Below are 72,089 nucleotides of genomic sequence, written 5' to 3'. Positions count from 1 at the left end.
AAATTTTCGGGCAAATAACCTCAGCCCCGTAACCCACCCCCCACCCCAAGGAAATAAGGCAATTTCTAGAACAAACTATCTCATTCTTACTCTAGTGAACTTCTAAAACCTACTTGTATTCAACAATCCATTATTTCAAGAATATAATAACATTAATTGTTCATTGATATACATGCAGGTGAAAAAATCACACCGCGCTCCAAGTTGCCTAGCAATGAAATTCCAGGGTTAGAGAACCGAGCGACAGGGATTAGGGTGGGGATTTAACGCCAACCGCATCTGAATGCATAACAATGTTAAAATAAAACCTTTTTGGAACTGATGTGTGGTACATGTATATTATTATTAAAGTACACTTGCGCACGTGGGTCTTTAGTCGTTGGAGGAAACTAGGGAACCCATAGAAAGACATAAACGTGGGGACGAAATCCCGTATGGATTACAGAAAATATGATAAAAAGCACACGCGTAAGATCACAGGACCACCATTCCCCCTGTATATTAAAAAAATGCCGAATCTGTCTATAGCAAATCGTAGATTTATTTCTGCATTTTTTGTATGACTCTTAAAACTTTTGGGGCATCATTCTATGTATTGGTCTTACAGATAATACAGACGACTTTATTACTTGTGAAGCCGCGGTGGTTTAGTGAGTAAGGCGCCGGCTCGCTGACCTAGAGGTAGCGGGTTTCCGTTTGTCAGTGGTGCATGGCAGTGGGTCTGGCAAGGAACCGTAACTGGTAGCTATAAGGGAATCTGACAAGTCTGAATCTGTTTTTTTGTTTGTTTGATGATAATGCCTCGTATAATTTGAAGGTTTTACACGTCGTTCATAGATCTCTTTAGATAATAATCTTAACATTTTTCTTTTAAATAAATAAACGTAATCCGGGAGGGCTGACACATTTTACATCAAAATAATATGATATCACTGACACATCAAAAGGAATATAAATAATAATATTATTACAGATGTCAATGGGCTAAAACATTAATGCAATTCAGTCTGTAATTATCTGGTATATTCTAAGTATAGGTTCTAGTGTTACATATAGAATGTATGATAATTGACTATCATTACCATGACTATCACATTTTTTAAAATTTATAATTCTTGACATTTTTGATATGGATTAGTCACCCTTGATTATTATTTGGTGATGAAAGGCTAAAGACACAAGAAGCCAGGTCGTTCACATATATTTAAAAAAAACTAAACATGTTATTATCTGAGTTTAAAACTGTCATCATGTACAATGGACTGAATTGTACTAAACATAGCATATTTATCATTGAAAGCAATGCAAACTTTAAATGGCTTTAACTTAAGTGAGAATCGATGGGGCTTTAAAATATATATATACGAATAAATGAACAGTCGCTCTATACTCGCCCCTTTCAGTGTCTCAACGGAGCAGCATTACCATTGATTCAAGAACAGAAACTTAGGATTTCCTCCGAGTATAACTCGACGTTTTCTTCTACATGCCAGTACGAATCAAATGTAAATACCACTATTCTTCTTATGACCAGACATCCCACAAATGTGATCAGTGTGAACGCCATCCTAGACCCCAAATAAAGTCTTTTTTTTTAAATTCTGTGTATGATATATTGAAATACATGCTAAGCGCCGAAGTCCACTGGTCACAATGTTGGAAATACCCTATAACCTTTCTAATTTCTAATTCTTTGACGATCTCACTAGTATAAGGAAGACAATAAGATTCGGTATCGGTTGTGATCCTTTCAATCGCAGAGAGTGTACCATTATTCAAGACTGGAACGTACAGACATACAGAATATCTTACACGAAAGAAATATATCTATATGAACTATGATGATTCTCTATGTGGATTAAAATGAAATGGTGTTTTTAACGTTCTACTTGTCTACACCGACTGTGCTAATTAAGACGGGTACGCGCATTGCAATGGGCTATAACTATATGAGGGAAACTTTGCCAGAACAAAGTCTTCATCGAATTCCCACTGCCCCCCCCCCAACACACACACACGAACGCGACTGGCCTTTACCCTGAACCACTGATAGGGGTAAACCAGGTTGGAAACTACGGTGGAAGTTTTTCGGGGTGGAAGCAAGGACCTCCTGGTTAGTTAGTCAGAGTTAAACTTAATGGTCCATCGCGGCTCCGTCTATAAGGGTAGAAACATGGTGTGTTGTAGTAAATGCGGGACCCAATTTGAAAAGAGAGAGAGAGAGAAATGGGGTTTCACGTCCACTCGACACAAACTAGGTCATTTCGGGACTAACACATGGTTCAATTTTATTTCAATAATTCGCTTGCGCGTAGGGGTCTTTAGCAGTGGGGGGAAACCGGAGGACCCGGAGAAAATCCACGAGGTTGGACAGGCCACCCTACTCCTTGTCACGTAAAACCGGGGAATCGAAACCCCGCCAGTTGACTCAATTACAGACCGTATCATACAGCGCAGTGCGCACGTGCTAACCATTCGGCCATCTAACCCCCCTCTCAATTTGGAAGGCCCGAATATGAATACATTGCAAGAAATGAATACTTTAACCAGGCCTATATTCATTTATAGATTTTTCTTATAGCCAACAATACTTGAAAATAGCCACACCTGGCAGCTCTGCTGTCAGATTGCCGGGAAATTTTTTTAAGTTGGTGAGCCGCGGGACCCATTTCGGGGCCCAATTTGGGGAAATTGGTCAAATGTGCGAAAATCCGGCCCTGGGTAGAAAGTGGTAAGAAGAAAATAAACACGTGCTTCCGTGTGTAGTTTTGCATTTCTTGTAGCTGTACGAAGAGTGGGGTTAAATGATTTGTTTTCCAACAGGTAATGTTTATTCTTGACATAAAAACAAAACAACAAGAGGGTACATGAAGTGCTCCACGTGTGTCAGGAAGTTTGGGAACACAGATGAAAAGGTTAGAACCTTTACCAACAGTGCTTACGGACTCATTGAAACTCCTAAAAGTTTACAAAGAATAATACACGGCATTTATTTTGGTGGCCTAAAGTCTCGTATTGAATTGACAGAACGGGGTAGTGAGAAGGTTCAAAGTGTTCATGTCAATTGTTTTGACCTTCACTTCACTGCCATTGTCACTATAAACTCTGTCACATCGTACCAGACATGACATAAAGGGCGGGCTACTCTCTGTTTTTCATCAATATGACGTTTTTATCAGCAGGTGAAAAGAAAACTACGTCGCGAAATTTCAACATGGTTTCCCTTTTTATCAACATTAGACCGTATAATTCAACGAACCAACTACACTTCCCCCTGTCCACCATGTTGATTTTGGCACGAAATTTGTGAATTAAGATGTCAAGTTCTAGTTGCCCTTAATCCTTTCGTTCGATCTATTTACTGCGTGATCGATCTTCATTTCAAACAATGTCAAATTAGATGAACAAACAATCTAAAAAATATAATGACAAAATATCCAGTAAGAGAAGAGAGAATCCAGTGTGTTTTTATAATAATCCAGTTTCTTGTAGTTCCGCGATGGTGTTTTGTTTGTTCGGCAAGAACGGTATCAACAACATTCAAGGTCAGAGAACACTGTTCCAATATTTTCACTGCGACTCAGAATAGACGTATCTCATTAGATGGAAAGTTAAATGAGACTTACACTATCTTAATCGAGATGGATTGTTTTCATGATCCACATGAATTAAATAAACTTCAAATTATCAATAGTCTAATAATAACCACAAAGTTACGTAGAAATTCGAGAACATACAAGAGTGCATAGCCGGTAAATGTACCTTTATGCATCAGTTATCCAGGGGATTCTCGGGATTCCGTTAGAAATTTTTATACAACTTTCGTCCTTGGACAAAAATAGCTTTCAAATTATTCTAATGCTATCCATTTTTGTCGTCTCTGTCTCTAAAACGGGGTTGGAATAATATTGCTACAGATGATTTCCAAATTGGATTTACGGTAGATTTACTTTGAATTGATTGGGGACCTTTGCTGTCCGTCGTGTTTGGATGTTGTGAAATGTTAACGTCTGGTTCACATGCAGATGTGGTAGAGGGCGGGAAAAGCGTGGGAATTTTACCACCTGTTACATATGTCGTCTGTTCGTTAATATGCAGAACCAAGACAATTAAAAAGTAAGTAAATTTCACAAGCATCCATTATAGGTTGATACAGACGGGCGAACAGACATCAATTAAAATTTCGTTAGTTTTTAGGTAAATAAAGTTGTAAAAAAAACCTTTAGATAGTATCAGCCGATTGTATCACCAATTAGAACACACCTGGTGGTCTTTATATGTTCATTGTTATTTATAAAATGGCACATTTGTTATTTGATCAAAATTTAGTAATTTATTCAAAATCAAGCAATATTAGATAAGAAATATTAGTGAATAGCATTCGGGATGAAAGATTCACCTTAGTCTGTTATACTCTTGAATGAATGGATGAATGAAATGGGGTTTAACGTCCTACTGTTCTGCTCTAACCATGATAATGAAAACGGGCTTACGCCATGCAGTGTTCTATTAGGGACATTTAGCGCGGTCAGCAATTGAATTCCATCTGGCAATGGTTCTTTTAAACAATAAATCCACCCGTATAAGCGGGCCCCCCTGAGAGCTCTAATTTTCACGCGGAATCCCCTCAAAAAATTGAGAGTGCGCACGCGAAAAATCATACATACACAACGATTAGTAAAATATATTATGCTGACGTGCAAATGTCTGTCACCTTAAGGTGAAATGGTCTTTGATACATGTATTCATGCCTCGATATGTATAAGATGCAATTTATTATTTGGATAGAAATACATTGTATTAGCATTATATTAAGCAGACCTGTCATGAGTGTCTTGTGTAGTACAGTAGTATGTCTTATAGTCAAAATAGCAGCATAAATTTGGAAAATATGATACCTAGATTTCTCCCAGAAGTGCTTGCAAAACGCGTTTCCCGTTGTCAAATTTCAAAAATTTTCTAGGGGGGAGAACCCCCCCAGAACCCCCTACCAGCGCCCGACGGGCCCCTTCGGGGCCAGCACGCCCCTGGCCTTCCGTCCTGCACCACTGACAAGGGCAAACTGTTCGCTGGGTTTCTTTTGAACGTCAGTATAGTTAGACCATTTGTCACACCCTTATTGACCGGTAAATACTTTTGACCCTGGTTGTCAAATACATGGATGTAGCCATAAAGTCAACCTTCAACATGAAATAAACTCATGTGTCCCAGTGTTCGATCCCGGTGTTGACCGAGAAACTTGCTCAGGATTTCCAGTCCCCTTGTTAGTGGTGAAAAAAAGGGGATTAATCCGTGTAGTCGTTGATGTGCACGCAAAAGAACCCCTGACAGTTGGACTTCTGTGAAGGGTAGACGAAAAGCGCTGTCGGGACAACATTTCCCTTATAGTATGCTGTATGGTGTATTCTCGTCTTCATTACCCAAGATGATGCAGAAATGTTGGACGTTAAAATCCATTTCATTTAAAGGGGGTGTCCCCTTTGATATTTCTATTGTTGTTCAATTAAATGTAAGTCGTGATGACTTTAGTGGGGGCGTGAGACTGATGAAGATCGTCATGAAATTACCTCATCAATCAAAACACGTTAATGCAAAATATAGCAGGCTTTAAGGGAAACGAGAAAATTTGAATGAAATTATGTGGGTGGAAAACAATAGCTAGATTATTTCAACATTCTTTTAGCATTCTCTTCTATCGTTTCTTTTAATTTACTAATACTTGATTAAATATAGAACTTAAACAACGGATTTTGTTTTTTGATTTTTTTTCTTTTAGTAGGGTGTTGAGAAGTACGATTACAATATGGTAATTTACTTTTTATAAATAGAACTGAAACTATTGATGAATTAGTCGCTATACACTCCCTATAACAACTCAAAGAAACCACAATAAATAGCCGCAAGGTTTAAACAATGGGGTTTGTTTCTACTGGCCCTCGCCACAAAAATGCAATGACTGAAGTGCACAATAAATCATATGTATATATCATCCGTCATTGTTTTATCAAATCTATATTTAATTTTGTGTGTGTGTGCTATTCTCAGAAACAATGTTCCGTGTGGAATTATTGGTATGTATATACAGAGAAAAATTTCATTAGTGGGCGACATAAAGTAGCCTGTTCGTCTCATTTTGCTCATCGCCGATTTACAGAAATTTCGTAGTTTAGCAGCATTGAAATCATTTCAGTATAAATATGTGACTTGTAGTGTAGTTTCCATTTGTACATAATACTTCCATGCCCAGTTTTTGCATGATGTTAAAACATACTATAATATATGTCCACCTACAAACGTGTTGAATACAAACAACTTCCAATATATTCTTAAATACAAAGTTTAAAACTCTAATTCGTAAATTAGTTGGCAACCAAATTAAGTCTATACTACAACCTAATCCGCAGCGAATTCTCACTCGGTCGCTACAAAAGGCTCTCGCAACATCTTGTTTCTACCAGCCTGGTATGGACATTAATTTTATTGAAAGTATTACATTTAACAAAAATTGTTGATTATGGAAATAACAGAATTCTTCTATGACAGGTCACTTAACAATGGAAAGAAAACCAAACCCTATTCAAATGTTTGAGATCAAAGTATTTCTTCTAATGGTTGTGTGAGCGGTGCGAAATATTAGGCAGAACTTAAACCTATATAGATAAGGAACTGGAATATGAAGGATCCTATTTTTGACAAGGATCAGGTAATACAATCCCTTAACTCGGCACTGTTTGGAGAAAAAAAGACCCAAATGAAGTTAATATCCTTGACCCCTTTGAGTTAAGCATTGTGGGATTAATACGAGAAATAGTCATTTTACTTGCACAACAGTGGACACGCATCGCTAGAGCCGAGCATCATAAAAACTAATCCTACGGATTTCAAAGACATCCCTTAAGCTTATTACACGGTACATGTACATGTACAACATGGGTGGACAAAGCCTTTTAATCTACTGGACACTGTCTACTGGGTGTGTTATCGGTTCATACATACACATGTAAAGTTGCACTGAACATCTTTGTTGTGGTTTTAGCCCACACATCAAGGGTACATGAGGAAGTTTTAAACTCATGTACATATTTATATCAATTATGGATTGAGTATAAGTTTTACCTATCCGATGGTGGTCATAGGACATATAATGTTGTCTGTTTAGCTACTGGGTTGGTCACTGGCTTGCAAGATTGTCTACGCATCCAGGATATCAACTTTGGAGTTTCCGTCGCAGAGTTAACATCGATAATACGAGGGGAGAAGAAATGTTAAAATACTATGGAGAATAGTCATTTATATCTTTTACTCTGATCTGTAAGGAAATGAAATGAAATGGGGTTTAACTTCCTACTGTTCTGCTCCGACTGGGCTAATGAAGACGGTGATCTGTAAGGATATACGTCAACAGAATTGTCTACATCCAAATGTCAAGTATAATTATAGAGATCTTACAGACTATAATTAATTTTGTTTTAAAGACAAAATAAGGAAGAAGATCGATTATAATGATACTTACTGGGTGCAGCGAGGTTACGCGTGTACGCATGTTGATAAGCATGATTCATTCTTGAACTGAAAAATCTATTTAAATCTACCGTCCAGATCACAATGGCGAAGTCCCAGTTTTCACTGGATGTCCACATAACGTGTTCTTTTAAGTTTGCAAACCAAACACCATTTAACTAGTCTATTTGCCTTGTCTGAAAGTCTGGGCTCACAATATTTTCATTGACTTAATTTATTACAGGGTGCAATAAAATCGTAGAAATAATCTTCAGATTTCAGTGACTCGCTGGAAAACTAGAAAAACAGCCCAACAGTAAGGCTGATGTCCCCGTCGAAATCACAAAATAAATAGATGACACATAATGATTAATTGTACATTACATTATCTTTTTCAAAAGTATTGGGCAACTAAACTGATTATCTATACTTAGCCTAAGCGTAAAATGTTCACGATCAAACTCGGTCAAGGTTTTGAAGTACCTGGTAGTGATACTATACACTAAGTTTCGCCACTCTCCATTAGTTAGAATCAAAGTTATCTCGTCCGAAAGCGTTGACCAATGAAACTGCTTAGCTCTGCTTAACTGTAATATTTGTAGCCGTGATAATTCTTATTCACGCCTACAATTGATACACTATTCGAGGCTTTGATTAAGTAAAATTAGATTCAATTGCAAATTTTTTAACACATATCATCACAGTTTGCATGGAAATAAGTAATTATGTTACAAATAATCAAGAGTGGAACACTGAAATCTTAATCTTATCTTACCGAACAGTTTTTCTGTGTTTTCGATTGACATATTATCACGTGATTCTGGTTCGGCGACCATTTTAAAATGAACAGAAATTTCGCATGGCCGTTGGGTTTAATCAAATCATATAATTATGCGACAAGGTTTCACCTTTATTTCAATGGGAATTGGTTTATTATATGTTAATCTATAATACGGTACAGTTTGGGATCAGCGTCATTGGAAATTAAGGGAGTTATAGGCCAGTAACTTTTTTGTAGTCAAATGACTACAAAACTTGCTCAAAGGAAGGCCTTAGGACGGTCCACTACTGTGGCTGGAGCAAGACGGAAGACATCAGTAGTGGAACCATTTCTAAGTTCTGCTTAGTTTTAGTGGGAAATGTTAATCATTGAACTCAGTCACCTAATGAACATCTACATCAAGTTTAAACATTCTATCTCAATTAAAAAAAAGCTGAGTTATGTTCCAAAGTCTAGACCAATCAAATTGCTTATCGCTACTTAGCCTAAGCAGAAAATGCACATTATCGAACTTTGTCAAGGTGTTGATGTAATGACTAATGAAACTTTACACCAAGCTTCATCACTCTCACTTAATTAGATCTAAAATTATCGTGTCCGACAGCGTCAACCCATAAAATTACTTATCTCTGCTTACCCTACGCAAATAATGCTCATCTTCGAACTCCACCAAGGCATTCACCTAATGAACGCCTACACCAAGTTTGACCATCCTACCTCACTCAATTAGAAGGAGAGTTATTGTGTTCCAAAGTCTCGAGAACTCAAACTGCTTATCGCTCTGCTTACCCTGAGCAGAAAAATGTTCATTATCGAACTTAGTGAAGGTATTGATGTAATGAAACTAAACATCAATTTTCATCACTCTCTCTTAATTAGAACGAAAGTTATCTTATCCCAAAGCATCAACCAATCAAATAGCTTATCTCTGCTTACCCTAAGCCGAAAATTCTCATCTTCAAACTCCATCAAGCCATTCACCTAATAAACACCTGCACCAAGTTTGAACATTCTAGCTCAAATAGAAGGAGTTATAGTGTCCCAAAAAGGGTGACGGGCAGACAGACCCATTTTAATAGTCCCCTGGAGTTGGAGGTTATCACTGTACACCCATGTGGGTTAATGGCACTCTAACACCACCTGACAAGCGGAAATTGATGATTTGGACAAGAGGTTGTACAAGCCTTCTACACAGAATTAACCAGTTTTAGCCCATAAAGTACATGTACACCTAAGAATTACTCCCGTAAAAGATGTTTATTCGAGCGAGAGTCCCTTATGTCTGTCCCTTATGTCTGAACTAACTCAGTTACATTCGATTTGGATCCAACCATATTGTGTAGTCCATATCTAAAATATAGAAAAGGCCGGGACATATTTTCGATGTTCGTTAACAACGCACCCCCACCCCCACCCAAAAAACAACAACATTTCAAACATGTTTCTTTTAACAGATAATAAATTATTTAAACAGATTGCCAAACATCATTCTGTAGACAGGAACAAAGTTGTGTGAAACGAATCGTTTGGGGGTTAGTGTAAAAAGAAGCGAGGCAATGTGTTATATTTTGACGGGACATCGGCCTCTAGAAGTTGTCGATGAACTATTGGCACGTGGTTTCTTAACATTCCTGACCTTTTCATAATTATATAAAAAATAATTAAAATGAAGGGGAAAAAAATCCATGAAGTTGCTTTCAGCAAGGTATCGTCAACGCATATAAACTTTATTTTATTGCATACTAGTAAACGGATGTACGTATTTACAATAAATTTCATGATTGATTTCCCCGGTCTTCATTAAGCCAGTTGGTGCAGAAAAGTAGGATGTTTACCTGTAATTTGGATGATTTCGTAAGGTATCAATGATTTGGTTTTTTTTTTTTATAAAAACGTGGATATTTTGTTCATTTGAACCCTATTATATATTTCAAAACTTAGTGAGATTTTTCATTAATATATACTGGGTGTTCCTTGGAGAAAAGACAGTATATTAAATGAGCTAAATCCCTATTATTTTGGCATCTAGAATGGACTCAAATGGGTCGCAACGCATCAAATAATGTAATTGGAATGTATATAAACTGATTTATATTCAATTGTTTCTGTTTTTACTATAATTTCTAATTAGTTATGATCCGCGAAATACACCATTAGACTCAATCGGTTGGCAATTTATAGCGTCTGGTTATTCCAGTCTACACTGACAGCATTTATTGCGCATGCTCTCCAGATAAGAATATGACGTCACCGTTTGACATGACTTGTGGAATATGTCCCTTGTTACAAATGGCGCTGAGGCGCATTATGGTACACGATCCGTGTACCAACCGTAAAATGTTTATTTTGTCTTAAATATTGGATATCAGAAGCCCATTTTGTCCCGGTAAGATCACAACATAAATGTTGATTTAAATTCACAAATAATTTGTTTTCAACGTGGAAGACTTTGGATGAGACTTAGTTACATGTACTTTAACTTGACAAGGTATATATAACATAAATCTGATCATTGTCGTGAACACGGGGGATCACGTGGCTAAGTGGGTAAGACGCTAGCTCGCTAGCCTGGAGGTCGGGTGTTCGATCCCTGCATTGGCCGAGAAAGTTCATCCAGATTTTCCGGCATGGTTCTCCCTTGTCAGTGATGCAGGACGGAGGGGCTGACAAGGAAAGCTGTCTAGTCGTTCGGATGGGACGAAAAACCGAGGTCCCGTGTACACATTGGCGTGCACGTAAAAGATCCCTTGGCAGTTGGAATTCGATATAAGAGTAGGCCGTAGTGCCGCTGTCCGGGCAAAATTTCCCTCATAGCACACTGTATGGCGCATGCCCGTCTTCATTAGCCCAGGTTAGGAGCAGAACAGTAGGACGTTAAACTCCATTTCATTTCATTTTTTGTCGTGAACACGTTTGGCAGAAATTTGGTTAATTATGACTGGAAAACTGTAGGGATCCACAGGTGACTGTGACATATCCTAGATCTTCGAAATTACCAGGTTCGTAACAAGGTTCAATTGTATTATTAATATTTTCCTCTGGTTTCAAAAAATCAACCCAACAGTATGACTAATATAAAATGGCAATATAAAACATACAGCACGGGTAACAGCTGTAGCTTTTATATTCTACACTGACAAAAAAAACAAAAAACATGCTAAATTTAACTGATCAATGAATTACTTGTAGTTTGAATTAGAAATTGAATAATTTCCCCCTAACGCCTACATTTTCATTATACAAATAATATTTCTAATAAACCTGAATCCATTCAAACTTTACATAAAGCTTTCATCCAATCGAACATGTATTTATTATGTTTTTTGTTAATTTTGTTTGCCAAGTTTAAAAACTTAAACCCCATTATATCCAAACGAGACTGTAAATATGAATATGATTTATGTGTAGCCTAGTTTTAACCCTGGGTTGATAGATTCCATAATAAACACTGTGACTTGTTTTTTTTTCCTGACAGACTAACGAGTTTTATATTGCAAACCAATTTACAAAACAAGTTATAACTTTAAAAAGTTAGAATAAGTTTTTAAATTAAAATACGAGCAGGCTGCTACGAGGATGTAATCCCCATCCCTCAATTTCCAGGTGCATAAGTAATTAATGAATGTGTTTCCATCAAATTAAGATTGGAAAACTGCCTGACCAGATTCCTCAAATCGAAATCCCACCACCAATAATATTGTTAAAGAGACATCACCAAGAAAATATATACATGTATAATACTGATCTATATCATATGTACAATAATGATAAACTCACCCAACTATCAAACATCCAACTACATGTACTTAAAGATGCCTTATGTAAAATTTAGATAAAGAGCTGGAGGTTCTTGCTATAATAGTTCAAAAATAGATATTGAAAATTTCATTCAAATTACTTCATTCTGAGCGAAGTTAAGGTGTTGGAAGATGTAGCCTAGATTGATTATTATTATTATAGCAACAGTAAAGGACAAACAAACTAAGTTTTGATTATCAGTTTTATCGTTAAATTTTTAAATCTCATGCGTGTTCAATTCCATTTAAATGTCTGTCATCCAAGGATCTATAGAGTTTATTATAGGCTTGTCATTTGAAATAATGTCTAAATAATAATTTATATAAGATTTGAAATCAGAAAAAAGGACCCTCAATAGGCAGATTTAGCTCTTACATAACGCATCTTTAAATGTAATGTATTTTAGTGCTCATCTTACAACTCCTTACAAACCACTATATCTAATTTGGAATTTTTTTAATACCATCAGCAAGGTAACATAATATATCACAATGACGAAATAATAAACGACATATTATTATTATTATACTTTATTTTCACCATGATAAACATACATTCATACAGTTTGTAAGTCTAACTCCTTTATTTGTTCAGTTATTCTATTTATAGTAACAGAAAGCATAAAGGTAGCACTATACTATACCTTATCTGAACATCATACATAAAGAATCGTATAATTGATTTAGACTACACTTTTCTTTCTTTTTTCACTTTTATTTCTTGTATATTTACACTACAGTGAGGTCTAACAATATTTTTTTTTTTAAAAAAAAATTGTTTTCAATTGAATTGAACCCTCATTCCACCAATGAAAAGATACTTTTGCTTTGGCAATAATTGTTTAAGCCAATCACACTGGCTCAAACCAGACTTCGATGAGTACAGGTATCAAAGAATAGAGCAAGAATTGAACCAAGTCAGAATGAAATAAACATCTAATTTTAATTAGATTGCTTTAAAGCAAGGACAGGAAAGTTGTTATTTACCAACTTCGCACTGTATTGTTTTTACACCACCAAGTTAATAAAAACTTATCTCTTGTACTGACTTTAGAAGTACCTTTCTCTCATTCACAATCACTTTATCAGTACTTACTAGTAGGCTATAAAAGAAACCCTATTGCATTGTGCATATATCAATAAACAAGTTTATAAAGAAAATGAGCATGCATGAAAACATTTCATTGGGTTATAATTATTACATAAATTACATGTATGATGAGAAATGGCAGTTTAATGAAATATGGAGATCAATGGATATGGAGTTCAATGTGTTTGAGTTAAGAAGAAAAACACACCGTTTTGAGGTACCAGACCTAGACAAAAGAGTTGAGATGAAATAATATCCCTGTTCTACAAACCCTAATTTGGATTTCATGAATGAATCATTCCCAATATGTCAATACCCCGCTCGCCCCCAACCAACCTGTTACTTTAAAAGGCCCAAACAAAACCACTATATTTGTACATGTAGGTTTATGTATCATTGTTATAATTGGACAATATACTAAAAATGTAGTTTTTCCATTAGTTTATAATTTACATCTGTCCAATTCTATATTAAATCAAATAAAATAAAAAATTTTTTTCTAAACCCAATTCAATATTTTCTGGCATTTCATTATTAAAACCAGTTCATTCATGCATTGATCCTGAATAACACAATTGCATAAAACTAGGACAATTTTATCAATTACATATCATGCAATATTCAGTAAATAACATTAATAAAATCAAGTTTGTTATTCTGTTACTTGTGGAAACGATATGCCCTAAAAAAAAAATCCAGAACATAATGTCACAGTATATAATGCCCACAGGGAAATCAGTTTTTACTAACCCTAACCCAATGAAAAATTTGACATTTTGTTTGTGGGCATTATGTAGCGTGACATTATGTCTGGAATATGCCCAAAACACTAAAACAAATACACAAACTACAAAGTTTTATCTATGAATTAGATGTAAGTAAATGCTACAGATGGAATTGGAGTTAGCATTTTTAGCAAGAGGTAGGAGTAGGACTTTTGAGTAGAGGGGGTTTGCATTAGACTTTATAATTGGGTGTCAATTATGATTCACCCTTCACTTCGAAAAGCAAACGGTGAATCAAGAAAATATGTACCAAACTACATAAAACACCAGTTTCTATAATCATCTAAAGTTTTATGCATAAATTACCACTGTCACAAACAGTCCACAATTCATTACAAGTGTACATGTATTGGTTCATATGAACATACAACCAGCAGATAAACTGTGAAAAGTAACACGCCACCTATTAATTTATAACTGAACCTAAACAGTTTTGCCAGGCAACAAAAATACGCCCACCAGCAGCTAGGATGTTACAGGATGATACTCGGTCAAGGAAGCAATACATATATCTGCATCTAAAAAAACCTTTGAGGCGGAATATCAATACTTTCCCTTTTGATGACTAGGCAAACAAATCAAGCAAGCTTGAAAATCTCAGCACAAATTGATGGGTGACTGAATTTCAGTATTTTTATTCTGATGGCCATCCAAACAAACTCTGCAAGTTTTAAAAAAAAAAGTCTGACCCATATGGCTTTGTGATTGAAGCAATAGTGTTCCTTCTTTACGATGGCTGAAAACAAACCCTGCAAGTTACAGAAAAATATCTAGAAAAAAAATCTGACCTGAACAAATGGACGGATAGACTGAAGTCTCTGAAGTACATAGGTGACAACAATAAACCATCATATAAAATGCTGGAATATAAAAACCATTTTAACAATGGACAGCTCTTATACCCTGGCGCTGACAAATTTTGTAGAATGATAATATAACATTGGTTTTATCTGGTGGTCTAAGTGCTTACCGGTAATTTCATTTTTTTTTTAAAAATCATACAAATTAAAATTATTTGATCATTTTTAAAGAAACTGAATAATCAATTACTTGACCGTGTAGACATACTATAAAAACTATTTCTTAATACATTTCATATGAAATCCAAATAAAAAAAAATCAATTACATGTACCTACATAAAGAGAGTAAAAATTTGAATAAAAATCTTAAGTTGATTCCATAGAGTTCAAAATCGATTCATAAATTGATTACTATTTTAAGATGCGTTCAGAGGAATAAGACAAAATTTTATGCCAAGTTTGATGATTTAAAACAAGTGGTGTGATCCACAAGCATATATTATATATATGTATAAAGCATGAAACCTATAACATAAAAAAAAAATATTGAAACTTAATAAAATTGTCATTCCACCATGCAATAAATTTACACATCAACAATATCATACATGCAATGTCAGATAACCACAATCCCTCATAATGTAACAAAACTACCTCAGTTGCATACACATTTAAAGTCTTGCCAAAATTACCAAGATGGCGCCATTTAATGCTTATTACAATAAAAGTATACACATCACTTGAAAATTGACACACATATAGGATTTAAAAGTTCACAAATTTCCACAGTATCTCTCTCACATAATACTTTGTACATGTGTTCAAGATTTTTGGCTTTTCTCGGAATCTTCGGTTCTTGTATCTCCGTATATTAAGGAACATGACACCATATTTTTACACATTTTATACATGTAGATATATGTATTTTCAACAATATAATGATACTGCCATATTTATAGAAATGTATATCATTATGTCTATGACATGCTTTGTCTTTGTCACATGATAAAAACGACACTTAATCAGTTGTTGACACTAGTGTCAGAGGTGACGTCATCATGATCATTGTCATTGCCCGCAGACGAATTAGTGTCACTTGTATCAGAGCTGGGATCATTACCCTGTTCTGGGGATGTATTCGTCTTAGGTTTATAGTCTGTTATTAAAACTGTCACATCATTTACTGTAACCTCCATTTTCTCACCGCTACTTCGATCTATGTTTTTTAATCTCGAACGTCTGAAAGTAAAAATAAATATCTTTCAAGTTACCGGTCCCATAAAAGAACTTTTGGTTTTATTTTAAATTACTAACTACATGTATATTGATTGTGTAAGATTTCTTTATATAAAACGATACGGTTTAACTAGACATTTGCTAAGATTCATTGCATCAATTAAGATGTTTCCACTGAAATATCACTGAAAACAAATAATCTTGATAAAGAAGACACACCATAAATCATATGAGCCCCTAAAGAGTCACAATTTTAAGCCCCCTTTCCACCAACTGCAATAACTTCAAGCTACAGTTCTCGTTCATCAAACATGGCAACTATGACCAGCATATTCCTGAAGCTATGGCTCGAGAAATCCCTCTCTGGCCATTGCTGGATTAGCTTCTGATACTGGAGCTTTTGAGGGAATGTGTCTATTCTTCCCGTTCAATCAAATCTATCCCAAGTACAGCAACATGACAGCAGCCCTTCGTTTAATCTGGGGTCTTCCCTAAAAGTTTGGACAGTGATTTAAGCTATTAAAAACGGTGAAAGTATTGTTCGTCTCCAAACATTATTGTTTACATTTGATCCGTTTTGATACCCTCGTTTGTCATTCAATAAGTTTTTCTGCAATATTGTGCTATGAACTGGTTAATTGGGCGTAATAAAATTGCGAGTCATGACATAACTTTACATGTATGTACACATATTTGGTCCAATTTGGAGCTCTGTTTAAAGCGTAATGATATTGTTATGCAGTTAGCTATTGGTTGTTAATCGGACTATTGACCAGTCATAATTTGGAACAGAATTTTGCTCCATTACAGCAGTGTTAAGTGGGATTAACTCTAATCAAACGAAACACTGCAAGGAGTATGAATGACCAGTCAGTCTTAGATAGTAATTAATGTGTCATGTCAATCAGGATTCATACAGTGCAGATTGAGACAAGATCTTCGAAACCTGTCTTCGACATGCCATACGCCAACCCCAAATCAAAGATGGAACCTGTGATCCCAACTAAACTACCAGAAATACATATAGGGTAATAGATTTATATTCAGAAGCACATCTGTGGAGATGTGAAAATGGCAATAATCATTCTCAGTTACCTTTACATGGAAAAAAGCAGCAGCTCAAAAAGACAACCCAAAATCATCAAATAGAAGACACCAGATATTCTTTGATGCCAGAAGTTAAAAGAAAGATGTTCCTTACTAAATAAAGATCATATTTCAACTCAGATAAATTCTCTGACTGTAGGTCCTATTGAACAAGGGGTGTGAGTGAGAGTCCCAAACTGACAGCAGGAATCTTTCTGATAAAAATATTCAAGTACAAACATTAATGTCTACAGCCACAACTCAAACCGTTGATAATGGGTATGTTCAAACGAAATAAGGACAGAAACAACACCACAACATGATATGCTAATAGATCAAATTTCACAAAAAAAGAAGAAATTTGTATGGTGAATTTGAGTATTTATTGGGTGGATAAATAACAGCAAATACATGTAAGTATATCAGAAATTGTTATCGGACATCGGCTCCTTCGTCTCAAGGCATTAAACACTGTGTATAAATTTAAAGTCAATCAGATAATAAATTTGGTCTGTAGGGTATCCACAAGATATTTCAAAGTGATCAAGGGCCATATATCTAAAATGTATCAAGAGCCTCCACATGACATGGAATTAAGTAATTTTACACACTAACCAAAACTGATCCTTTGAATGCAAGACAATTGGTTACTAAGTATGAACCAACTTGTAACTAGGATGTTAGTTTTCTATTTACTTCCATAGTATGCGGAAGTCAGTTTGCTAATCAATTTCAGTTACGTTTATGACGGACAAGGTTGAACACAAAATCAGTTATATCTTAACTACTGTTACTTCTGGACACCCATGATATCTTAAAATATCTTAAAAACGTGACAAAAATCTCACCTAATAAGATATCATCAATTTGATTACATTGATAACATTCTTCAGATACATACATGTCACGAACACGTAAAATCAAACACAAGTAACTAAAAACTACAAGATAAATTAAGCAAATAGCTTACTCACGCAATTCCAAATCAAAACATGTGACTAATGACAAAATTATCAGTATCTATATAAATATAGCTGATTTACATCTTTATCTGATAATAAAGGCCTTGGTGACAATAATGACAGTTACAAGAGCATATGGTTATATTTACAAACAAACTTGACAGATAAAACCACCCACCTACCTACATGTATAAGTCTAACTACCAATCAATGTACTTTACAGCACATAGGATCTACCTTATTTTACTTTTAGGATATCGGGTATTGACATAATTGCTAACTATAGATCTATAAATATTTGTTAATATTAATCAGTCATTACCGGGGCCACCAGCACAGGCATGTCACTAGACAAATACTGTTTCATGTTAAATCACAAAATATATTGGGTCTCAGATCTTGATATTCATTTCACCATAGTTCAAAATGATTTTTGACAAGTGGTTACAGGTATCTTGGGTTCCAGACTAACTAGTCAATTGTCTGAGTGAATCTAAATTGTTCAGATAGTCTGTTATATAAACTGATTCTAACACTGAAACAGTCGTTATATAAACAAATTCTAACATGTATCATCTTAAAGATATATTCTCGGGTACAAACTGGGTGATTTGATAACATATTCAAACGAATTAATTTATCATAATTTTGCTTCAAAAATGCATCTCAAAACATTGCAGTTGTCGGGGAATACCCTGGCTATAAAAAATTCTTCAAAAGAGGTCATGTTTGTGTCACATGACTTACCTCTCTCAGTACCTAGCAATGCAAGCAAAGTCGGAGGAGAATCCATTGCATACACAAGACGATGTTGTCTTTAATCGCTGACTATTTATTACAAATATTGAAGCCTAATTAAATTTTCGGGTTATCCAATGCCCGCGTCTTTTTCCATGATTTTTATCTCAGAAAGTGTTGTACGTCTAATTCTTCATAAATTTTATCAAAATGTACATCGACGTCACGCGTGCGCTCCATGAGTTTTTTCAGGGAATCCAGTATTTTTCTAGCAAGATTGGATATTTCTACTTTCCATATATACCAAAATTGCCATACTTTTATTGGAAATAACCACCCGATAAATACTTTTCTGGGAACGTGAAATGAAATGAAATGAAATGGGGTTTAACGTCCTACTATTCTGCTCCTAACCTGGGCTAATGAAGACGGGCATACGCCATACAGTGTGCTATGAGGGAAATTTTGCCCGGACAGCGGCACTACGGCCTACTCTTATATCGAATTCCAACTGCCAAGGGATCTTTTACGTGCACGCCAATGTGTACACGGGACCTCGGTTTTTCGTCCCATCCGAACGACTAGACAGCTTTCCTTGTCAGCCCCTCCGTCCTGCATCACTGACAAGGGAGAACCGTAGCTTTAAACAGTCTATTATATAAACAGATTCTAAGATTTTAAAGAATGTAAATACTAATAATAATTTGGTACTAAAAGATCATTTACATTTAAAATAAAGTCTTTTAAGCATGCATGTACCTTTTAATACTATATTCCATGGACTGGATTAAATTGAAATTTCATTTCCAATCGCTTGAGCAATTTCAAAATCTTATGTAATCAATTTTTTTATATCGAAGCTGACACATATTATTAATAATATTAATGTCGCCAAATATTATTTATGTAACTGAATAGTGTGAATATCTTTCAATCAACAAAAGAGATATTTAATTTCTTTGATAGCAAATTTAAGCCGTACCATGCAAAGATTTCTCCTGTCAAAAAAGGTATGATTTGTCACAAAGAGATCAAAAGTGAACAGCTATGTATTGGAAATTATTATGTCTGGGGCAATTCAAACACCTCACTAGCTTGGTCAACAGATTATTGGGTGGTCTTCACAAGTCTCAATCCATGTCTTCCCGCCTTCTTAATAAAGTTCTTATGTACAAAAATATTTTGCTAAACACTTCCCAAAAGGCAGAGCAAAGTTTAAGTTGAAATAAATAAGAAATAGGATTATTGGTTGGGTGGGGTCATTTAGACTTTTATACATAGCTTTAAACAAGTTAATAAAGCCCAGATGAAATGAAAATTCTTTCAAGAGATCTTTTAATATTCTACTTACAAATGTTCCTCTCTTTATTATTAGAGTCAACATTTCTAATAATAGACATAAAAACATTAGTAGTCTAACTAGACCTAATAGAAATTAGGCTAGAGAAGGTTACTATGTGTATGAAAAGAGAGGATATTGAAATACGAATTCAAAGAAACAGAAGCAAAACCATACATTAATAATTTTATGTTTTCATATATCAATGCAATCCAAATCAACACATCACACACAGTGTGCGTCTCTTTACCGCCCTCCTCGCATTCACTCCATGTTACGACTGTCTGCAAATGTTAATAAATGAAATGGGGTTAAACATCCTAATTTTCTGCACCAACCAGGCTCATGAAGACTGGCATACATCATGCAATGTGCCAGAGGAAAATTTTACACAAAATGTATTCTATATGCATGCCACTGAGTACACGACTGGGTGTTGAATATTCGTCCCACCACCAGACTTGGAAATCCAGAGAAACCTTTTTAGAAAAAAACAGAATTGAACCTGAGACGTCCTGGTACCTGTGAGCCAGCGCCATACCCACTCAGCAACTGTGACTCCACAACTGCATCCAGTTGAATATGATAATCCAAATCTTTATATTAAAGATGGTAAAATGAATTGACCATATAATAGGTTATAATAATTAACGAACTTAAAATTATTTATAGAATGTTACATTTGAACATAATGACATCAATAAAAGCTGTCTAGGTAATCCATGGATTAGCCTGAATATTGCAGACAGGTTTCTTCAAATCAGCAAAAAAAATCCCTTTCACAAAAAACACCAGAAACAAAATCCTGTCTATCAGTAATATTGGGAGTTATAATTTTAATACATCTGATAGAAATACCCAATTATCTTAATAGATATTTTAACAAAAACACAACATCGGAAAAAATTCATAAAAAATCATTAAAAAAAAAATCATGTCAAAGGCATTCCAAAATAGTGACGATTGAGCTACAGATGTCTGAAAATAATTAATAAGCTTAAAAAATCTTTTTTATCATTACTGAATTAAATCGGCAAATCAATGTATTAAAGACATCCGTTTTTCAATTTGTTGTAAAAGAGGGAATAGTCAAGATAAAAATGAAAAGAGGAATTATCAAAAAATATATCTATTCATGAATACCATATATTATAAAGACACTGAATACAATGAGCACAAAACCCAACAAGCAAGCGTAACATGAGCTTAATGAAGTGGAAAGGCCCATAACTCTAAATACTTAGACTTGTCTGGATCTTTGTAGTTTTTTTATGAAGCATGAAGTCAGGCTATGCGCTTCATAACTTTATGAAGTCAATACATTTCATCAAAATAAGGCGACGTTTTTCTGTTATATTAAATGATATAAAGATATCAAATCAAAGGTAGTTATTTATCTATTTTATTGAAAAATAAAATGAATAAGTGAATATCATTTTTAGAATTTTCTTGTCAGGATAAAAAGCATCTTTAAATAGTATTAAAATATTTAATCATTTTGATGACTGTTAACAAAGGTGAGCAATGTAGACTAGATACATTTATGTCTCAATTCTGAATAAAACAGGTAAAGATAAACACATTTTTTATTATTTATGATGATTCTTGTCATCTCATTTTACTGATGCCCATATATCTATTACATCAGAGAAACCAAACTAAAAAGATAAATAGCTCTACTTAATACTTAAAATACCACCATATCAGTCTCTGAAGGTTACAATTTTCGTCACTGTTTTTTTGTCTATAATCAGTATACATGTACATCTAATTTGAATACATGCAATTTTTTTTTTCTTGATTTTTTTTCAAAGTATCACACGTTTCAAGGATTTATTTTACCAATTTCATTTGTCTTAAGTCCAATGAAATAATGACATATTTCATAACCACAATAAATTTTTCTAGTGACACATTACTTCAAATTAACCTAGATTGGTCATGGTACCATCCATATGATTATCCATTTCCATTATTCATCATTAAAATAATCAAAGCTACTGCAGATTAATTATAATTACTGGTACTTACAATCTTCGAGATTCCTCAGTTATAAATTTGTTGAATGAAATGTTGACCTCAAGTCCTGTCACATGATTGTTCTAATATAAAACAGTTTAGCCCTGAACTAGAAATTATTTATATCAATCACTTGACAATTTTTTCAAAATAAAAACAGAAACTTGAAGGTTATATGTTACATGTAAATTTAAATAAAGATCTAAAAGTATATTGAGAAATATTGAATCACATCTGACAAATGATCATTTGAATTCTGTGCTATAGCTCAGACGGGTTTTCCACTTGTTAAACATGGGTCAAATCAAATCTAGGTTATATTTTAGAAATTTGAAGATAGTGTAATCCCCCCCTCCACCCCAATATTTGATAACAGGTCATAATAAACTATTAATGAGTACTTCTAGTTAGCAGGGACTACAATGTACATGTATACTATCTTCATAATCATATTTATGTTTTTTCTTTTTCCTCATATTTTGATCCAGTTGTTACTCAAAGTTTTGCCGATCCCTATTTATTTGTATAGAAATTATTAATATTATAAATGCATGCTAATTTAAGATCCATTATGGCCAATGACACTGTCTGAACAAAAAAATACAAATACATTATCCCATCCAGGAATGTCCGATACCATTCGATGTCCTGCTTTCTGAATATCAAACTAACAAAAGGAAATATATTTTATCATCGCCTCACTAAGGAGCCAATCCTGGTTTGCACAAATGACCTTAATATCTGGTGAATCCTCCAGTAATCAATACAGACTGTACCAACAGACTTATTGGCCAATCCAAAAACTATGCGATCCTTTTAAATCAAACCAACACATGTCAGGTATATACCTATATTTAAAATATAAATCATCAGCTGATGTATATTACATGTAGACAAGATTACATATCAAACTACATGGAACATCTGAGACTGCTGACATTTCTAATAACATCAAACTGGAAGTCAGAATTTTAATACCTGTACAAGTATGGTAGTTCAATAGTTTTATGTAAACCAAACAGTATAGTCTTTTTTGAAGAAACTAAAAGAAAAGATTGTTTGTTATACATTGCTTATTGTTCGGACTTTTACAATGAAAAATGTTTTTTATGGTGTTGACGTATTTTTCTTTTTGTGTATTTATTACATGACGATATCTAAGAATCTGGTAACATGTATAAATAGTAGTTTGTCCCATCTTGTGTTTTTTTTAAAATGATAAACTAGATGATATTTCCTTATTCTTCTTCATTCACCTACGTCTTCGGTTTGACTTTTTCTTCACCATCGAACAATTTATACTAACGTTACCATGTACATGTACGTTAATAGTTTTACTCATTTTTTTCTGATCAAGGAGTTCTATGGAAATTGGGATGGTCTTGACCATTGGTCAGTTACCTGTGACAAGTTACATGTATCTACAATCTAATTCATGACCATTTTTATCCTTTAGTCTACAATATTCAATTGATCACCAGGCTAGAACATGCCCATTTTAAGAAGACTTATAAGCTAACATATGACACAACATAATCTTAAGGTACATGTACATGTAGTTTATTTACTGTAATATCCAATCATTGTCCATTATTTTTGTAAAAAAAAAACAACAGCTGTCTTAAAACATTTGATGAAGTAACCTAGTTTGGGGATTTTGAAGAACAGATTTTTGTCTGACTAATCTAGACATTGTGATACTGATATAATTACAGTTTTGAAATAATGAGACTGTTACCATTTTTAAAAAATGACCAACTCATTAAATAGCCATACCAATAAACACAAAAAGGACAAAATTTTAATTCCTGGAGTGAAAACACACATATACAGGAACTTCCTTAAATATTAAACCTTTTAGATGGTCAGACATTGATAAAGTATTGAGCTTCGTTGATGAGTCGCATCATTGAATCATCAGTGAAAACCGCTACCCATTTTCTATTCTTCTTCTGGTTTTTCTTGGAGGCATGCTCTTCAAAAAAGTTTAAGGCTCTTTCAATTCTGCATCAATTTGGTGAACTTGATTTTTGAATGTCATACTCAGAAGAAAGTTATGACGTCATAACTGTGTCAGCTTTCATTAAAGAAAGCTTTTCGAATTCTTTTCTTACAGAGTGATAGCTATAGGTGTATAAGCTGAGAACAATAACTGAAAACGGCTGCTTTGAATGAATAAGGAAATTTGTAAAACTGCATGTTAAAACTATATATTCCCAAATTTCATCCTCAGAACAAAGTTATGACGTCATAACTGTGTCAGCCTTTACTAAAGAAAGCTTTTCGAATTCTGTCTTTACAAAGTGATAGGTGTATATGCAGAGCAGTGATGGGATTTCAAAATTTTTCTTGTCGGACATTTTACATGTCAACAAAATATTCAAATCCTGAACGTAATAAAAAGGTGAACCTCGCTATTTTTCATATTTAATTCCTGTACGGTATTCAAATATATGTCAGTAACATTCCTACAAAATTGTACTTTCAAAATAATAAACAAACCACCTACCTTTTACCATTGACTGTTTTGTGTTTATCTCGACTTGACGTGTGTGTTTTTTCTCGTTTTGTGGCTGGAGGAGCAAATTGTTGTGCGGCTTGTTGGGCAACAAGTTGAGAATTTAACCGAGGCTTTCTGAAATATATATATATATATATAATATCCATCACAAACCATAAAGATTCTATACTGAAAATGTTAAAAACATAATGTGGCATTCCTTTTTCATAAATTAACATGGATATGGTATATACTTTGAAACATAAGAGAAACTGCTTTCAACCAGTTGCAAGTGTGCTTATGTCGATCAAATCAGCAACTGAGAGCAAAACCGAATTCGGAGCGCTCATGTCAACTTGAAACTGATAGCGATTACACTTAACATGCGACGGTTAATTTATTCATCACATGATCAACAAAATGGCAAATACATGTACCTCAGAAGAAGTACAACAAAGGCATGGTCAGTCATGGTACAATTCTATTACTACAACACTGTCGACATTTGAAAGGTGGATGTCTTCATTCACTTCCATGTTGCCTATTTATCAAGTCACATGACACATGTTTCTTATCGCCTGATGTTATTTCCATGAAAATGAGTTGACCCCAGTTGTAACGGCAACTAGTTGCTACTACATGTAGCTAAAGCGAGTTGCAGAAAGTTGCTTTGAGTTGTACATGTAAGAGGCGCTCAGGTCGACCTTTCTCAGTTTCAGTCAGTTGAAGCTACATGCAGTTGCTCCCAGTTGCTCTCAGTTGTAAGGTTGACATTAGCCCCACTTAAGGGTCATAATATGAAATCATCAGTCATCATGGAATTACAATTTCATCAAATTGATTCGAAAATTTGAGAGAAAACGAAATCTGACTGTTCAAGAAAGTAATTTTGATTATGATTTTTCTTTTAAAGATGCACTCAAATATATGTGCTTACATGTAAGCATAAACAACATTTAATGAGTAACTTTGGCCATTATTTGTAAGTGATTTGACAATCGGTAATATATATTTGAGAAATAATAGGGATAGGTATATCATCAATTCAATACATGTATTAGAAAAATCAATTTTCAGACATTATTCGTAACATGCATTTGATGATTCTGAAGACTCTACCGATTCCCAACCTAGATATATATGCATTGATCGTTCATTACCAAGGGACATTGTATTACATGTACATGTATGTACTTTTACTTCATTTTATAATTTTTTCAATTCACCAGTAGAAAAAATCTCCAATGAAAAAAAGAACATGATCTAAAAAATTACTCAACAAGCGTTTATTTGTAGCTTCCGTTCCATTAAATTAGACAAATAACCCGCCCCCACATCCTCAATTATCTCCTTCAATAGAGTTCCTCACTAATGGTGCTCCTTAAGCATATCCACACAGACTGGTTTACAATCGAACAATTGAAAAAAATTTGGAAGGAGTCTTATTCTAATCCATGATTGACAAGGACAATCCGTTTTCGTTATCCATTCATAAAAGAATTTCATTCACAAATTCATGTTACCTCATAATTTTTTCCCTATTCCTTTTAGTTCAGACAAATAGTGTATTTTCTGGATTTACTAGAAAATAAAAATCTGCAGTGGGGGTGGAAATTTCAAATACATATTAAATAACATAAAAAGTATATATAATCCTTTAATCCTTCCCCCTTCAACCACAATGAAAGCTTATAAAAATATGTGCATTTAGATTAATGCTGAGTCAGTGATTATTAAAATATCTTAAATAGCTTGTGTACTGGTGAATAACAATGTAGGCAAACATTTTACAATCTGTCTAAAGGCCAACCAAAGAAAACAAGCCAACAGTGAGGCTGATGTCCCCCGCCGAAATTGCAAAATAAATAGATGACACATATTAATTAATCGCACATTTATTTTTTTCACTAAGTTTCATCACTCTCTATCAGATAGAATCAAGATTATCTTGTCCCAAACCATCGACAAATGAAATCGATTAGCTCTGCTTAGCTTCAGCTCGAAATGTTAATTATTGAACTCAGTCAAGACATTCACCTAATGAACATCTACATATACATCAAGTTTAAACATTCACCTAATAGACACCTATGCCAAGTTTGAACATTCTACCTCAATTAGAAGGAGAGTTATTGTGTTCCAAAGTTTCTACCAATCAAATTGCTTATCACTCTGCTTACCCTCAGCAAAAAATGTTCATTATCGAACTTAGTTAAGGTATTCATATAATAAATCTATACACCAAGTTTCAGTAATCTCACTTAATTAGAACTAAAGTTATCGTGTCCCAAAGCATCAACCAATCAAATTGCTTATCTCTGCTTACCCTAAGCGGAAAATGCTCATCTTCGAACTCCATCAAGGCATTGACCTAATCAACACATACACCAAGTTTGAACATTCTAGCTCAATTAGGAAGAGAGTTATCGTGCCCCAAAGTATCAACCAATCAAATTGCTTATCTCTGCTTACCCTAAGCGGAAAATGCTCATCTTCGAACTCCATCAAGGCATTGACCTAATAAACACATACACCAAGTTTGAACATTCTAGCTCAATTAAAAGTTATCGTGTCCCAAAGCATCAACCAATCAAATTGCTTATCTCTGCTTACCCTAAGCGGAAAATGCTCATCTTCGAACTCCATCAAGGCATTGACCTAATCAACACATACACCAAGTTTGAACATTCTAGCCCAATTAGGAAGAGAGTTATCGTGTCCCAAAGCATCAACCAATCAAATTGCTTATCTCTGCTTACCCTAAGCGGAAAATGCTCATCTTCGAACTCCATCAAGGCATTGACCTAATAAACACATACACCAAGTTTGAACATTCTAGCTCAATTAGGAAGAGAGTTATTGTGTCCCAAAAAGTGTGACGGACAGACAGACGGACGGACAGACGGACAGACAGACGGACAGACAGACAGACAGACAGACAGACAGACAGACAGACAGACAGACAGACAGACAGACGGACGAACCCATTTTAATAGTCCCCTGCTTTCTTCGAAAGGCGGGGGACAAAAAATAATATGTGGTATTATTAAGATAATTTATGATGTCTAATGTGTTTATAATGAGTGTTAGTGTCTACAGAGAAAGGATCTCTCTAATTACAAAGCCTAGAGTATAAAAGAATGTTCCAACTCTTTATTATGCAATTATATGTAATTTATCTTTCCAGGAAATTTTAATGAGTCTGTCATCTGAACTTAAAGGCAAGCCAAGTCATCTGAACAGTTGCATTGGGAATCTTTAGGTAAATAAATGCAAAAGGCAAATATCAAATTGTACTGTGTAATATCATTAGAGCATTTACATGTATAAGATTCCATAAATAATCATGGGCAATAACATCATAATTAATTATTAGAAATTATTGTTGTAACTTATTGCAATAATCAAAACAAAGATAACTAGAACTGTGATACAGTAATGACGAGTTTCACTGGTGTCACGTTACCCTTGAACTTACATGTATGTCACTTCCGGTACCAATGAAACCATTAAAACAGATTTCCACACAAGCATTGCACATGTGTTATAAAATGGACGCAGAATCAACCATATCCAGCCAGCACTATCAATTCCATTTATACATTTGTTACTACGTGTTAGATATGTCAAAAAAGTGATCCTGACAAAATTTATTACTAACTTATTGCTAAGCTAGCTGATGAGACTTTCTAAAGGAAAATGCGAAAAAAAATCTCAAAAAGTGACCCTGACAAAATTGGTCATTTCTCAGTAAAGGAATAAGTTAGAAGCAATCTTTTGATACATGTATCATTCTATATGTTGGATGGAATTAAATATCATAATTTTAAAGGAATATTGAATAACACTCATTTGAAGAAGATATTTGTTTTGAAGACTATAATAAAAATACAGTTTTTGTCAAAATAATAATAATAATTGATTTATATAGCACCAACAATTCAACTCAGTGAGCTGCTCTTGGGCGCTTTACATACAACTAATATAAAATTACAACATTCACAACACATTAATCCATAAAAAAAGACAATCAAAAAACTGAGAACATTATTCAGTACACACGGTAAAAGTCTGACACAACACAGCTCGAACCGTATTCAATCAGTTGTATACATGTATTTGATTAAAAAGTTCGGTTTTGAGATACTTTTTAAAACCTTTAATAGAATTTGCGCTTTTGGTTTTGTTTGACATTGAATTCCATAAATTCGGAGCACTGACTTTGAAAGATCTATCACCGGAGTTAGTTTTTGAAAAAGGCTTAATTACATGTAAGAGGTTGTCTGATTGTGATCGAAGGATTCTGCAAGGTTTATTGGTGTTGAGAAGATCTCTAAGGTATTGAGGTGAAGAATCGTCATTTAGAGCAGAATATCAGAATATTTAATAAGACAGTATTTTAAAATTGATACTTGACGGACTGGAAGAGAGAGAGAGAGAGAGATGGGGGTTTAACGTCCACTCTACACAAACTAGGTCATTTCGGGACTAACATATGGTTCAATTTTATTTCAATAATTCGCTTGAGTTTGACATTTTTTGCACCTGTCATAGAGGCATTCTTCTTGATCTATCAGATTTGTTAAAATTAATATTTGCTTGCGAAAAAACTGGTCAAAAGTGTAAATTCTGGCAAAATTATTTCACTTCCGGTAACAAAAAAATTAAGAATTTCCACCATGAAACATATGAACTTAGTTTTAAATAATTAACCTAGTACCCATAAACTAAAATTAAAAGGCAAAAAATCTTAAAAAGTGATCCTGACAAAATTAGTTATTTCTCGACAAGGGAAGATGCTAGAAGCAAATTTTTGACATCTACATGATTGTATTGATCCAATCGATATGTCCACTGAGATCAAATATCATAATGTTAAATGAATAATAAATATAACTCGCTTCTAAAAAATATTTGTTTTGAAGGCTAAAAATACAGTTTTATGATAAAATGACATAAGGCCTACTTCCGGTGATAATGAAAATGTTAAATTAGTTCTATGAAATGGTAAATGGCATAAGGCATCACATGGTGAAAAATTTATGAAAATTTTATGAAAATCAAATAATAATTTATATTAATACTACAGCATTATTTAAAAAAACGACAACTTTGGCGTTTCGGATATTTCGCATTGTCGAAGAACATTCGAAATAGATTTATTCTCAGGTCACACCCACTTTAATAGTAAAACGGAAGACATCAAATCGATTCGACAAATAGTTTCTGAGATGCTTAAGTGGAAAGAAAACAATTAATAATAACAATAAGAAGAAAAATAATCTTAAATTTGATATACAGGGTGACACAAAAAAAACATTCATCAATAAAAATCGAATAACTCCCACAATTTTATTTAGATTAACACAAAAACTCAGCTACATTAGGTTAAATCGATGTAGCAGAAATCTCCAAAGTTTCAAGTCTGTACCACAAAAACTCTTTGTTTAACTGGCGCTCAATAAATGTGCTGTAAATGAGCTCCCCGGTGCTGCAAGCACATTTGGATCCGGCGGGCAAAGTTCTCGATGACCCTCCCACATTCTTCCCTTGGGATCGCTTTTATTGCTGCTGTGATAATACCGAGGAAGAGAATGGAGTTTTCAAGTAGACCATGATCTAACAGCGTTTTATTTTTTTGATGTACAATTATTAAGCTTTTAAAGCTTTTCAGGATAACTTCTAAGTTTCATCTGTGTTTTGTTGCATGCACTGTATTTTCTGTACTGTCTGTGTTTTGTTGTGCAGTTGTCCTTCATTGTTTATTAACCTTTCAATAATAGTGCCTAACAGGCAGCTGTGTGTAATTATGCTCTCCTGATTCTGATCTTTTTTGTGTGTTTGAAGTATAGGTTTGTGATATGCGCTTAGAAACACTCATGTGTAATGAAGCGCTATATAAATCGAATAATAATAATAATAATTGCTGCCTTCATATCAGAGATAGTCTGGGGGTTGTTGCCATACACCCTGTCCTTAAGGTATCCCCACAGATAAAAATCTGGGGCGTTCAAGTCCGGTGAATGTGGCGACCACTCCGGGTCACACCTGCGGCTGATCAGTCGGTCAGGGAAACGCTGCTGACTGCTGTAGCCATGCCAATGATTCGTTTGAGGTGTGGGGGGTGGCACCATCCTGCTGGAACCACTGGAGGTCCCTGACGACCCCTCTTCGTTATTCAAGTTTAGGTGATGAATGCTTTTTTTGTGTCACCAGGTAAGATAGGCGAAAAAACTTTTCTGTACCTATAGCCAATGGTTACTTTACTGACTTTACGGCAAATTACACCAATCTGATTAAAATTAATTCTGTTATTAAAGTTTTAGCATCCGACATCCAAAAACGTATAGCCAATGGTTACTACACTCAAAGCCATTAAAAACACAATGCCTAATTTGTGACATATTTCTGTTAAACGTTTTCTTGGGCTTTCCTATCTTATGGCACTTAGGTGAAACTTGTGATGAGTCTATTTTTGTTGAGTTCTGGGTTTGAACCCAATATCAGTTCTTGGTAATAAACTTTGTTATTGCAAACGCAACACTTCTCTTTTTTCACGATTTTAAGCAGTCCCATGTCACACATTTTGCATGTGCATTCCCTGCACTCTGGCCCTTTAAATACAGATCAAAATTTCAACATTCATCACTTCGGAAAAATGCCATGCCTTACACAAGAAAACAGGAACAGAGCTATTGGCATGCTGTATCAGGGGGCTTCACAGGTAGCCGTCGCCGGACACTTTAATGTCCACCTATTGACCATTTTCCACCTCAGACAACGCTTCCACTCCACTGGAAGAGTTGTCGATCGACCCCCGTCTACAGTCAGCTACTGCTACTGCCAGGGGAACTGTTGGAACACGGCAACGTCACATCATCTTCTCGGATGAATCCCAATTCAACCTCAGTTTTCCTGATGGACGTCACCGTATCTACCAACGTCGACATGAACGCTTTGCTCGTAACTGCGTGCTGGAAAGGGATCGTTTTGGGGGAGGTGGTGTCATGGTTTGGACCGCTATCAACGCCAACTTCCGGTCCCAGTTGGTGGTGGTCCAAGGCAATCTCAACCCTCAACATTATGTTGACGCCATCCTTCGTCCGGTGTTGCTTCCATTGCTAGCTCAACATGGGGTCTCTCGACAGATGGTTTTCCAGCATGACAACGCTCGACCACACACTGACAGGTTGAAAAGAGATTTTCTAAACAATCATCATGTCCGTGTTATACTATTCAACGATTAGTTGTGGTGTTGAGAACTGTTTGTAGAAAAGTTCCGTAACTTTTTTCGTTTTTCGTTCGTGGGGTATTACGCACACATTTCAAGGCAATCTGACCTACTTTTTTGCCGATTTCTTTAAAAAATCTTGTCCTTAATTTCTCCACGTGGAGATAAGTTAGAAAATTTCTAATGACACCATTCAAGTCGCATCAGTAACATCTACTGACATTCCAAACTTCATACAAATCATGCAAATATTAAAGAAGTTGTCAAGTTGGTCTTAACTTCCGGGTCAAAATCATAGTGCAACATATTTTTGAAAATTGGGAATTTTAGGCGAAAATGAATTTTTTCAAGGTACTGAAAGAAAAAAGAATAAATAAAATAGGTCAAATAGTCACCAAATTACAGAAATGTAGGTCAAATTTTTTTGTTTGCTAAATACGGTGATTTAAGATTCGTAAAAAGTTTTGAAAATATATTTAATCAAAACTCATCACCCCTTTTTTCTTTATTTTGGGGGGGTCAGTCAAAGTTTCAGAAACATCCTATGGCTAGATTCAGAGAAATACGATTTGCAGAAGATACACAAAAAAAAAAAAATAATTATAATCTTAACCGAAACAATAAGCTTTCATATAAAATATGAAATCTTAATAAATATCAAAGTAGAACATATGAATACTTTCGCTGTTAAAGTGTTCACAGCGTTCTACAGGGCCATAACTAAAGAAGTAACTGAACAGAAATCTCTGCTTTACTAATTTGAACAATGTATTTAAATTTCAAGTAGTTCACGCAGGATAACTTTTGTAGGATGATAAATGTAGTTGGTGGAATATTCACAAGAGATTCTGGATAACGAATGGTCATTGGATGACAAAAATATACAGCTATACTTGTATTATGACACCAATTGTATTGAGGAAAAAGCGGTTGCCAGGCAAGATAAATCCATATTTTGCAACAGATGGACAGAGAACAAGCTAATAATGCTATTTTCGTACAATAAGGCGCTATAATCCAGGATGTAACAGTCCGACATTGTGTCAATATCAAAAAGAACCGAGATATTTGGGATATAAACATATATTTTAAGTTTCATCAAAATCGGATAAAAATGACTGCGAAAGGAACAAAGATCTTTGGGATATAAACATATCTTTTAAGTTTCAACAAAATCTGATAAAAATTGTGACCCCTAGAGGGTCCACAACCCTGGTATTAAATACTTTTACACTATTTGCGTACAGTGAGTAGCCATTTTGTGACATCCCAATTTCACGAAATTCAAACTCAACCGCGGTGTAACAGTGATATATATAAACGTTTTTTTTTTAAATTAGATAAAAACTGTGAAATCTAGAGGGTACACAAGCTAAAAACCTGAAATTTTGTACAATCATCAGCAATAATCCATGATGTTATGGTCAAATACATGCCAATATCGAAAGAATCAGAGATCTTTGGAAGATACAGGTTTCGTCAAATTTGGATAAAAACTGTGACCCGAAGAGTGTCCACAAATAAAATGTGAATGGATACATGGACGGACAGGGGAGACGACAATATACGTCTACTGTAATAGAAACACGTCCAGTCCTTTCAACTATATTATACCTATATATACATGTAGCTGTTTGACAATGATTTATTATTATAATAGATCTACAGTTAGCAATAAGTATTTGTAAAATATGTACATTATTGCTAGACTTTTTAATTAGAGAGAAATCTACCAGTACATTGACATAAAATAGGTTGACTGGCAACGAAATATACACCAACAGCATAAAGGTGGTTGCATTGTGATTCTACATGTACATGTATATATAGGCCCAAACCATACATGTATAGAACCCCCACTCAAGCAGCTAGGACTTAATAATTTGGGATTGGAACCTCTCAAAATTTTAATTAATAATAATGAAATTTTAGACAGGTTGCCAGCCAACGAAATAGCTAGATTGTCCAAGCAGTCCACAAAGGCTGTCACATATTTATTCTTTTGCAGGTAGGGCCTAATGGTTGGCATTATCACCTACAATACTATCCCTTGTCAAGGCACACAGGCTGCTGACTAGTGCTGATATCAAGTAAATTTTTATGCATCAATGCATCAGAGGCATACATCGATACTTGCATCGATGCATCAGGAATTTTTTGCCACCATTTTGTTATTGAAAAATAACATTAGTATTTCTGATAGTAATATAAATTTCCCTAACATTATCATTATTATAGAAATGTCGATTTATTTGAATAAATATATTTCCACAATATTCTTCTTTTATTTATCATGACATTAATATCGTCCGATTCTATTCAACTGACACTCTTAGCCATTGTTCAAATTTGTTGTGAAAGCATGAGGGGTATGTAAGGTGATTACAAGAGACAGTTTGCATTATACAGATCGTATCAATGCCTGTCTATAGGGATTTATGAAGCACATTCTGTATTACCCATTGACAGAAAATAAGACTAAATCGTTTTAATACCAGCATTAAAAACCGGCCGGGAAATATTATCCTCCTGACATAGTTCGTTTGGCCATGGACTGTATATTAGTTTAACCTAAAGCTAATCTCACTAATAGTACATATATGTGTGAATGCTACAAAACCAAAGGACAGACTTACAGACATGGGTGACATCATTATATACATGTATAATAAGATCTCATGTCAATGTATGTTGTAAAACTGTATTTAACAATGTGGAATGACAGCTTACTGACAGGTGAGTGACAACAAAGATAAATAAACACAAATAAACAATTCAAAACTTGAAAGATCAAAAATATTGTCTGGAAGCATGTTCTACAATAAAGTAGTTGTTTCAATTAATTTTATACAATGACAGAGCTACAGACAACTAAAAATAGTCCGATAGATGGACAAGTGTATGACGGCAATGACAGTTGTGATCAAACTGTTTTGTAATATAGTAACTGTCAACTTGGAAATGGACACCTGTGGTCTACAGTCCAACTTTGTTCTCACAGTATCTCAAATCTAATGTATCAAAAAATGACGTCCATGTATCATTTTTAGTTATTGATAACCTTTTTGAAACTGAATCATCATGAATTACAAAGTGATGATATGACAAGTAATTTTAACCTCTAGCAGGATTATCTATCTTTGTAAAATAATGGTGACCTTCTTGTACATGCATTGGCAACCATTCTATTCACAATATTAGCACATGTTAAGACTTGGCATCCAATACTATATGTATGGAATTGGCATCCAGTTGTATACTTTGGTCATTTACACAAACTGATATCATTTCGGCATGTTAGTCATACATGTACATGTATGCAATACACACATACACATGCACAATGTAGAATGAGATTTAATGGCCATCTTTTCTGAAGAAATGTATATTTGCCATTACTCCCATATACTAATTACACATACTCTAAAAGGTCCCAGATTTGACAGACTATAAGAATTTGTATTTCTTCGAAAAATTATCAGAGAGCGTCAGATAGTTAAATAGAACAAAATGAAATGAAATAAAATGGGGTTTAACGTCCTACTGTTCTGCTCCTACATGAATGCTGGGCTAATGAAGAGGGGCATACGCCATACAGTGTGCTATGAGGGAAATTTTGCCTGGGCAGCGGCACTATCGCCTACTCTTATATCGAATTCCAACTGCCAAGGGATCTTTTACGTGCATTCCAGTGTACATGTATACACGGGACCTCGGTTTTTCGTCTCATCCGAAGGACTAGACAGCTGTCCTTGTCAGGCCCTCCGTCCTGCATCACTGACAAGGGGGAACCATGCCGGAAATAAATAGAAAAAAAGAAAGAGAATACAACTTGAACCAGTTTTATTCCCTAAAGTAGCCTATATCCAGATTTAAATGAACACCCAATTTAAAGGCACATCTCCCAGCTCAAGAAAACTGTTATACTGGTATCAGTATCACATTGATTATAGGGTCTCAAATATAAAACTAAACATACATTGTATATCTAATAAAACTTGTATTTATTGTTGAGGCCCTTGGCCCTTGTTTATGACCATTATCAAAGATGTCCTTCAAGATACATGTACCTTCGAAGTTCCAAGTAATCCTTCAAAGGTCAAAACATCTTTTTAAAAATACTACATGTAGTGCAAAAGAATCAAGAACGATACTCAAGTTATGATTTTAAATGAATTAATATTAAGGCCATGTTTTTACAGTAATTGCTGATATAGAATTCAAGTAATTTGTTACAGTAAAAAACTCATCTCCAAGATTTTCAGCGTTTGACAGAAAATGTCAGTATTTTTTATAACATAGGCTTCGGTTACTTACTCCTGGCCAGAAAATGATATCAAAGACATTTTCACCACGCTCAGAACAATTGACATTTCTTAAATCTTACGCTTGTCGTTAAAAGCAATTTTAAAAACGACAACAAAAGAAGCGTATTGACAAATCTTTTCAACCTTTGAAAGGTAGGTTGCCAGGTAGTAGAATATTCGCCCACAAGAACAAAGTTGTGAGAGTAGCCTCTAAAGACTGTTTTATTGTTTATTGTTTTTTGTATACATGTATGTAAGTAATGGAAGCATTTACAAACTGGACAAGGGCAATAATCCATGAAGCAATTATCAGAAACAGTTAAACTTTGATCTATTGACTTCTATGTGTAGTTTTTCTTAGCACTTACATAAACAAAACATGTACCAGCAATGATATAAATCATATAAATCAAGATATAAATCATTGAAGGAAATTTGTCATGGATGTCCATAAACACTGTATATAAATTACAAGCCTAAAGGTGGTCTACATTCTACATGTACTCAAAGATTTCTCTAAGTGATCAAGAGCTGCAGCAGTAATGATCGGAAATTGTTGAAAATCACAGATAAATTGTGTATAAATGTCAAACAATTAAGATGATAACTTTGGCCTCTAGAGATGTACACAAGTCATAATTGTGGACAACTCACTGACAGGTAGGGAGGGCCAAGTGACGGCAATTTGGGTGTAAAAAAAAAGATTGGATATGAATTTTACTATCTAATCTTTTACTGATCATCTATGAAATATTCAAACAGATTAGACACTGACATGATACCAAAAATGTTTATACAATGTACATGTACACAGGGCATTTAATATAGTGCTATTCCTAGATCAACCACATAGCTGTTTCCATATTATGAATATACTTCGACTCTAGACCAAGTTGTGGATTTGAAAACTGAATAGTCTACATAAATCTATTTGTTAAACAAACTCAAAGGAAATCACAAAAAACTTTATGAAAGTTAAATCAATTTAACTCCACTAACCACATCAGTCACTTCTAGTATTGTCCCTTTGATAATCTTTCGGACGTATGGTTTTCATTTATCAAGCCATTACAGTGTTGCAGTAAATAACCAAATTGATCACCCAAAAACAAAATTTTTAATGGACAATACAGAATTTGTAGATGGAAATAAACTTTCCATCAAGTCTGACTTTTAAAATAAAAGATTTAAAATAAGAAATAATGGCTTTCGTCTTTGTACATTGTTCATTTATATCTTTAACATAATGTCTGTTTTCACTTAAATCTACTATAAAAACAAAATATTGGTTTTATAAAGTGAAGAATCTTGCCCATGGAGACCTAGAGGGCCTAACACAACCATTTGTATGCCATTAGACATAGTTTACATAAATTTTAACAAAAAGTCCAATAGATAAAATAACAAGCCAACAGTGAGGCTGATCATGTCCTCCGCCAGGCAACAAAACATATGCCCACAGACGCTAAATCTTCCGAGCTGTCGATAAGGGTTGTAGCATTTTTATTCATTTTGTAGGTAATGGGGGGCATTTACAAGACCATTTCATACAGATCAGATTATAAATTCGGTTGTTTGAGGGTTCAAAAGGTTCTACTAACTGAAACAAGGGCCTCAACTCTGGAAGTAATTTAAAGAAATTGTTAAAATCTGATAGGATCTTTCGTCTTACTAAACTAAATAATGCACATAAACTTCATACAGATCGGATAATAACTATTTTTGTTAAAAGAGTTTTCACAATGTTCAACAAAGGCTATAAATAATTAATGGAGATTCAATAGGCCTCTTCGTTTTACTAATTTAAATGATGCATATAAATTTCATACAGATCGGATGGTAACTTTTGTTACAGCGTTCACATGGTTCATACATACTGTACATTTGTAACTCTTAGATCTAATTAACAGAAATTTCTGAAATTCAAAATGCTTCTTCGTTTCCCCAATTTAAATGATGCATATAAATTTCATACAGATCAGATGATAAGTTTTGTCGTACGAACGTTCACAAGGTTCAACAAAGTGAAACAAGGGCCATAACCCTAGACGTAATAACCGGAAATTGCTGAAATTCAATAGGATTCTTTGTTTTACTAATTTAAAGGATGCACATAAATTTCATACAGATCAGATGATAACTTTTGTTGAAAGAGTGTTCACAGTCAGCGTTCGACAAAGTGAAACAAGGGCCATGACTCTAGATGTAATTAACAGAAATTGCTGAAATTCAACAGGCTTCTTTGTTTCACTAATTTAAATAATGCATATCAATTTCATACAGATTGGACGATAACTTTTGTCGTTGGGGCATTCACAGGGTTCAACAAAGTGAAACAAGGGGCATTACTCTCTAGAAAGGGAAATTGCTGAAATTCAATAGGTTTCTTCGTTTCACTAATTTAAAGGATGCATTTAAATTTCATACAGATCGGAAGCTAATTGTTGTCTTTGTAGCATTTACAAGGTGCAATAAAGTGAAACAAGGACCATAAATCCAGAAGAAATTAACAGAAATTATTGAAATTAAATAGGCTTCTATGTAGTCTGTAGAGTGTTCACAAGTAAGTGTGGACGACAGACAAACCAACGGATGGGGCGACGGCAATATACGACCACATTTCCATGTGGGCGAATAAAAAGTAATTAAATGACACACATTTTTTAATTGCATATTTATGTTTTTATAAAGCATCTATCATTTTTCCCACTCAGTTGGAATCAAAGTTATCATGACCCAAAACTATAGGAAATGGGCATTTCAAACTTAGTCAAGGTATTGATGTAATGATATCCCCAAGTTTCACCATTCTCGCTCATTTAGAATTAAAGTTGTCGAGCTCCAACAATCAAATTGCTCATCATCAAACTTACACGTGGTCAAGGTATTGATGTACCGGGTACTGAAACTATACTAAGAGTTTGATGCAATGAAACTCTATACATGTGCACCAACTTTTACTCAATTGGAATCAAAGCTACTGTGTCCCAAAACATCAATGCAGAAAATGTTCATTAATGAAGTTACTCAAGATACTGATGTAATGAAACTATAGGAAATGTGCAATATCCAACTTAGCCAAGGTATCGATGTAATGACATAAAGCTAAGTGTCACCATTCTCACTCAATTAGAATCAAAGTTGTCAAGCTCCAAGGTCTCGACAAATCAAATTGCTTATCACTCTGCTTAACCGGAGCCGAAAAAGCTCATTATCAAACATAGTCAAGGTGTTAATTACAGAAACTATACACCAAGTGTTATCACTCTGACTTAATTAGAAGCAAAGTTATCGTGTCCCAAAGCATCGACCAATCAAATTGCGTATCTCTTCTTAGCCTAAGCCGAAAATGTTCATCATCGAACTCAGTAAAGGCATTCACCAAGTTTGAAAATTCAAGCTTAATTAGAAGCAGACTTATTATGTCCCAATAAGTGTGACAGACATACAAACAGACGGATGGACACACACACTGATATACATGTATGACAAAACAAATGAAATGGGGTTCAACGTCCTACTGTTCTGCTCCAAACTGGGCTAATGAAGACGGGCATACCATACAGTGTGCTATGAGGGAAATTTTGTCTGGACAGTGGCACTACCGCCCACTCTTATATTGAATTCCAACTGTCGAGGGATCTTTTATATGCATGCCAATGTGTACACAGGCCCTTGGTTTTTCCTTCTCATCCGAATGACTAGGCAGCTGTCCTTGTCAGGACCTCAGCCCTGCATCACTGACAAGGGGGAAACACACCAGAAAATCTGGATGGACTTTTTCAGCCAATGCAGGGATCGAACACCCGACTTCCAGGCTAGCGAGCCAGCATCTTAGCCACTTTGACCCCTGATATATGAACGTCTTCATTAGCTTTGACTGAGCAGAAAATTAGGACGTTATACTCTATGTCATTCCTGAAGAGCAGTCAATTTTTGATTGATACCCCACCTACATGTACATCCAACTCTAGTCTTAACTATGTGGATCCCTTTGCACAAAGCAATGGTAAGGCTTCACACTTCACACATGATATTACATGCTTACTGTACAACTTTTTTGAAGCTACGTTTGCGTAACTTGACAATTGCTTTGTGAAATGGGGCATCAGCATGTTCATATACTTCATATATGATGGTGGAAAACTAATTAGACTAGAGTCCTCAGTTCTCGTCCTTTGATCTTCTTGTTGTCATGTATGGTTTCATGATTTGTCATTATAATTCTTATGTATATATTCACCTCACAATTTGTATTACTGCATTAGCTTGATAACATAGAGAACACTCTTCGAAATCTCGCCCAAATAAATTAGTAGCTCTGTTTTCCACAAGTATTTGTTATAGATTTTATAAATTAGAGGTAGAGGCACAATAACTTATTTTTTGTATGAAAGTGTAAATGTCAATTCATTTAAAGATCAATATAAATATGGAATTAATTTAATAGGAGAATAGTTTGGGGTTGTGTGTAGAGATATAATGTGTATTTTTTACACTACACAGCCAAGAGTAGGTAAACTGGGTCAAGAGCAGGTCAAACTAACCTGGTTGAAGTCCCTTTCCTTACGTCGCACATTTCACATTTGTAAGCTTCTGGTGAATTGCTGTATGTACAGACACTGCAATCCCAATGCCCATCATCGATAGATTTGAGCTGTCTTTTAGACCTGTAAATATAATGGCAAATAAATAACAAATTCAAGGTGTATTTATTGAAAAATAAACGTACTAGAGTTGATAAAATATCTTGTTTACAAATAGATGCTTCCGTTCACAACTCAATAATTTGGTGTGTTTACGGGTTATTTTCCCAGAGTTTTCGAGACTGTATAATTCACCCATCAGCTGAAATAATCAAAGCCTTGGTACGTACCTGCCAGAAGACCTTTTTTCCTCCATAGAAGGATATTTCAGCCGAGTAGCGGCGAAATTCCACCCGAATTTCTACTTAGAATAATACAGCTAAGTCCAATATGGCGGCCTGTTTGATCACGTGACATAACTAAGCCAATAAATGGACATATTTCCAGACAGGTTCCCCAACGTCACGACGCGGGTAATCGAAATGTATCGATAAATTGACGAAAATGTGAAAGCCGCCTGTTATAAAAACCCAATTAATAAATTTAATAAATAGGATTTTACTTCAAGAAACTGTTTTTCTTTGATGAATGAAAATGTTATTGTTTTATGCAGATTTTTGCCGTTGTATTATCATTCAGAAGATGTTTCCATGATAAATAGCTAAAATCTATATAGCTATAGAATAGAACAACACTTTGGAATTTGTATAGAGATATACCGTTTTTCCCGGTTGGTGCAGAAAATTAAGACGTTAAACCCTATTTCATTTGGAGTGTAGTGATCACTTTTTACTGTACGTTTGTTAACAATGTTAACCGCTGAGATGGTGGCCCTATTGGTGATTTTGGCCCCAAAGTTAATTTCCACTCAGTATAGCCCCCTACCCCTGAAATCTAGGTGCGACCCATCTTTCCAGGACAGGACATTGCTCTTTCTAGAACACCCGATGCCACTTCCCATTGAGGTGTTCCAATAGCTAACAATTTTTTTCTTGTACTTTATATTGAAGTTTAGAATACACAACTGGAATCTCCAGGGCAGGATGCGATTAGCCAAATCTTTCTGGAACACCTGATATCACTTCTCTGTTGAGAAATGAAATGAAATGAAATGGGGTTTAACGTCCTACTGTTCTGCTCCTATAATGGGCTAATGAAGACGGGCATACGCCATACAGTGTGCTATGAGGGAAATTTTGCTCGGGCAGCGGCACTATCGCCTACTCTTATATCGAATTCCAACTGCCAAGGGATCTTTTACGTGCATTCCAATGTATACACGGGACCTCGGTTTTTCGTCTCATCCGAAGGACCAGACAGCTCTCCTTGTCAGGCCCTTCGTTCTGCACCACTGACAAGGGGAAACCACGTCGGAAAATCCAGATGAACTTTCTCGGCCAATGCAGGGATCGAACACCCGACCTCCAGGCTAACGAGCCAGCGTCTTAACCACCCAGCCACCGTGGCTCCCTTCCCTGTTGAGGTGTTGCTATAGCTAATAATTTCTGTTGTACTTTATACAGAACTTTAGAATACATAACTGAAAGTTCAGATTATTCTTTTAGTGAATTTTCAGATATTTTTTTTGTGTGCTCATTTCTCACAAATACCAGGTTTTTAGTGAAATTTTCTAAAAACTTTACGTATCAGGGTTGGTAGAAGCAATTCTTGATTGGGTGGGGGAGGTGGAGGGGGGGGGGGTACTATCCAAGGACTTCAGGCGATGGGCCCAGAAGCTCATTGGGGGTCTAGATCGTCAGAGACGCTTTCTATATAAGCGATTTCCGGCTAATAAAAATACCCAGCAATGAAGTGATTTTTTTTTCTAAGTACTTTATCATGCAAACACAGTCGATGGTGGTTTCCGGCGATACTGAACTTGACAAATATGCATAATCATACTAATAATAATAATTCCAAAGGTCTGGGTTCCTGTCGATATTGGCGCGCATTGGACTGTAACCTTTTGAACTAGGACACCTGACTGTACGACATATCAGGTTTTTAGACTGTGAACCCTCTAGAGGCCACTATTTTTTATCTTATTTTCAAAACCGTTCAAACATCGGCCTATTACAGTCACAAATGGATCATTCCGAATTTCCGGTTGTGGACCATCTGGATGTCACAATTTTTATGCGAATTAGATGAAACTTAATACGAATAGCCCTAGTTCTTGGATGAGTTCAATTTTGGTGCGCGTTGGCCCCTTGCCTCTTACGCAAAATGTGAAATATGAATGAAGTTTGTGGACCTTCCAGAGGTGAAAATTCTTGTTCGATTCATGAGATGAAACTTAAACTATGTGTTAAGGATCAAAAGTTCTTGGATGAGTTCGACTTTGGTACGCATCAGACCTTACATTCTAGAGCTATAGCCCCTGCTTTTTACGCAAAATGTGAAATATGTATGCATTTTGTAATCCCTCCAGAGGGGCTACAATTGTTGTCCCATTCTGAGGAAACTTAAATATGTTAAGGATCCAAAGATCTTGAATGAGAGGATGAGCCCTATTATTTTACCTCTTCCCCATACATTTCTTGCAAAATGTGGGTGTATCTTGCATGGCAACCGCTTGTTTCAACTGATAGCATTGACATTTTTTTATGAGTAAGGGACACAAGGAAAGTTTAATCAAGTTTAAAAATCGAATGAAAAATGTTGACTTTATTACTGTCACCGGAAACTGGTCGGACAGACAAACATAATATGTGACGATAAAAAAACACCACATTTAATCGGGGTGTATAAAAACTCAGTAGATAAGACATAAACACGAAAGTGCAACAAAAGAAAGTACAATGTACTATGTTTTCAAGAAAGGGGGGTCACGTGGCTAAGTGGGTAAGACGCTGGCTCGCTAGCCTGGAGGTCGGGTATTCGATCCCTGCATTGGCCGAGAAAGTTCATCCAGATTTTCCGGCGTGGTTTCCCCTTGTCAGTGATGCAGGACGGAGGGCCTGACAAGGACAGCTCTGCTGTCTAGTCGTTCGGATGGGACGAAAAACCGAGGTCCCGTGTACATATTGGCGTGCACGTGAAAGATCCCTTGGCAGATGGAATTCGATTTAAGAGTAGGCCGTAGCGCCGCTGCCCGGGCAAAATTTCCTTCATAGCACACTGTATGGCGTATGCCCGTCTTCATTAGCCTAGTTTAGGAGCAGAACAGTAGGACGTTAAACCCCATTTCATTTCATTTTCCAGAAAGAGTAAGCATAACGAACGTTTCTCGGGATTATCCTCTGCGCGGTTCCCCCTTTTCAGTGGTGCAGGAAGGAATGCCTGACAAGGACAGTGTATAGTCGTTCCGATGGAACGAAAAAACCGAGCCTCCGTGCACACATTGACGTGCTCGTAAAAGAACACATGACAGCTGGAATTTGAAATAAGAGTAGACCTTAGCGCTACTCTCCGCGCAAATTTTCCCTCATAGCACAATATGGGACAGGGATGGCCAGCCGCTGGCACATGCGCCAAACGCGGATCTTTGAATGCTTAGAAGTGGCGCATTGCATCCCGGTGGTTTTATTATTTTTTATTAGCGATTTCATTATTTCCTGCACATCCATTCAACGAATGCTATATGCTTTCACATTAATCTGTTTTCAGTTAAATGGGGTTTAACGTCCACTCGACTTCGACACAAACTAGATCATTTCGGGACTAAAACATGGTTCAATTTTATTTCAATAATTCTCTTGCGCGTAGTGGTCTTTAGCAGATAGGAGAGAACCGGAGAAACCCACGAGGTTGGGTAATCATTCGGATGGGACTAAAAACGGAGGTCCCGTGTCCACATTGTCATGCATGTAAAATATCCCCTGGCAGTTGGAATTCGATATAAAAATAGGCCTTAGGACCTCTGTCCGGGCTGAACTTCCCTCATAGCACACTGTATAGCGTATGCCCGTCTTCATTAGCCCAGTTGGAGCAGAGCAGTAGGACGATAAATCCCATTTAATTTCTGTAGTTTAAACATTTGTTAACTTTGTGAACTAAGTGATTGGCAATGAGGATAAGAAAACATGACAGTTTGTGTGAAGATCTATGGAAATAGGTCCTAACTGGGCTAAAATATGTTACTAGAGCTTCCACGGTTGGCAGTAGGCTACCAAGTGACGGATGTCGTGCACTAGGGTGTATTTATTCTTTCGAGAACAGCGATTCCTCTTCTTATTTACATACACGCAATAGCAGTGTTATATTTCTGTGAAATCTTGCATAAAAACCAGTGGATTTCAAATCTCAGATTAAAAACGCCGAAGGTTTATAAGAAATCAGTTTTGGATATGTTAAGCTGAGGTAGAATCCAGGGGAGCTATTTATGGACTAATTTACAGACCTCAGACTTTCTGCAAGAAATCGTATACAGAAATAGGAATCAATCTAAATTACTCAATTTCAGGAATAAATGTACATTCATGTACATCGTATGTGTTACAGATTAAAGATAATCAGATATACTGATTAATGAAATGAAATTGGGCTAAGCATTCCAAGTTCTTACACCAGCTGGACAGTGTGCTGTGGCGATTGTGTACGGACGTCATTATTTCCATCTACTCTTCCTCGAATTCCAAATGCCAAGGGTTCTTTTACGTGTACGTTAACCATAATCCCGAGGATCTTTGTAGATCGATACTGATTCAACTAGAAATACAAGTATCTGGTAGAAATTAAGTTGTCGATTTCATCCAGTTAGCACCACTATTGAGCAATGACGGCAGCCGAAGCAAATACCTTGGGCCCAGCGATTTGGTGAAAAAAGAATATTTTTTTATATATATTGTAGAAAATAATAATGAAGATCCATTTCCCAAAGAATCGTGGAACAAAGTGGCCTTTTTTCGGTGAGTTTTGAAGTTATTAGGTAGGGGGACCCCAAGGAGCATTGGTCAAAATAAAATGATATCAACGATTCCACGTTGGGTGGGTTGGCAGCGGGAAGTTGATATCAGAAATATTTCCATAACCCGAAATATTGTTTCTTTGTCCAATATTTCCGTCGGGATCCGTTTCTCACTCAACCAGCTCGCTTGACAACAAGAATCGCGAACCGGTATCATCGGACCCGAGTATATTCCTGAAGAAACAAATTCTACAGTATTCGGATATATGATCTGCAATAACTTCATTCAGATTACTAATCCAGATCGACACCAACTGCTTAGAACTAAGTATATGACTTCCCGCCCGGCATATACTCCAAAGATAAAAATTTCAGGTCGAAATTTCAAAATATTTCTCGGGGGAGGACCCCCAGGGTGTCATCTTGTCACTGGGGTCAGAGGACCCCATGATCCGCCACTGCTGTTGAGCCCCGGCTAACCAAAGAAGCACCGAGGAAGAGAGGTGCTTACATAATGCTGAACCTAGCCCCTTTCTTCTTTTATTTTTTTTTTTGGGGGGGGGAGAGGCGATCCTTGTATGTGTTGAATGTTATTTCAGTTTTATATACACAACTGCTGATCCCCGAGCCACCCACCAGTCGCCACCACAATTTAATTCATGTAAGAACATGTTTTGTGTCTCATTCCACCCCTTTTCTTAAAATATGTTGTATTGCACTTTTATAATCGAATTGTTTGATACACCTAGAGCCAGTGAGCCGGGTCTACACTGTAAATTCAACGAAGGCTTGACATGTAGCATGTAAAGCACAAATTTGTACACAACACTGTTTACAGATTAACACATACGTCTAAACTTCAATAAAAATTGCAAGCCATCGATTCAAAGCTTTATATCTCGTGTACACAAAATGTGGGGCTTTTATGCACTTAAAATAAATCTGAACATTTCGAAAGTACAAAAATAATATGACATGATTGTCAAATGAATCACACAGATACCCGCAAGCAGAAGTCAACGACTCGTCATGTAAATACCGTACGTAATAAACCCTAAACAATAAAGAAATAAACAGTACCGGATCTGGCGGGTTGGGGGTGCGCAAAATGGGACAAATGTCACCCCCCCCCCCCCCCCCGCACAAACACACATATGTTTGTTTTTCTTAATTCAGCCCCCACCCCCATTGACTTGTCCCGGCCTCACACAAGGGGTAATCCGACCCTGCAAATTTGTAGTAAAGCGCAGGGAGACCGCAGAAAACATAAGCAATTACACAAGTCTAACCCACAGACCTGGCAAAATATACACAGACAACTGAATCAACAAACGTACATATCAGATCAAGAGAATTTTCCGGGGGCTAGCCGTAAACGTTCACTGCGCTGTACAATCCCGGTCCTGTGGGGATACAGGCATTACTCAAAACGAAAAGAGACTAACAATAATGGGGGCAATCCAAGAAGAAGGGGGAATTTATTGACCTAAACGTTGTATCATACTTTCCAGTCATGATCGACTATGTGCTACAAGAAATCTCCATATCGACACATTGAAGAGGAAACATTTTATAAATAATCATTTTCTTGAAAGACACCGTTTCCATTAAAAAGAAAGAAAAAAGTCGAACAAATAATAAGTAGAATAGGAAACAATAAAAAAAAAAATTAGTATCCAATTGTGAACCATTAGGCCTTGGTTAACGACACTGGTCTCTCGATCAGAATGTCCCCGGTTCGAATCTCTCCCAAATTTTCACGGAAAGAGTAAGCATGCGTGGCACCTGCCGTTTATAATGCGAAACTCTGCATCAATCGAGAGCCAGTCAATTGAATCCATGAATAGGTTCATAATCAGACTGATGCGTAGACTTCCCAGGTGGAAGTGGACGAAAATCCCAAGTAGTATAGTAGAAATATTTGTCATTAACATTTTATTTTTTTTGTAAAAGAATAGGCCCGAGGTTTATGTTTGCTATTGTTTTAGCATATCATTAAAATATTAGTTTTATTTTAATGAAATATTTTTCGGCACGAATTCTTTGGAAGTTTATTTATACAACTTGCTAAACGGTTATTCAACCTTGACATAACTTATTTCAACATGTAACGGATGATTTCCGCCATCTTCAACCACATGGTGATAATCAACAGCGGTAAAGACAAATTCACGCCTGGCACTTTACAAGTTTGACAAACGAAATATAATGAATTAATGATGTCTGAGAACTCGTTCTGTGGGTTATAGATGTAATACACGTCTAGTTCCTGGGGCTATATCGACACACCTGGTAATTTATATACTAGTCTATATACCTATATTATACAAACACACCTGTGAGTTGTGCTATACATATGTCAGGCCTATAGATATATAATGGTAACCCTACGACACTAAATGCCATATTACCAATTGTTTAGGCCTACAGATGGTTAAGCAATTAAATATGTGCCTTTCACCAAATTCAACATTGATCTCGGTAATGTAATTGAACGAAACCATCGCTTACTTTCGTGATATCGTATAATCATAATATATATGTTTTACCTTCCACGAAAAATAACCACTCGAAAGGAATGTCTGTAAGAATATTTATCTTGTCAGACCATGTGCAAATGTGACGTCTGTAACTGGCTAGCACCTGGAAAATTCTAGTTAAAAGATAATATTTTGTCTAATGGTACGAGATCGCAATATCGAATTTGCATCACACGAGATAAAACTTGAATATTTAAGTAATAGAAAAGGTCCACTGATATTATGTTAGAAAACGTGGGAACATATGAAGCCCGTCATTCTAATAGCCCCACAGTAAAAAAAAACTTATTCTGTAATTTCTGAATATAGCCTCAGAGGGCATACCTCTGTTGGTGGTCACTGAGCGGAGCTATGTTCCACTTCTTACGAATTCGATCGGTTTCTGAAGTCCTTATCGCTCTATTTGATATCAATTGCGAATGTTCGCGTTGGGATGCTCACGTTCGTTCATTTCGTGGGGCTTAGCAGGCGTTTGCTGGAACATTTTATACAACTTACTTATTAGATGAGGTTACGTGTAGCTAACAAAGTTTTGTTGTACTACTGTGTTAGTTTACGTGACCGATCTGTTTGACCGTAGTAGGTCGTGGTGAATTTCCAATAAGTTCCAACAACTCGACAACCAATTTATAGACATCAGAACTATCTGGGATTCAGATATCATAACAATCAACAATAAGTCTGATTGTATAGACAGGTGTTCTGTACATAAAACAATCCCAGAGGAATGACAAAAGATTGTTTCCTCACAGGAAATACTCACAACTCTGACATGCTTGCGTAATTTTTACTAAAGACCATCGACAACGGTATTCTTTAAAGATAGAGAATAAAAACTACAATACAAAGTTTTACTATAAGTGTTTGGAATTGCATATTTGATTTGGGTTGACTAAGAAGTGTTCCACAGACTATGTTATGTATATGCATATTAATAGGTTATAGACTTGTGTACAATAAAACTGCTGAGTCGGTATCCATATAACACCATTGTAACACCCCATGGTATACTGAGTCGCAATGAGGAAATTTTGAAAATTGAGTTATGTATAGTTTGTTTGAATCGGGCGAAAATTGACTGAGTTGTGACTGCTTAAAGCCACCCAACTCACCAAAGTAAGTTTTGAGAAAAATCAAGTTAAAGATTTGGTATGTTTCAAAACAAAATCACATAGCAACCAAGCCATTTATTTGCTGTTTTGTCGTTGAATATTGTTTTCTAGAGGTTTTCAGGGGTGCTGAAGACGAAAATTGTAGTAACAATTTGATCCGACAATTTCCGCCATCTTTTTTTTCAAAATGGACGCCAAAATGACAAATTTTCGAGTTTTCATAAGTTATATGTTTATTAATGTGTTTATTAATGTCATTGAAAGGGTTATTGGGGGTGCTACATCAAACAATTGCAGTATAAGAGTAAATCCGATAATACCCGCCATTTTGTTTTTCATAATGGCGACCAAAATGATAATCGTAGTAGTAAAATTAATCCGTCAATATCAACCCTTTTGTTTTATCAAAATGGCGACCAAAATGACAATTCTGTTTTTTTTATCACCGTATACTTGTAACCGTGTCATTTTATATGTTTTATTAGGCATAAAGGTTGTAGCATCAGGGGTCGACTGGACTGTATCCTCCATCTTGTTTTTCAAAATGGCCACCAAAATGGCAATTATTGAAGTTCTTATACTTGGTACTCGTGTAATATACCATTTTAGAGGTTTTCGGGGGTGCTGAATACGAAAAACATGGTGTTGGGTCGATGCAACGAATATTTATCATTTTACATATTCGATGATTTTATTGTCACTCATCAGTTATGGTCACACCTTGCAGGCTAGGGTATACCAATGAAACGACGGTATTCAACACCTTATGCTATCAAGTATAAGAAAAGAGAACAGTTTTCAAAAGACAACAGTATGCTAAAAACTCTCATAAATTTAATAAAATAATTATAATAAAAAATTGTATTATAATGCATCACAAATTACTAGTATTTTTTTTAATAAAATATAATAACAAATGGAATAATAATAGCACTCGAAATAGGATGATTTGTAAAAGAAAAGTAACTCAAGCACTGGAAATGTGGCCCTTTAGATGAGCCAGTTCATTTTGCTACGATACGGTGGGGTGCGGAATCATTTAGCTATTAGGTGTTTTATATGATTACTAATTTAATGTTCCGCTGGTGGTGGAACAATATCACTGATTTCTAATTAAAAGAGTTGGTACTAGGCCTTATGATCAAAGATACATTATTAACATGGTTTGACTATACACCTTAATTGAAACTAGTTCCATTGTATAAACTATGGAGTTTTCGTATGGCACGGTTACGATGCCAGTGTATAGAAAGCTGTAAACAAACGCTATTTACAGTGGATATAATTGCGTTACGAGAATTTAATTTATTAATTCATCGGCATGGGTGACTGTTTAACGTTCGAGAATGGAAAAGGGCGAGCTCTCAGTTGCAAATGCATTGAATGCACTTCAGTTCAGTTAATCTCATCAATTATTTAGCACCTTGGTGCCAGTGGTCAGAAGATTAAAGTTGTTGATTGGGTAATCAAATTTAGTAGCCTATCTTAATCATCAAATAAGCCGCCACAGCAGCATGCCTGAATTAAGACTTTGCGTGTACAATAAGTCTATTGTTATTTTAAGCCTGAGGTACCGTAACGGTATCAAAATATGAGTCCATAATAGAATAGAAATCTCAATTTCATTGGCATGAAATGCTTACGTTCATTTTGGAAGTGGTGTAATTAAACAATGGCAGATTATTTTTCCCACTCGATAATCATCGCGTTTCGACTCATTGGTCGTTCTCATTTTCCCGACCCATGGTGATAATAGAATTTTAAACAATAATAATATCCAATATGCATTCTTAACTTTGCATGCCGTATGAAGCGATAGTAAACGGAATTCACCTATCAATAAAATTATCTTCGGAAAGAAAATTATTGGCTATTTTGTTTATTTCCATTTAAGGACTATAAATTATTTTCTAACAGACCAAACGAGACATAAATCATCGCCGCTTTGATTAGTTATTCGGAGTAAATAATGAATTGTCGGTGGCCTTATCATTGTTAATTATCAATCAACTAATCATTAATCCGTGAGAAGTGATTACAGATTAGTATTACTCAATGATACGAACGGCTTGTTGAATGATTTACAATGTTTTGATTAACACTCAACGGCTATCTATATACGATCAGAATTAATTTGTTGGTATCCGAGGAGCTTTTTATTTTGTGTTTTTAACACTTTTCAAGCGTAAATAATTTAATTAAATCAACCTGTCCATAATATCATATTCATTGTATTGAACGTTAAATCTTTAATAAACAACAACAACAGTTGTTTTCTGCCACTTCTCAGAGTGAATCGCATGTAGATACACCATAACATTGCCCAAATCTAATTTCTATCGTCTGCTTGAGCCTCGATGCGGCCACGGAACCACAATGCTTTGCAGGCGTCGTCTGGGCCAATCAGCAAACGAGTCGTGTTGGAAGCATAGCAACAAGCGGAGTATGTTTACATTTTTAGGAGTTTTAAAACCCTTTTGTATTTCTTCAAAATGAATTCATCGGCAATACTTTGGTCATATTTATAAACTAGAGATTCTCCGCTTTACAACGATGCCAAGCATTTTGCAAGAGAAAAATATCTAATTCCACTGAGAATATTCAGAAAATGACAGATTTAAGAATACGGTACTCTTACAAAACGTCCAAATAAAGGCGTTTTAAAATGTTTTATTGCTATTTTGATCTTTTGAGTCGATAGATAGTATATTTATAGATTCATTTTTGTGAAAATCTCAATTTCGATCAAAATCAATATTTTCGCTTATTTTGTCTCTTGTGCAAAATTAATTTTGCCGCATTCCGACTCAATAACATGCGGTGGGTCACATTGACTGCAGCTGTTCACTAATCAGACTGTCTAGCCATAGTAAATCGAACGTTTATTTTTACCTGCATTTTCTAGCTGAATACTATTAGATTAATATTATTTGCATGTGCAATAGATTAAAGGCTAACGCTGAAGTTTCAAAATATATGATATACTCATTAAGTAACCCACTGCATCATCATTATCCCATTTTATTATTACCCATCTGTAGTGGAATTACCCAATTCTGTTTTCTTTGTACGTCGTTATCCCCCTAACTACATTGCATACCCAATGTTCCATAACTTATGCTTCTCTTTAATCGTTTAATAGTTATTTTAGGACAACGAACTGATCCCCAAAAGCGCCCATTTTGTTCTTCTACTTTAGGGTGACGCTCTTCAATAAAAGCCTTAGGTTCCGCCAATTCAAGAAGGACACGAAACTTGGCACGCTTGTCCATTGGACAATTGCTCATCGATTGACACACGTCACAATTACAAGATAGCGGTGACGACCCGATGTCCGGTTTCTGGTCCGTATATACTATCGCACTTGTTTATGAATCATCTCTCAATGAATATTATTGTTTTCTTTTATATCGAATTCGAACTACTAATGGATCTTTTACGTGCACGCCAATGTGTACAAGGGACGTTGTCCCTTGCCAGGCTCTCTGCCCTGTAATACTGGCAAGGGGGTAGTGACCAACAGCGCGATCATTCGCCCACTATCCTCTTCAAAGAACAAATATGATAGAAAAAGGTGACAGTTTCTCACGAAAATCATTTTTATCGTTTTCGTACGGTTATTTATTTTCTTTTATAGTCGTTTATTATTTCTAAATCAGCACCTGTACATTTACATACCGTTACACATTAAAGATACATTATGGGAGATTAGATAAAGAGCTGGCAGTTCTCACTATAATAATTAAAAACTAGATAATGTAAAGGGAATTTAAATCATGAATGACAGTTGAGCAGTAAATCTGATCGAAATCCAGTAAATATCACAGGCTAGCGTTGACACCGAGAGTTGATTATGGTCTGGATAAGTTAATTAATGTCTAATTAATAATTTAGATAACATTTCATGCCCAAAGAAAGACCTGCAATAGGCAGATTTAGCTCTTGCATAATGTATGTTTAACCAAATTCACGACATTTTTGCTCTTAAACTGGTTGGTTTATATTTTTTATTGTTGAAATATTTACAAACGATTCAAAATATTGTGCCTTTAATTATCCCTCACCAACTACACAAATACAACTTCTAAACCACAAATATATATTTAAAAAAAACCCCACAAAAATCGCACCAGCATAAAGACTGAGGACGAGGTTTATGAGGAAATGTCAACCACGGCCTACGTCCCTAGACTTTATGTAAGAACTGGCAATAAGTAATATTGACATAATTTGTATATTAAGAGTCGATTTAATATACTTTTATCCATGTAGGTAATACATTATATATAGCGCGACATGTTTATGGTATACAGATATATAGATTTATGATAGACTTTACGCGCTGGTGTTTGTAGCCTTTGATGTTGCCGACAAATACTTACGATATACATCGCTTGACACGTGTTTGCATTTAAAATTGGTTTCCACACACCCGTCACGATATTTTTTTTTTAATTTTAAAAAAATGATGTTTCGAATAGAAATGAGATAAAGTTTAAGTGTAAAACGTTTCTGTATGAAATCACATTAGTCTCTACACATATTATAATAGTAATAGACGCCCGATACGCTTTGGACGCTCGACTGGAGGATCGAGATTAACATCTCGTTCATCACATTGTCAGGATTTTCCAAGTTTTTAATATACTTGGCAGTTGTGAAAATAAATTCGGTATGTATCGTAAATTCCAACAATTGAATCAAATTGCATTTTGGGTTTAACATACGAAGTATCTATTAAAAGGATATATTTTGGACTACCCGCATCATGTGATAAATGGCATTTTTGAAATATATGCAATAGACTTGCCTGAACAGCTACCTGTTTGAATTTAATCATATTCATATGAGCGGAATATATCTACGTCCGTCTACCGACAAAACCAAGCGAGTGCTGTGATTTGGAATTGTGTTGCCTGATAAGCCAACCATATATTTGAAATTACATGATATGGCTAGTCATTGTCGTTCTTTCTCTACTGGAGTTTGCATAATAGGGGGAATCCCATGATAAAAAATAGTCATACACATTAAAGATGCGGAATTAGTACTATTATCTACCAAGTACTTCAGTCTAATTAAAATTTAGTTGCGGTTCTGCAATCTACTACAGGATGACCATTAAAATAAACGGAAAGAATAAATAGGACACCTGGGGCCTGTGTCACGAAATTTTAACTAAAGATAAAATCCAAATTTCAGTAGATACTTCAATTTTGATTGGCTAAGCACTAAAATCAATCTAATATTATCCAATCAAATTACTAAAATTTGGATTTTATCTTAATTAAAATTTCGTGAAACAGGCCCCAGGTGGTCAAGAAATGAAATGAAATGAAATGGGGTTTAACGTCTTACTGCTCTGCTTCGACTGGGCTAACGAAGACGGGCATACCACATACAGTGTGCTATTGGAGAAATTTTGCCCGGACAGCGGCGCTACGGCCTACTCTTATATCGAATTCCAACTGCCAAGAGCATGTTTTACGCACAGGCCAATGTATACTCGGGACCTCGGTTTATCGCCCCATCCTAACGACTATACTGGCAAGGGGTTAGTGAACAAGAACGCCGTCATTCGCCCACTGTTCTCTTCAGTATATTTGTAAAGAAATTAGAAACTGACGAACAAACATTGTAGAAAAGAGTGATATTTTCTCTCGGAAATCATCTTTATCGTTTCCGTACGGTTATTTTCTTTTATGGTAGTTTATTATTTCTAAATCAACACCTGTACCTTTACCGTTACACATTAACCAAATTCACGCGATTTTTGCTCATAAATTGGTTGGTGTAAAATTAATATTTTTTGGGTGAAAAAACATGGCGTTTAATCTATTACGTTTGATATCTGATGCTGTTACTAGATAGTTTAAATTAAGTCATGTGTAGCCACAGAAAAATAACCAAATTAGAAAGCATTGCATTTCTTTTATATGAAACTATTATCAAATTTAAAATCAAAGATATTTTACTGAAAAAGAACCCCGATAAGCGCTTTTTTCAACATGTTCATTTAAGATATTTACAAATCATGTATGTATGCAAGTATGCAGGCTTCTGAAAAAGGATGTTACAATAGTTAAAGTACAGCAGTAGAATATAGTTTAACGCACAGTTTAAGGCCACAAGCAATCAAAGCAAAACAGTACTCAAATCGACCAAATCTAACTTAAATTATGATCTTTTAAAGTCCGCCTTGGGTTCTATTGATTTCATACCACCGACCATCTTTATGTGTCTAAGATAAATAAAGTTATAAACCAGTCCATATTTCGTAAATGTCTTCCACTTTTGTATTTATTTTAATGTTTTCAATTACTAAATAGGGCTTAAAAGAGTAAAAGGGTACATATTAAATTTTTGAAGATGGAGATGTCCGTGCATGGTTTGTAGGCCCTACCTTTAAATAATTATATTAGTGAAATGTATCTGTCTATACAGTGCTAAACAAAACATTAAAGGTGGTCAATGATTTGTTTAGTATTCCTATAATTCATAAACAATGCTTGAAAATCAACCCTGAAATAAATTGTATTTAGCCATATCTACACATCAATTGCCTATGTATCTGTATTCAGTTGATGTTTGGTGTTATATTGGCGTTATATATACTATAAAATTGTCTACCGTTATAAAAAATCTCATAAAAACAATCAGATCTGCTGGAATTCCCGCAAATCATCTAAAGCCACAAAATCATTATCATTTTTCTTTTAGGGCTATGCTCGACAATAAAAATTTTGTCGTCGCTTTTTGGACATTAAAGAGCAGTTAATGTTACTTGAAGGCAGTTTGTTTACCAAAATTACAAGGGGGATAATTCACATCACAACAGGTGAGCTGGACGCCGTAACTATTTGCATGCCTCACGTCCCCGGATTAAAGTCTTAACGAGCCCCCACCAGCGAGTAATTTAAATACCGGTATTTGATTTGATGGTTATTTAAAAGAAAGACATAAATCATGACCTCGTATTAAATTGTTAATAGAGCTTTATTTGTTTATGGCCTATACAACACATAACAGGGTAAGGCTATCAAACATTCAGTCTGAAGCCCCCTGTCATGTCTTCCTGTTGTCACGTCAATAAAATAAAGCCCAATATTTGTTTTAATATCATTTATAACAGCTAGCCATACGATAAATACAGAAACACAACTCTATAATGGGGCATATTTTTATCGAGGGCATAAATATGTATTGTTTCAAAACGACGCCTACGTTATGCTGTAGGCCCTAACATACGCAGAAAATTTTGACCTCCACAAAAAAAACCCAACAAGAATTGTGAAATATTTCTTTAAAAAGAAACTGAGCATTCTCTTGTATGGATTCCTGGACATCTTTTCAATCGGTCTGGCTACAACTGACTTACACCCACTATTACATATTTAATGCTTCTAGCCTAAAGTACATGAATGAACATAAGGCTTCCCTGTCTTACAATTTTATCCAGTAGAATTAATAAGGTTTCAAGACTTCTTCAAACGGCTAGATCTCTTTTGTCTTGATCATAAATAACATAACCGATGCCATTGTATTTTAGGACAACAACATGTTTCCTTTCAGGATGTTCCTCTGCCCGCACAGTAATCTAAAATGGAACTAAAATTAGTAAACAAGCCGACTTCCGTCAAATCCTAGGAAATAAACATCACACAGAGCTTGCCCCACCAATAGGGGATATGAATTAAATGAAATGGAATGGGAGATAACGTCCTATTGTTCTGCACCGACTGGTCTAATGAAGACGGGAAGCGAAATAAATCATCAGTCCAACACAATTAAATAATTGTTTTTGACCCACACCACCAAGGTTAACGTTAATCTTTGGATTCAACTTATTTATCTATTGGTGCAGCAATTGGGCAAAATACTCTACCGATAGAATGCAATTCTGTGACTGATGTTGTTTTGTTATTGTTTTGATTTTTCCCCCAAAGGCTAGCTAGGTACAAGTCCAAGGTAATGAACTTCTAGAATATATACCTACAGCAAATTACTGGATATTGTCCAGTAGGCTTGCAATCAAACCAAACAATAAATAACAAAAATACTTTTTGCATGGCATATTGTGGATCTGCAATACTGCACTGTAAAAAGTGGGAATTCAAAATTCAAAGCTATCATATCTTTTATGGTGGCAGAGAGCATCCGCCTAGTGCTGCTTTACACGACACGTTTAGTAGACCTAACACAGAACACCCATAAGCCGTAAACGTGAGCCCTATTTTATGGTGCGCAGTAACCAAGCCGCGTCACTAAGAAGTGAAAGTAATTTTCATACCGCTGACGACTACTACAGAACAGTTTATTTTCCACAGTGTACTAATACAATCTGAGACTGAAAGGTTGAATCTAATCATTGTTGGTAAAAAGAGACACGTAGAGGAAAACCAGAAACAAGAACAGCGTATTTAACACCTTCCGCCTAGAAGAGATCACCACCTTAACTAACTTCAAACAGGGTGGTATAGTCTCACTTCAATCAAAACCTTCTTATCGACTTCACCGACTTATCTGGGGAGAAAAATGGGCGAGAGTTGCACTTTGTGCAAAACGTTTTATTACTCAAGAGAATGTTAGTAATTTCTCATTTTATCTTTCACATTTTCGTTTTAAAAACCTTTTTTGATGTTTTGGCGAACAAGAAAGTTTTTTTGTTGTGATTTATCATTTCTTATTTGTGACGGTATAAAACTTGAAGTTCGAGTTTTACCTTTATTTTACCACTGTTTCTTTTTTTTTTTTTTATTATAAGATTATTCTATTTAGGTCAAACCAAATTCATTCATAAATGCGGTTATTCCAATAAATAGCCCTAAGCTTAATATACATTTTATGTTTGAAATATGAAAAACAAGTCTCCAACTTGCGCGCTTTTGAATTATTTTCTGTTTAACGGATGAATAGTTAAACATTGATACGCCTCGTCTATAGGTATAAATATCTGTAATTATACTTTATTGCACACCCGTTTTGAAATTAAATTTAAAAACAAGTATTCAACTGATGAATAGTTAACATAAAAAGGATGAAATAGTGATACGCCTATTAGTATAGATTTATGTTATTATGCTTTATTGGTAGCCTGTTATTTTATTATTATTTTTTCAAACCGGCCATATTTATGGTAAGACGTTAAGTGGTATCATGGTATGGGATTTTAAAATAAATGAAATGGGGTTAACGTCCTACTGTTCTGCACACTAACAGGGATACTTAAGACAGCGGTGCTACGACCCACTTCTATTCAGGGGCTAAGTGAGAGGGACGCAATGTCGCGCAATTACATATATGATATGTTTTCATTTAAATATTTAAAAAAAAATCTAGCAATGTTTTACATTTAACAGCAGGAAGTGTCATTTTTGTAACAGTTAGTTTTAAATGTATTGATGGGAAGATATTCTGACTAAATTGTCCACATGTATCATCGCGATTTAATCAATTTCAATTCTAAATGTGTATTATACTTACAGGCTCTCAACAAGTTATATATAATTCACTTTAAAAATGTGCGATTTTATAATATATTGAAAGAAAACCATCCACCCTTCATCTTAACCACATTAATTCGGCAGGAAAAAGGCCGTTTGAAATAGTTTGGTATGAGGAGATAACGTTCCTATGAATTGACTAATTGATGTGGGCATACTTTATTCCTACACTATAAAATGATATCAGTTCGTAGTATGACGTTAAACTGTACCTATTTATATTTCGTGATATTTTGAAAAAACACCGACGGCAAGAACTAGCAATTCGCTTTCTATAAGTTTAGTAATTATTGTAGAAATGAAATGGGGTTTAACGTCCTATTTTAATGCACCAACCGGCCTAATGAAGACCGGCCATGCACCATACAGTGTGTCATGCGTGAAGTTTAGCCCGGACAGTGGAGCTACGACCTGCTCTTATTTCGAATTTCAACTGTCAAGGGTTCTTTTAATTGGATGCCAACGTGTAAGTAGGAGCTTGGTTTTTCGTCCCACCGAACCACCAGGCCCTCTGGCCCCACTGACAAAGGAAACAACATCGGAAAATCCCGAATAACATTCTCGACCAACATAGGGAGCGAACCCCGAGACTTCCTGGTTAGTAAGCCATACGCTTACTCAGTGGACCATAGAATTTATTGTAGACATCCTTTTTACCCATTATTTACCCATTATTTTCTACAGTGTTCCTTATCTATTTATTTCTCATTGTTGTATACTTCAACAAAATTTATTTTCTTTCTACAACTGAAATTTCTGAGAAAAAAAATAAAGCTAAAACCAAATGTTGGAATGTTGGAATGTTTGAAATTTAATTTTTTTCCTCAATATCATAAATCATTTTTTTTACCTTTTAATGTTATAAATCAGCTGTATTATCATGGTTTAATTATCTTGATGAAGAAAAACATTGAAATTTGATTAAGAGAACAACTGTATATGTATAGACATTAAAGGTTCTTATCTGTACACCTGTTAAAAAGGACAATCTAGCTTTTTAACGACCAAACTTAACGGATTTAGACTTTTTAACAACATTGTTGTTATATTTTATGGTGTTTTGTTCCCCCAATTAATTTATTCTAAATTTGACAAAAATAACAAAATATATTCTAATGGAGAACAGCATTGTTCGAAAATTAGGATTTATGCTAATGAAATCCGTCAAAATCTCTTGTTTATGTTTTCAATCGGTGTCCTGGCAACCATAAAGTGTCTGTAGTTAAGCAAAATGAAATGAAATATGAAAGGGGTTTAACGTCCTACTGCTAGATCTGCAGCAGCCGGGTTATCAAGACGGACATACGGAATGCAGTGTGCTAAGCAGGATATTTTGTCCAGACAACGGAAATGAAAAGTGGTCTATCGTCCTCCTGTTCTGCTCCGACTGAGTTAATAAAGACGGGCATACGCCATACAGTGTGCTATGAGGGAAACAATCTACTCTTACTGCCAACAGCCAAGGGATCTTTTACGTGCACGCTAATTTGTACGCGGGATCTCGCCCAAACAATGGATCTCCCGATTAATTCTTTAGGTGTATGCCACGAGTACACGGGTAGAATTTTCGTTCCATCCGATTGACTGGCATTTGTGTCCTTGCCAGGCCAACCATCTTTGACCACTGCCAAGGGGAACAAAGCCTGGGAAAATGGAACCCGAATCCTCCTGGTTAGCGAACCAGCTTCATACTCACTGAACAACCGCGGCTCCCGTCTCAATAAGCAAGGTATCTAACCCTCTTTTTGTCACCAGTAAGTTAGGGCTAACGCCAATCTTGACCACCATGTTATCCAATGAGCAAGGAAAACAGGGAACGTACAGCAGTTCATTCTACTATAACGATACCGGAGTCTTGTTGAACTAGACTAATGCATGGCTGCCAAGGATGTTTAACGTGCATTGCCTATGTGTGTACACGGGACCATTAAAGAGTTAATTGTTATTTTTTAAATCCCAAAATGACCAGGTTTTAAACTATAAGCGTTGGGTTTTATTTACTACGTGTATTCGTGAAGCAATACTCGTCGTAACCAATGCTCCGGGAATATATTTCTATATGAAATTTGTCTTTTGCAAATTTTAATGATGGCGACATGTTTTGGTAATATTGATACTAATGGCGCCTTTAAAGTTGGCATGTAAATAAAATATTGAATTTAGGATATCAGTTAACTCGGGTATATTTTTTCTTGTTGAATTAACTGTGAACTTTATTCTTATGTGAGCGAAGTCAAACTAGCCACACCTTGAAACGTTATTTTACATTGCACCATCCACCACCATTTAATTCAATTTCAGCTCTGTTCATTTGACAAATATACTTGTCATCGATATAGTGTGAAAAATCATACGATAACTCGGACACAATCTTCAATAAGGAGCTAAACAGACCTTTAACTGTTTGCTTGTATTTGTCGTTATACTGACGAAAGGTTTAGAATAACCTCTAAAGGGTGTATAGATTACTAAGCTAACTAATTTAAGTTGTAAGGAGGGTGATGTGAGCTTTATAACGGTATACTTGTTACTTGTTCTAGTCAATTAGAGAGTGGCTGTAATTCATTGAGAAGAACAGGTCCGCCATTCACATCATTAAACACCTTGCCTGTTACCGGCCTCGCCTCGGGGTAATACGACACCCTCACAAAATGGACAGTGCATTATTTATCCACAGTGTCAAATGACCGCTCCCTAACACTCACTTTAATAAACGCCTGATCCTGAGTCGCGCCCACCCACGTGCGAAATTCACCTACAGTTGTTAATCAACAATAAAGTTAGACTAATCGGTAAGATGAAAGATAATTAAGTCAACAAGATAACCAACCTAACATCACGAGCAGTGACTTATTAAACGCGCGAAGCTTGGGAGAGAAATGGCGACGTTAAGCGGCCAGATCTCGTGTCAACATGCGAGACTTTATGTCAACAAGACGAGAAGTAAATTAGAAGTTGTAGTCGGGTTAAAAGGAGATTTAACATGAAAACATTTAATTTGTAGTTTATCTTGTAGGTAAATAATCCAACACTGACTTGGTCCTAAAAATAAACACTTAGAACACATATAATCATTTAAAGAGGATTCTCACTTGTTTTTAAATTCTCCGAATATAACCTTTTGTGTTTTGTAAGAGTAAAATATCATTTTGACTGACTGGACAGTGTCCATCCCCCGTCTGTGGTTCAAATCGCTATATGTCCCATTCTGACAGTGTCTCCTGGCATCGTCAGTCTATTCTCCTAGGTAGCAGACAACAGGTCCTCCCACAAATCCAAATTCTTTAATCCCATTTGCGTTTGTTGTTCAGATTATTTGTTTAATATATCAAAATAAGGCGGCGATGTCACCAACAACGCTGTTATTTGTCGATAAAGACATGTTTTAATTCAATTATAAGGCATTACTGAAATGAGTTATATAATGACAGTCTAATGAAAATATTTTTAATTCTGCTTCTTTCTAAACGATCTTAACACGCCCATGGCAAGAAATAGCGGGAACTCGCCCACATACCCCACAGTTTAGTGGGTAAATAGAGACCAGGGCGTGCTGAGAATAGAGGCAAGTTAGAACGAATTAAAGGCAACCATGTGAGAGTAACTAAACTCACATCTTTAACATTCTTTTAATAACTGAACAATCCGAAAGGATTAATTTGGCTGGAAATCTTCTTTCCAATCACAAATTCTGTCTTTTCAGCAAACATAGCAACATTGTTTAACACTTTTAATTTTATAGTCTGCTTTTTAATTACAGCTTGCCCCCTAAGCACAACGATCGAATATGGCAGCGTCTGGATTTCAAAGCTAAAAGGGAGTTAGTATTAGAAACAATAGCATGTCCAAAACTGTGTAGCGTCTTGGTAGATGGTTACCTGGTGCCAGAGGTCTTCCACAAAGGTTACAAGCCTAGTAGTTTAAATACAAAGGTAATTTCGATGCAAAAGCATTAGAATTGTATTTAATGTTGTATTTATTTCTAACGTATAGTTTAGGGCTTAACCGTGTACACAAACACAAAATGATAGCGGCATAACTTGGCGATTAAGCTGAGAACATACACTCGGAAGTCGATGGTTGGGGTATGTTCTTTGGACTAAGTCGTGAACATAAAATGAGTGTGGCCTAGCATGTCGTTTAAGTTTGGAACACACACTTAGAAGTCGGTGATAGTGGTGTGGTTTTGAACATAATTTCAACATTGACTTTGAAATCACATCTGGCGTTAAATTTCAAGTTTCCAGACGATTCGGAAATAAAAAGAATTCTTAGATTTTTAATCGGTTTCCCTCGACATGTAACAATTCTGTTACGGAAGATAAATTTACATTTGTGGTTCTTAAGAAGGCGTGGAGGACGTCATGTATTATCTCGTTGATCCTTTCATAATTGAAACTTTTTAGGAATTCCACAAACCATTATCTAATTCGTATTTTGAATATATAAAAACCTTTTCTCTGAATTACATGTAGCAATCAATTCAAAACACAAAAAAGATCTAGTTCTACATAATTTACTTATTTGATCGTTCTATTCTGTTGTTCTCGCTTGCTTTGTTTTTTCCTACAATTACAGTTTTATTGCATCTTTCAATCATTATATGCCTTATGTTCTGGTGGAGATAATTTCGTTCTTTATGTTTTAAGATAGGAGAGATCACAATCGTTAAAAATATTCCTTTTATAACTCACGAAAAAAAAGTTAGACCCTCTTAACTGTACATGTTCTATCTTTTTTATATTTTGATATAATCTCTAGAAGAAGGTTTATGGTCGGTATTTTAAAAACATTAACTTTGTGTGAAACAGAACCATTTTAAAATTTATTTTGAAAGTAATATTGGTATAGCTAATTATTGCAAAAAGATATTTGAAAATAATCGCCCAGACACCCCACCCCCTCTTCCTTCTACAACCATAATTACCATTGTAATATAAGAAGGCAGTTTTAAAGAATTCAGGTATTGCAGATCACCAAAATTAAATATTCATCAAGAATGATGACAATCAGATTTTATTTCTATTTGTACTAGTGTCTGGCTGAAATATTTCTCTGAAACATTACACCCTTATAAGTTAAATATAAATGGTACAAAAGAAACCACAGTCAAACAGAAACTATTAGTTTTACTTCATTACATCATATCATCATTGCAAAAATATGTCGCGGGGTAGTTGTTATTATCACATACCTTAGGTAAATTCTTTGCAAATGTATAAAACGAAATATTTTAATGACATTCTTTTCCAGTATCTAGTAACTTCATTAATCGAATCAATATGTATTCAACGCATTCAAGTGCTCATTAAGTCGGTTTAACTTTGAAATGTATTTTAAAAGGTGTATTTAAATACCTTTTATTGTCATGTAAACGCCTTCAAAAGAAAACAAAATTAGAAAGTATTTGAAGTTAGATAAATATTATTCAATGTAACCACATTCTTTTTGACGGAAAGATCATCCATCAAAGATAAGGAGGACAAGAATAAAAAGTATTTTAGTGAATTGTATTCGTAGATAATAACCTCTTTTGATCATAATATAAACAGAGACATAAATTGCAGCCGTTAAAATGCTAACGGTATGAGACAGTGTTCAAGTTTAGGCCCAGTCATTTTCATTTGATATGGTAATACACTTGAACCCATGCAACAATGATCTAAGCAAACGTTGTGTTCTTCTATCCAAAGAAAATAAAAATGCAAGTGGCTGTCATATTTTATTAGTAGATAGCCATAAAAACAGGTAAAAGGTGTAGAATATATGTCTTTATCTTCGAGTTAACTTACCCAATAATCTGAACTGTATTTTCATAAATTTCACTTCAGATTGAAATTGAAAAAGTGGTGTATGCTACGAAGGATATTATAAATGGCCATTTATTGTAGGTATGCCGGTCTCAAATAAAGTTTATTTGGTCTAAAAATGTGATGACGTGAGAACAGAGAACGAGAGTATCTCTTTGATTTTATTACACCTACACATCTTTAAATTAGCCACCATGATGTCACTACCTTTTAATAGACTGTGTAGCTTATAATTAACCTTTTAATTAACAACCTTATGGACAAATACCCCCTTAGATCACGACCAAACAATATCCGGTAAGATAACATTTCATTATAATCTTTTTCGTGACGATGTTTCGCCTGGCTAAATGTATGCCTACAGTTACAGCATGTTTTAGGGAGACTCGCAGTTCACACAACCTTCGTCTGGCCTATAACTAAGATAACTAGAACAAACTTGGATGTTCACTTCAACAAATTCAATCAAATTTTAATGTATCATACGTAGGGGGGGGGGGGCTCCAGCAAAGGGATCGATCGTGTAAAACGCCGAATGAAGTCATCAGAGCGCAGCGGAGTAACTCGAATTCTATTACGAAAATCGTTCACAGAAATATGCATCCCATACCCGTTTGATCCGGGAAATTCTATCTTTTCTAGATAAAGGCTGAACTCTTCTTTCATAAGCAGCAATTTACTGTCCTCAATATGCAGCCGTATTGAAGGGGTGAAAAAATATCGTCATTCCCTACCCTATGGGCTGTCGCTGAAAAGTAGTGCCCGTAATTTGAAATGGGTCGCTGCGCGACTATGGTTAGTCGCCATGTGGGGCCAGGCGTCCCGATTTTGGAATCAGATACACGATGATAAATTATATGTTTAATCTTATTATATGTTTAAAATATGTTGGTTGTCCGAAATTTTCGTCTAAAGCATAGGTGCAAAGTCGCCTTAACAGATTCCTCCTACTTTAAAGTGTTTGAACTGCCAGGTTTATTCTTAGAATATTTGGGTTCAGTCTTTATTGAAGGTAGATAGGTGCAGTTGGTGGTTTTGAACCGTATGGAGAATGATCGCAGTGGCCACATATTCCTGCCAACTGACCTGGTCAATGGCGAGAGGACGCTAATCCCCCATTTTTCTGTCACTTTCTTTTGGTTCCAATTTGACTTGGATTCATAATGATCTCTCTCTCTCTCTCTCTCTCTCTCTCTCCCAGGCCCCAAGTTCACAAAGCATTCTCAGACTTAAGTTAAGGATTTACTCAAAATTGTTTTTTTAATGTATCAAATACATCAATAAGAAACTATGTGCAAAGTTTTGTGTTTCTGGATCAAAGATAGTTCTCATAAACAGTGATTGCAAGTTGAGGAAATTCTTAACTTAAGTCTGAGAATGCTTTGTGAACTTGGAGACAGATTCAGTTATTGGTATTACCCTTCAATACGAACGTAAAAAGAGGAAGCATAGCAGGCATCGTGGACGACCCCCGTCACCAACTATTTATAGCTAATTGTACGTTTATAAATAGGTTTCGTGAATTACATGTTATATTGGGCTGCTAAAATAGAAGAATAGATAGAGGAAGAACTTGTTATTCAGATCTAGTTTGTTGGCTGTACACACTTTCATAAAAAAACAAGTTAATCTATATTAAGAAACTAACGGTTTATTTCGGCTTAGATGTTGTGTATGGAATTTGTATTAAGCCCCCGGTTGTTGTGTATAGTATTAGGGTGGACATATTGTAAATTGTGTGACTTTAATTGATTCAGTAGATCATGTATATAAACAGATAATTTGAAAATAGAAAGTAAAAGTGGGTGGTGAAGTAGTTTGGCGTCAAGTCGAGTAATAAGCAACATGAAAGGTGATTTTATTTGGGCCTATCTATCACTCGAGCATTAATTGGCATAATTTATATCATATCCACACGCAGTTATGTCATATTACTAGTGTTGCGATGTTTTGGGGGTATTAACGGGTGATAAAGACAGACACAAGATCTCACGATTATATAGGTCAAGAAAAAGGTACGAGAGAGAGAGAGAGAGTGTGAGACGGGTGGGGGAAACGTCCACATGACATGACACAAACTATGTCATGTTTGGACTCGCTGAAGAATAGGGGTCTTTTAGCAGAGTGAGGAAACCGGAGGACCAGGAGAGAGACCCCACGAGGTTGGCCAAGCGATCCTACTCCTTGGTACGTATAAGCTGGGATTCGAAACCATGCATCTTGACTCAATGACAAACCTAATGATAGACTATTTGGTCACCCAGTCGCTTGGCCTACAATAATAATGTCCACAGGGATTGTATAAAATAAACATCCATGGCAATGTGTCAGTCCCAAAACGGTTGATCACGGTGGCTAAGTGGTTAAGACGCTGGCTCGTTAGCCTGAAGGTCGAGTGTTCGATCCCTGCATTTGCCGAGAAAGTTCATCCAGAGTTTCCGGCGTGGTTCCCCCTTGTCAGTGATACAGGACGGAGGGCTTGACAAGTAAAGCTGTCTAGTAGTTCGGATGGGACGAAAAACCGAGGTCTCGTGTACACATTGGCGTGCACGTAAAAAATCCTTTCACAGTTGGAATTCGATATAAGTGTAGGCCGTAGTGCCGCTGTTCGGGCAAAATTTTCCTCATAGCACACTGTATGGGCGTATGCCCATCTTCATTAGCCCAGTTCGGGGCAGAATAGTAGGACGTTAAACCCCTTTTCATTTCATTTCAGTCCCGAAACGAGCTCATTTTTACCCATCCCAGTTCTGTTCGTAATTTTCAGGATTTATCGATGATTACCGTCGCAAAGTGGGTTAAATAAAAAAAACAAGGCAAAACCGAATACTCTGCATATTGTTACCACGTGTAAACATAATATTTGCGATCTTATTGACAGCATTGAAAATATTTATGTTTACTTGCAAAACCCCCCAGTGTTAGTATGCGCAGTTGTTTTTATATTACACCTCTGTTCTGGAAAAACTGAGCTTTCTGTCTAAAATGCAGAAACGTAAGACTAGACGAAAAGTTGTAGAAGAAATAATATTTTAATCAAAAATACATGCTCACTATAATAAATTCCCATCATGACGTCACACTTCAAAACAAATATGGCGACACTTTGAAGGTCACCTGGCGTAGCATACAATGTAAAATGTCCTGCATCTCACGTTCAATATACATGTATATTTGTCATAGAAACTGGTTGATACCTGTTTAGATTTGTTCAGTCAACAAATGGCAATATATCCCATCAATACAGAATAGAAGCGACACAACAAAGTAACAAAACCTTTTGTTTTCCGGCAAGTATACAAAAGCAGAAAATTACATGGGAAGTTATTTAAATTGCATAATTTATATTAAGAACCACAGGTCTTCTGTTACTGCAATTAGTAATGTAACAACAGGAACCTACCTCTACTTTTATCTGTGAAGAGAGAACGGCGTTTATCTTTCTTTTTAAAACATATGATTTTTTTTTTCATGATTGATTCAGCAACTATTTCAAATATTAGCCCTAAATTTCCGGAGATACCTAATGCAATTTCAATAGAAACTTTCGAAATAAATAAATAGTTACTGGTTGAGAGGTTTATTTTTTTTCATTTTCCAGGACTGATATATTCACAAGGGAGTTATTTTACTCGTGAATTCATCCAGTATATTTTCCCATCCAATTTTTTACTGGTATAGTATTTTAGTGGTCATAAAAAAACGACATTTAATTGAATGACTGATTGGGACATGTGAACACTGATAAATAACTGCTGAGTAATGTCCTCTACTATGTCCTTTAAGTCAATGATTGATAGAGTCGTGGTTTCTGTTTACTTGTTTTATTTATTTTGTAAGATAATGTTTACTTGACATCTGTACAATAAACCACGCCCATTTTGTCAACAAGATGGAGAATTGAAATCACAAACTTTATCCCACACACGACAGGCGCGTGGGGAACACCCATAAAGAACCATATTTTGAAAGATTATTTAGACTTTTTCTAATTAATTGAATTTAATTAAAACATTAAAAATATTCAATGTAAAAATGCGTTTCTAATAACACCAAACAAACACAACAGCAAAAAAAACAACAAAAAAAAAAATAGGAGACACCGATGAAAACTCCACTGGCTCATCCAGTAATGTGATTGGTAGACTTCAAATCCTTCTACCAGTCAAAACCATTGAATGTTTTGGTTATCTAGTCAGCCAAGAAGAACCCCGCAAATCTCTAAGTGACAATCGTGTCTATTGAAACTTCAGGAAAATTCGGCAAAATGCAGGCGATTAATATTTCCAGCGCCATCTGAAGAACACGATTTGCTTGTCGGCCTATCTACAGTGCTGTTACAAATTTAACCAAATAAACAAACACTGTACTAATAAGGGTCCATAAGAGACGCCGGTTGATTAGTTGTCTAATGTTGACGTCACAGGGAGAGAGAGAAATGGGGTTTAACGTCCACTCGACACAAACTAGGTCATTTCGGGACTAATATATGGTTTAATTTTATTTACATAATTCGCTTGCGCGTAGGGGTCTTTAGCAGTGGGAGGAAACCGGAGACCCCGGAGAAAACCCACGAGGTTGGACAGGCGACCCTACTCCTTGTCACGTACAACCGGGGATTCGAAACCACGCCAGTCGACTCAATGACAGACTTTATGATACAGCGCGCGTTGACGTCACAGGACGAGGACGGGATTCCCGTAACCATGTCTCAAAACGTTAAGTGACTGACCAAATAATGGGAAGAAAGGATAAAAATAATTTTTTTTTAAAAAAAAGATTGTGTTCAAGAAAGAGCAACATGTAGCTGGTTATATAAAAATGAACATGCGAATCAATAATTTTGAAATGTTGCATGCTTCATTAGCAAAAGTTAATATACAAGTATATGGAACGTCACTACATCTGTCTAATTATGACATTTTTTTTGTTATATGATGTGGCTAATTTGTTATATGACGTGGTTATTTTATTTTATATGATGTGATTATTTTATAATATTGCGGTTATCTCTTTGTATTATGTGGATTGCTAAAAAAAAAAAAATATTTTTCACTTTGTTGAAATCTTTTATTAAAAACTATATAAATATAATTTGGCATAATTGTGAAGTGAGAAAGGATACCGTATTATTGACCGAATATGCTATTGCATAGGCCCAATAGTACATTGCACATATTTAATGATGTACAAATTGGATAGGGGTGTAGTTTTCAAAAAGATATCGTGAGGCAAAAATACCTGGTTATTTATATTTAATTCATTAGATCTGGGTAAATCAGTACCGTGATATTGAGATTGTTTTGGGGCGATTGGCGGCCCACGTTCACGCAATTGATAATTATCTCAAAACAATGATAATTATATTTACCACAACGATCATATTGACCATAATGATAACTTGCCCTAAAATGATAATGAAGCTTAGTCACACCAACTACTTGTGATGTGAGATTTTTAAAATAGATCTTACTAACGAACTGTGTTTTCGTAATAGAGATGTCCACGACAATGATAAAATTTACAACACTGATAATTTGTTTCAATGACATTTAGTAATTGAACTGGAATATACAGGTCACAATTCTATGGAATACAATTACTGCTTATTACTGAGCGACGTTTCGGCTAGGCTTCTTTAGTCATTATCAAACTATGCTTATAAGCAGTAATTGTATTCCATAGAATTGTGACCTGTATATAACACTGATGTTTACAATATAACAAATGTTTACCATAATGATAATGTTTACAATATATCTAATGTTTACCATAATGATAATAATTACAATATATCCAATGTTTACCATAATGATAATATTTGCAGTATAGCTAATGTTTACCATAATGATAATGTTTATAATGTAGCTAATGCTTACAATATAGCTAAAGTTTACCATAATGATAATATTTACCATTTACCATAATGATAATGTTTATAATGTAGCTAATGCTTACAATATAACTAATGTTTACCAAAATGATAATATTTACCATATAGCTAACGTTTACCATAATGATAATGTTTATAATGTAGCTCATGCTTACAATATAGCTATTGTTTACCACAATGATAATATTTAACATATAGCTAATGTTTACCATGATGATAATGCTTATGATGTAGCTAATGCTTACAATATAGCTAATGTTTACCATAATGATGATACATACCATATTTATAATTACATGTATACACAATCACATGACAATGTGAATCCTAATTAGTATTAATGATAATGTGATATTTTCTGACCACGCGTTGGACAGTTTTAAACGAAAAAGATGTTTGACAAGAAATGAAATTCAGAAAAAAAATGTAAAAAACAAATTGAAGAATTTAGGAAAAAAAAACCTCGACAATTTATGTAAGAAATAACTTTCCTATAAGTGTAAATTTTAAGCGATGACACATAGTCTATTATTGTACATTCACAAAGAAAATTATTTTTGTGTCCCCTCTATTTTTTTTGACAGATGAAAGTGGGTTACAATGATGTATGTATTATTATTAAAATTTGTTTCCTTCTTTTAACTTGTCTCAACGTCTAACACAATACAATCAAGTTAGAGACATATTTATGTTTAATATGGTACTGACACCAATAAGATAAAAGAGATATGCCTTAAACAATTTGAATAAAATCAGCTAGGAATAGATAAATCAACCTAAAAGGATAAAACCAATTCGTTATAAATCAGCCTTAATTTATTCATAATTAGCTCATGAATTATTCATGTCTACTGATATCCAGGTGTTGAGATGAAATAAAAACGGAAAACGAAATGATAGATGGTAAGAATCGCTGCAGGCTTCCTGGGTCTATCTATACAGATCATTGGTTACATAAGTGTTCACCGATATTAAAATGTCCGCTTTGTTTGATTTAGACCAAAATTTGCTTCATTAAACAGCGGGGTAAATCCTATTCATGTCTAGTTTTCTATTACTATGAGACAAACCTACATCAGTTTAAACTTACATTAAAATCGATTTAAAAGAAAGTAAAATAATATACCCAGATGTTAATCGAATTCTATAATCGAAAACTTCACTATAGGGATAATATTTTGGATACATTAGAGGGGCTGAACATTTCGTGCAATCTCGGGATCGGGCCTATTGACTTGAATATGTAACAACACTCACTACTTACAACTTTTAGGCACGTGAACTTCCAAGCGCTATCTTGTGTTCTATGATATACTATTCAAGAAAAGTAGGGGATATTTGATTTTTAAGTGTTATTAAAGTCACCTAATGAAACTGACGAAGAAACAAATGACAAAATGAAATGAAGTTCACATTCATCGATTTATTCCAAATGATCGTTAGACTAAGTAAGGCACAGACTGACCATTATAAGGGTAAAATGATACCCGGGGTCAAACAGCAAAGTTACCACAGCATCACAACCAAGTCAGTAACGGGTAAATCCTCCTCTGTTTGCCAAACAAGCATTGATCCGACGTGGCATACTCCTAATGAGACGTCTAAGGTCATTTTGGTCCAGATT

General features: G+C 35.3%; 1 protein-coding gene across 1 annotated transcript; it reads right to left on the bottom strand.

Moving 5' to 3' along the window:
- Positions 1–12,593: 12,593 nt before the first annotated feature.
- On the bottom strand, positions 12,594–41,183 carry LOC126826689 (YY1-associated factor 2). Its single transcript, XM_050555690.1, has 4 exons — positions 41,049–41,183; positions 40,720–40,842; positions 24,644–24,769; positions 12,594–15,993 (listed from the first exon to the last, which is right to left on the bottom strand). The coding sequence occupies exons 1-4, from the start codon at positions 41,072–41,074 to the stop codon at positions 15,777–15,779; spliced, it is 492 nt and encodes a 163-aa protein (XP_050411647.1). The 5' UTR covers positions 41,075–41,183; the 3' UTR covers positions 12,594–15,776.
- Between the last annotated feature and the right edge of the window lie 30,906 nt (positions 41,184–72,089).

The sequence above is a fragment of the Patella vulgata genome, chromosome 7 (assembly GCF_932274485.2).
Source record: "Patella vulgata chromosome 7, xgPatVulg1.2, whole genome shotgun sequence".
NCBI classification, from domain to species: Eukaryota; Metazoa; Mollusca; class Gastropoda; family Patellidae; genus Patella; species Patella vulgata.
This window is presented reverse-complemented; position numbering and strand designations above follow the sequence as displayed.

Coding starts and splice junctions, on each gene's coding strand:
- LOC126826689 (XM_050555690.1), bottom strand. CDS start 41,074: ATGGAGGAAAAAAGGTCTTCTGGCAG. Junction 24,770..40,719: donor AGGAAAGGGACTTCAACCAG/GTTAGTTTGACC, acceptor TATATATTTCAG/AAAGCCTCGGTTAAATTCTC. Junction 15,994..24,643: donor AAAACAGTCAATGGTAAAAG/GTAGGTGGTTTG, acceptor TTTTACTTTCAG/ACGTTCGAGATTAAAAAACA.